We start from the raw sequence: 71614 nt of genomic DNA on the forward strand, positions 1-71614 counted from the left end.
TGACCATTTGAGCAGATAGCAGTACATATAATGTGAGGTAACAATGAAGTCTGCCAGTGTTGGATTTCATCACTGTAGAGTCTTTTTAAGCTCATGAAATGCTTTAATGTGAAAATTTTGTATGCTTCTGGTGTCCAGCCTGCAGGGTTGATTTAAACTTTGCTGGAGAGCTGTTGCTGCTTCGTTTACAGCCACATATCACAGAACGGACAAAGAGCCCAACCTCATAGGCAGGACCAAACACAAGGAATGATATGTCAGAAGCAGCCGGCAAGACACATAACAATGGTCCGCACCAGCTGCCATTTACTCCCTCAACATGCCACCAACTGTGTGACTACAAATCATCAGATGAAGAGACAGAAAATAAATACCATGTGCTGTTTGATCATCTAAGATCAGAATAATTGAGCATATCTGCCTAAAGTCGTCTTTCTTTGATTAAATATTAAGTGAGACGCAATTTAGCCCAGTTACTGAGTGGCAGACTCCAGCAGTGGTGTTTCCGTTTACCATAAAATAGGAATTCCCTTAATGGAAACAAACAAAAAGAAAAAAATCTTGTTTTTTGATGAAAAGTTTTTGCGCTTGGATGAGGTGGGTTTTTAACATTTTTTTCAGTGATTTTCACAAGCCTGCAATGGAAACTCTTATTTTGCATCACAGGAGTCACGTGATCAACAACCAGATGTTTCTACTGGTGGAGACATTGAAGTGTTCAGGAAGTGGCAGGAGGATGATTGTGTGACATGTCTTTCAATGACTTATCCAGTGAGCAAAGTTATTCACGTGTGATTATAATTGCGTTTCTTAATTTATGGAATAACAAAATTGTGTTTTTTCAACGTTAGAGGAATACCGACAAATGTTTTGTGCACATTTGCAATGGAAACACAGCTAGCGTCAAGAAAGCAGACAACTTGACTGAGTTTAAAAAAATAAATCCAGCCCCCAAATGATTATGAGAACGACTAATTCAGGACTAACAGAAACCTAATTCAACACAAACTAATAAACAGCAAAGTGAAATGTTTAAATTGAATATTATGACACTGGGATTTTGGTAACAGTCATTAACTGAGATGGAGAAAACACAAACTAACTAATGACCAGAAAAGAACAATTACGACCCAAAAGGAAAAATGTAAGCCTTTGGGCTCTGAAGATTTGAAATATTATTAAACTAATTAAGGATTTAACATTAAGCATTTTCTGAGTCTCCCATGAACCTCAGAAAGGGATTTTGGGGCCCATATTTTATTCTAATCTGCAGATCAAACTAACAGAGGAAATAAAAAGAGAGGATAAACTGGATGTCTTTGGCTGATGGAGGTAGATTAGAATTGAACAGATAAGCAGATTTAGCACAGCGCACAATGGAAACAATTGAATATCATCCAATAAGAATAAATGTTATTTGCACCAACCACATAATTTGGACGAAGGGAAACCACCACAAAGATGTAAACAAGTTATCTCCTGAGCCATAACTTATCCCTGAGAAACCTTTCTTATCACTGTTGTTCTAAAACATGCAGGGCCAGAATGATTAATCAGATTAATCATTATGAATCAATCATTGAAATATCCATCATCTAATTTAGTGACAAATTAACTGTCAATTGGAGGACACAAACTCAAAACAAAAGGCCATTTGCTGAAAGAACAACACACTCAGAACATGAAATGAGCCAAAGCCGTGAAAAATATGTAGCCAACGTTTAGCATTTAACATTACAGAAAAGAAAACTTTGTTAATATTTCCTTTCCAAAACTCCTCGAGTGGCAAAGTTTCAAATTCTGCAAAAATAAGTAAATCTCCAATGTCATCCAATTATTATTAGCTAAAGGAATGTTATTTAAAGAATGTAATGTGCCTACTTGCATCTTTTACAGCACTTCCAATAAAAAGTAAGCTTAGAAGTCAAATGATGATTTTGCAGATTTTTTTTCTCTATGTTGCATCTGATTAATCCTCAGAATAACTGACTGAATAATTGATCACTACACTCACCTTTTGTTCCAGCCCTAAAAACATGCCCTTATTCCACTGGACATAAAAAAGGTTTACATTCAAGGACGGATCATTTCCGTGCTTTTTACTCCAGCAGAATTTGCTCAGTTTTGCTCAGAATTTGTAATTTAATCAAGACTTTTTGTGAGCAGAGCCACGGTGGAGAACACGACCCATGCGGAATAAGAGCAGGCTTTTTGCTCAAACTAACAAAGTGATGCCTTTTTGTATTTGAAAAGCAAGCAAACAAGCAAAACAGTCAAGCTATTACATTCACATATGTCACATGTTAAGTGTACAAACATGCCAAGCTTCCAGCTGCAAAACTCCCATGAAAACCTGAAGATTCAGGTTCTGCTCTGAAAGCAAACGGATCGCAGCCTGCCATGTTGGTTCTAACAAATGAGCTCAGTGACGGGGCATCAGCCTTTTGCCGTCAGATGGGGGATAAAAAATGTATTGCACAATGACATCAAACCCTCACTGACAGCCGAATTGCCCTATCTGTCTCACTTAAGTAACCCAACTGGAGTAGTGAATGATCAGCTGAGGAATCGTTCCTCAAAGGCAAAGTCATTTTGCTTCTTGGGAACATATCAGCCTCTTTCTTGTGGGAACACCAGCGTTACGGTCACCGATACAGTGAAACGTCCTTCATACTCGACTTGACGTTTTTTGGGGGTTTTCTACCCAGAGAGCTGAAAGAGCAAAGCTGCTGCAGCCATGGACAAAATCCTAGAGTGCATGTAGGAGCAGGAACATTGTTGAACTGCTGCCACCTACTGGCCACATATGGCAGTCTGAGGTTTTGCTAGAAGGCATTGGGTTAACTGGTAAAAAATCTCTGCTTTAATTTATTCTCATGCAGATATTTTATGCACTTGCTTTTCACTTTCAATCCCTTTTTGCATTTCTATTCCTTTTTTGTTTATGTTGTTTACCTGTCTATATTATTTTAGCAACCCTCTGCATTAAATCAATCTTTTAAAATGGAATTTTAATACATTATACTAACATGATCAATAGGTGATTGAATGATTGAACTTTGTTTTAAAAAGAAAAGTGACATTTTTCTCCATTAATGTTAATATGAAGATAATTGTACAGGGTTGGTTGATTTGGAACAAAATCAAACAATTTCCTTGTTTTGATTCAAACTCATACACATAGATTTAGACTGGAACAATGTGTGGTTTTATTAATCAGGTTTTATAAATTATGGGAGACATGAGTAATGAAACAGTACAGAGCACCAAAGCAGGGCTTCTGCTTTTGTGGGAAAACAACAAGGATATTATTATTTTACAAAAATATACCTCCTGCTGTGTGTCATCAGGAATCTGCAGTTTGAACACATGACTTCAAAACATTTTGCATAATTTCTATGGGAACCGTTACAAATACTGAAGAGAAGATCTGCTTTTTTCGTTGTTGTTTTTTTTTTAGCCCTTTCCAATCTTAAGTTGTGATTAATTGGTACTTTAACTAAAGCACTTTTCTTTTTATTATGTATTTTTGGAAATTAATATACACACCCATTAGAGAAATTGAAATGTTATTGAAAAGGCATTTGTTTCACTAACTCTATCACCATTGTACGAATTAATCACACATAGACTGATGTGTTAACGCCTTTATTTCTCTCAGTAATGATGATTTTCCAACAGTTAGTGGAAATATGACATTTAAAATTAAAATATCACATCAGACCAATTTAAAATATTAAAAAAAACACCTACTGAAAGATTGTCATTGTCAAAAGCTACTTTTAATCTGACAAACCAGACTCATTCTAATTTATCCAATATGAGCGTTACTAGACGTAACGTTATGTCTACTGACCGCCGCGGTTAGTTGGGCGGAGAATGCCCGGCTGCAGAGCTCATATGTCAGAAGGTGGAATAGCATAGCATTTGAGCAAGATTGACACATGCCAAAGGTTCGAACAGCACAAGTACAAGGTGTTATTGTCCAGGTTTCAGTCCATCTGAGCATTTTCTGAAGGTGACGAACAAGTCCAAATGACAGAGGGGCCACCTTGTAACTTCCAAGACTTCCAGCATCTGCTGCTAACATCTTGTTTCCAGATACCACAACACAACTTCAGAGGTCAATCTGCATCTAGACGTCATCCGTTCAGGGCTGGTTTGCACCAAAAGGTTGACCCTCCATGAGATAGATGGTCATATAGCTAGGAATATGTCTATCTCTCAAGGCCTTTATGAATATATTAGGGGTGCACAACATATTCAGTGTTCTGAACTTAACATTTTTACATGCCAGTGTAATTTTTTGCCTATTGGATGGCGTCTCACAACAGCAAATTCATTGCTGTTGTGAGACATTCCAGACACTGCAGCCTTTAGCCAAAATGCTAAAGGCTGCAGAGGGATGGGAACACAGATGAGAAACACGGTTAAATGTTTAGTGATGGCTCATGCTAAAAAAACAGACTCCGATGAAGTGAGAGCTGGCTCCATTTTTTTTTCTCTTTTGCTGCTCAGCTCTCACTTTCAGTAGCTTATAATACAAGATTATGTTTGCAGCATTACGGATGATCAAAAGACTGACTGTTTATACAGTTGCACACACTACAGCTGGAGGTTTTAATTTTAAATGGTATAAAACGAGCATGTCAAACTGAAGGCCCGGGGGCCAAGTTTGACCCGTCGTAGCTTTTCATGCGGCCCTCTCGACTCCTAATCACATCAGTCAGTCCCTCCAGTTTTTCACAAATCTGCAAAAGTCATACAAAATCAACAGGTCCGCTCATTTTTTTTCTGATTTTTTTTTAACTGCAATTTTTTTCTTAAAATTAGCCAAAAATTTTGGGATAAAGAGACTGTTGCCTCAGCGTCACTGCTAAAGTCCATGACCGATCTGGTGAATGATAAAAAGTTACATTTAGCATCGCACAATTGGCGCAAACATCATAAAAATTCCTTACAAATATTTTTAAATTAGCACCAAAAATTTTAAAATTATATCATTTTCTCACGTTCAGCAACTGAACTGACTTATTTAACAGCTGCTTTTACTGACTAATGCGCAGAAATGATTTATTCTCTAAAATCTCTCTCTTTCTCTCTTTCTCTCCCTCTCTTTTTCCATCAATACGCAAGCTCGAGAGTTTGAGAGCAGGGCATTTGCATAGATTCCACGCAGCGGGAGTTATGTGCGCTCTAACCGCAAAATATGCGGAACAGCAGTGTGTTGATACGACCTTCACTTCCTACTGCGGCGCCTGACTCTCCGCTCAACACGCGCAGTCCGACCGGAGGCAGAAGCGCAACTTGTCCGCCGCTCTCACCGCGGACTGGGTTCACTGGGTACAGGAGAGGTGCGCGACTGTTAGGATTTGAGAAAGTTTGGATTATGTTCCGTGTTTTCGCCGTGTGACCGGACGGAGAAGCTTTGTTTTGCCTTCCCTTCACCTGGAGGCCCGCACGCCGGGCCTACCTGCGCAGACTTGTCCGCACCTGAAGGAGGGAGGGCCAGTAGGCAGACCTCTCTCTCTCTCTCTCTCTCTCTCTCTCTCTATCGATCTCTCTTTGTTCCTTCCTTTCTTTTTGCTCTGCTGCACTCTTTCTCTCTCTCTCTCTTTGCAAGCCGGCGGGTAAGGGATCTGAACGCCGAAATGTCGACAAACGAAAGGGCAATCCGAGCTCTTAAAGAAATCCTGCAAAAGCCGGGAAATGACGTCTGCGCGGACTGCGGCGCGCTGGGTAGGTTGAAGAAAATCCTATTCCAGTTGAGTGTTTGATGAGGACGCATAGGAAGGTTCACAACTGCCACAAGTTTGGTTTGAAATCTTGTTGTCTTACCTGAAAATATGTGACAAAGAATGCTGGGAATTGGGGAGACGGGGCTTTAACTAGACCACAGGCGAAGCTGCGGTGGCCTCGATCGTTCTGCTTGGTGTGCGCAACGTGGAGCATCCAGAAAAAAAAATCCAAGAGAGTTGAACAAGACTTCACATGCTCGAGTGTAGGGCAGTGTAGGACTTGCACAGAACACACCCTTTTCTTTCAGCCAAGTCCAAAAAAACTACAATCTGCCTTTTATTTATTTATTTTTTCTCCCGTACAGTAAAGAAAATCTCAACATTTAATGTTAAAATCCACTGGAGAAAGACAAATTCACAAATCAAACTGGTCAACAGGCTGAAAATATTGTCTGTGATTTTCAGGGTCATTTTGGTGAATTGAATACAAAAATCACTTTGGTACTGCATCAAACCAAAAGTGCAGATTATGAAATCTGTATACTATTTTGCCCTTCAGTAATCATTAGATTTAAATAGAGAAGATGGGCTCAACGGACGACCTCATCCAATATTTCATGATACACAATTTTTTGCCCTGATTTTCCCCTTAACGACAATCTTAGAACTTTGGGCGTTCTAAGATTGTCGCTTGCCATTTCATAACCGATCATCCTGCAGTGTGTGGTGTGTTACGGTGGATCGTCTTGGCCCCTCCGATCTAAATCAAGGGTTTTCTCAGGCTGGGAGCGAAAACTCAGCCTGTAACAGGTAGCCAATCACAAAGCGTAGATTCCCCTCCCTACTTTCTGATGGTAAATTACAGAGGAATCCCAAACAGCTGACACGGCGCAACCCGAACTCCAGCGGACATTGGAGATGAAATGTGGAAAGAACATTAATGTTTATTCAACATTTCGTGCAAAGAATATAGAAATGACAAGGGGAGGAGTTTTCAGCTGTTCTTTGTTAACGTGACATAAATAGGATATAATGATTTTCATTCAGTCAGGACTAACACTAGCTACATGCATTGCAAGTAGATTGTCATAAAGCATTGATTAATGCCTGTTTTTAAAATTAGTTTACTCTATTTGTAGCCGTTATTTTGTGTCCATTGTGGGCACCACACGGCATGATCGAACCCAATCAATGCGTTATACCTAGGATTTCTGTCAGCTAATGTGTGGTCTCAGGTTTTGAAAGAGGGCCGACAATCTGCCAGCAGCTCCAAGATGGTGCAGTGCGCGCTGGGCATTACAGGAAGGGAGGGTCAGTGGAGACACCGGAGTTGAGCCTTTTTTCATTCAGTGTCATCAACAGAAAGAGAAAACAATAAACCCGATAATTGGGTAGTTTTAATTTATCATGCGATCGACACAGGCCTAATTTGAAGTAAGTTATAGATCCATGAAAGACAGGGAAATATTATGGCATATGATCAGTAAAAATATTCCTAATTCAGCAAAAAAGAACCTTACTGTAATAAATGCACTTGGTTGGGGCTCCTTTTGCATGAATTGGTGCATCGTAGCATCGAGGCATGCTCATCCTGCTAATGTGTTAGACAGCATCCTTCTGCAGTCATTCCGTTATTTTACAAAGCATTTTCCTTCCACTCAACTTTCCATAAATTTGTTTGGATGCTCTGTCGGGTGATTGGCCAGTTTGTTTTGCAAAGCAGTAATCGTCCACTGGATGACAGTAAAATATGATGTTTCTGTATTTTAAAATTCTTGTTTTTTTTTTGTCTTTTTTTCTCGATAAACTGGATCTTTGAGCCGTCGTTGGGTGAAATCAGTAAACATCAGTTTCTTCTAGATCCTGATTGTCATGGTTTAGGCGTACGCAGACATTTTTAGCCCTCAAGCTTAGAAACAGCTCTAAGAAGGAGATCTAAAATAACCAATATCACACATATGAACACATACTGTTCTGTCAAACACAGCCAATATTTTAAGGTGCCAACATAGAGATACTGTAAACATGCAATATAAAAACGTCTCACTCTCGTTGTGTAGCGCCAGAGTGTTGTAAACAAAGATAAACATCAAATGGATAAATATTCCTTTTGAGTCATTGTTGGTTGAAAACGTGGAGAAACGAGTTGTGCTTTTTGAATTGGAATAATGAAATGAAATAGTTGATGTTTTATCGATCCATATGCTGTTGACCTTAAAGGTGTGCACTTCTCTTCTGGCTACAAAGACTAAATTAAAACGAGCTCAACAGTCATGTTCTGTTGTTTTTAGTTCTATACTATCTTCTCAACAACGAGAACAACAAGCAAAGCAAAAAAGTTAGTAAAGCCGAGCCGCGGTGAGGATTTACATCTCTGCCAGATTGCCATTTCATTTCAGAGTCTGCCTTTGAGGAATCTTAAGGAAGAGTAAAGGTGTTGGCTGGCCTGACGTATCTGAACGGCGTTCCGGTTGAGCTCCAGCTCGCGCCCTTCCTTCTTGTTTGTCCTTGAGTATCTGAAGATGGTCACTCTGTGTCCTTTTTGGGAGCATTTAGAAGCTTTGATCGGGTCGGTGTTGACCAGCCGGCCACATCCAAACTCCAATCTGCTGGTGACTCACATGGAAACTTCAAAGAACGTTATTCCCACTCAGACATCAATAGTTTCTCCGGATAAGATCCAGGCGGTCGTTCACACACAAGAGTTTACTGGCAAGCTGTCAAGATGGGGGGTTTTTTTGGGGAGGAAGACAAAGCGATGAAACGATAACTCTCTAAATCTTTTAGCTTAGAGGAACAGAAAAGACAAATGAACCTGGAAGGTTTCCTGTTTTGTGTGGCATTGTTCAGTGTGAGCCTTATGATTAGAGTTAAAGGGTTGATTGAGTTTAAGTATTTTATCCTCACCTAGCAACGACTTTGATTTGCTGTCTGGCCGGGGACGTCAATCCAAAATGCTTTTAAAACGATAACATGGGTGATCAGGATTTATGTTCCAATAACAACTTTTAGAAATTGTGGAGTACTTATTTTATTCTTGTTGTCCAGCAGCCAAGATTAGGAATGAAACCTATAAGTTAGAACAAAAAGACCCAGAGAAGCATCTATTAGCTTATAAATTGTGAATTACTCTTGTTGTTATTTATTTTGTTGTGTTGTTTGTATTTACTCTAATTTATGGAAAGAACTTTGAAATGCCTTGTTGCTGAAAATGTGCTTTGTAAAATTACCCTACCGAAATAGATTTTTTTTCCCATTTCCAAGTTAATTAATTCATATTGAGTTCATGTGATCCTTCATGAACTCAATATGAATTAAGTTCGTTTGCACGTTAAATTTGCTACATCGCGACATCAAACATATCTAAAACATCAAACACTGATTATCTGGAAAAATACACATAAACAATAGGACTGGAAGTACTGTTGTTAATCTGGAAAGTATTTAAAATGTTTCCCACATTTTATGTTCCAACCTCATTCCCAACAGTGTTAGTCTAATTCTACACACAAATACTCCATTATGACAATGTGAGGGAAAGGAAAAAGTTTTTGAGTGTTTTGCAATTTCATTGACAAGAAGGTAGTGAGTAGCATGTACGTAAATTGATTGGCAGTGCTAAGACCCCCCTCCTGGCTCTGATTGGTTGTTTCAAGTTAGCACTGGGAGGAGGCAAAGGAGCTCAATTTTGTTCACAGTTTATTAGTTTCATACCAAATTGTCACAACATAGTGACAGTTTTAATATGTATGTTTAAGAATTTGTAAAAGTTACATACTGCAGCTTTAAGTCCGATTGAATGAGCATGTCTGAGAGGCGTCTGCCGTTCAACCTGATGAGAAGTACTGCAAAGAAGAATGATTATTTTGGTTTTCTCTTTTACCAGTTTGCAAACTGCTCTAGATTTTATAATTTTTTTTACGTTGTCATGGGTTATTAGTGTGTAGAATTTTGAGGAAATGGATTAACAGAATTTGAAGTGAGGCTATAACATTACAAAAAAATGTGAAAAAACATTGAGTACTTTTCAGACGTACCGTATCTCGTTCCCATGTCATTTAGCGATGGTAACACTAGCATCTTACACTCAAGCTTTAGATATTAATATCCAGGATTTTGTACGCACGGCACAGGGGCTCTATTCTGGTCTTTCAATTTTGAGCTTTTCTTTTTTTTGACTTTCCAACCTGCGGCAGATCCGGGTTGGGGCTCCTGCTCCCTTGGTGTGTTCATCTGTCTGGACTGCTCTGGAATCCATCGCAACATCCCCGAAATCTGCAAAGTCAAGTCCCTGAGGTTGTCCCACTGGGAGGACCAGGAGGTTCAGGTGAGAGGTCAAAGCCAGCAACTCCCACGATGTCATCTGTTACATTGTGTATTTAATTTTTTTTTTAAAGGAGAAAAAGTATGTGAGAAAGTAAATGAGGAGGTAAATTTATAGAGGAAGAATAAAACATGTATCTATTTATGCTAAAAAAAAAAAAGAGGACAAACTGTAGTTTTTGAATTTCATAATGTGGCATTTATTTTTGACTGGCCCAACAAAATATTCCCTCTGCTGCTCCAATTTTTTTTTTTTTTTGTTTGTTTGTTTGTTTCCAGTAAATGCTACAATGTTCTGTTCATAACTGCTTCCAGGATAAATATGTTCACAAAACTGCACTTTGGGCCTAATTTGTCAATTCTCCAAATTTCCCAGCTCAGTCGAGGTTTTCTTGTTGTTTATTGTATAAAGGCTTGTGGTTTTCTGTGTGGGGAGCCATTTTAAAGATTTACAACAGCAACAAAAAAAAGCAACAGTAGTTGTACTTTTATCTGTTGTACGAAGATGCAATAACACACTAAAGTAAATGAAGTGAAAAAGATGAATTAAATCCTACTTTTATGCACTCTCAAACAAAAAATAGTTATGGTAAATAATACATAAAAACTTTAAAGGACCAACAAAACCCACAGGACAGTAATTATTTTCAGATTGAACCAGGACTTCAGAAATATGTTAACTTTGGCGGTATTATTGTAAAATGATTTTTTTTTAAAGCTTTACATCATATTATAATATTATTCCCTCATCAAAAACATATTTGAAGTATTGCCTTCATTTTTACATGCGTGTTTGACCAACTCTTTAGTCTCCCATGGCAACCGAAAGCTGGATAGACCTAGCCCCGCCTTCAAGATGAAGTACAGGAGATTTTAAAGAGACAGAGGTTTAATTTCAAGATGTTAAACATCAAAGTCAACTTTCTTTTTTTGGCTCTAGTGAGCTTCATTTGACAGTGAATTGGCAGGATAGAGGGTTATGAGAGAAGAGGCAAAGGTCACAGGGCCGGGAATCGAACCTATGATAGCCACGTCGAGGACTAGGACCTCCGTATGTGGGTTGTGCGTAACCACTGCGCCACCACGTCAACTTTCTTTTAAGTTATATTTGATACATATAGCATATTTTAAACTAAAGGTAACTGATATAAAACGGCGACATATGGTCAGAAAACGCATAACACCGCCCTTTTAAAATCAGTTTCCAAGAAAATATATGTGGAAATTTTAAAAGATGTATTCTATGCTTGTAGAACTTTAAGATGGAATATATTCCAAAACGCCAGAGTTTGTTTTTGCCTATTGTGTCCTGTTATTGTTCTCTTCATTCATGTGTTGTTGCGTCATTCGTACTTTAATTTGTGTCTTTTCTTTGTATGTGGGTTGTGTGTGCGTGTGTGTGTGAGATAGTTCATGGCTGAAAATGGAAATGAGCTAATGAAGGCAAAATATGAGGCGGACGTTCCTGTCTACTACTACAAACCAACCCACAAGGACTGTCAGTGAGTAACCACAGCTCCACATGCCAACTATCTGAGCTTCAATAACGTTACACAAAATGGATGTGATCTTTGCATGTGTAGCTTATCATACATCCGCACATGTTTGTGAGTTTTGCTGAGAGGTCAGCTTGACCTCAAAAAGACCTCCAAGGTTAATATGACAAGGAAAGCATTACATAACCTCAGTCCATTTACCGTTCGATCAATTAGCGTCCTTAAGTGTCTTTCCATGTTGTTCGTGTTTGCTCAGGGTGCTGAGAGAGCAGTGGATCAGAGCGAAGTACGAGAGGAAAGAGTTCTTGAAACCTGGGAAGAGCTTGACGTACCAAACAGGTGAGCGCGCACAAACCCTCACATGAACTGTAAAAAACAAACAAACAAACAACAACAAAAGAGCCCTCGCCCTTGAATGATCGCGCTTGCTTGCACCCTCCAGAAACGAGAGAGGGCACGTTGATGAAAAGGGGGCGGGACAACGGGCAGTTCCTGAGCAGGCGATTCGTCCTTTCTGAAAGAGAGGGCAGCCTGAAGTACTACACCAAATATGACGTAAGCAGCAGCACATGAGAGTCCAGTTCGGTAAAATGAAGGAAAACCTTAAAGCACATTCAAACACCCACTACACAAACACCCCTAAATATAAAGGATTTTACAGATACTGAAGTACGCTTGCAAATGATTTCTGTAGGATTTAGGGTTTGGTCTCTCATATTTCCATATTCAGTTCAGCTGGCTAACTGAACTGAACTGACGGCAAAGACAGCAAAATGGGTATTTTCCTTCTCCGTCGTGTTTGTGCAAGTTCAGACAAGTTTACTGAGGAGTCTGTCTGAACTGTTCACCATACAAAATAATTATTCTCAGAAGCTGGGAACAAATACTGCATATAAACGACACAAAAACTAAAAAACCAGCTATTGTTTCCATAACAGTAAGGACTTTGATATATACAATAGTTATCTGATGTCCATTATCACAAAAAGCCTTTTATAATCTGAATATTTGACAAACTGATGTCATTGCATTGATGGCTATAATCAATCAACTGTCATAGAGTGAAAAACCTTGATGCTCTGCACACATAAATGATTTTAATTGTTAAGGACATCCATGTGGCCAATTTCTGCGTTTGCACAGAAATTTGCTGTTTACAAAAACATAAAAATTGTAAAGCCTTTTTTATGGCATTGAATCTTGTCACCGAGTAGATCAGTAAGGAAATCTCACTGGTTTTCAAAATGGGATTTGAAATTGACGTATTTCGCAAAACTGAAATGAAAACACTTTTTTCCACATCACACGAGTCACAACCCCGGATGTTACTACTGCTGGAAACGACAAAGAACAGGAAGTGTCTCCTCAGGAGGAGGATTTCTTTTAAAAATGACTTATGTGAACAAACTTGTTTATGTTTGATTTGAATACCAATACTGCAAATTTTTTTTTTTTTTTTTTATTAGCGTAATAGCAAAAAAAGCTTTTGCGCACCTTTGTAAAGGAAATGCAGGTATTGACGCGCAAGTTTGTTTGGGAAGTTCTCAAAGTTTTGTCAGAAAAAGCAACGATGCTTTAAAACTTTTTTGTTTTCTTTTTTTGCTTGTTACCAAATAGTTCAGCTCCATAGTTGACGGATCTATATTTAGCTTGAGCTGGGTCTGGTCCTGGTGCCACAGCTGGGCGCCATGGCGGGAGACAAGAGGGATTTGAGTAATTATATGATGGTCAGTTTGTAGCGACTTTCGTCTGCCGTTTGCAACCAGCTAAGTACGCTTCGACTTAACCTCCACTTTCACTGCCTTCTGCCTCTCGCTTAGTCACATTTAAATAAAGCAACAGTCAGCAAACCGTACTTAGAGTTTTAATAAACCCCCTCCTGATTTGTTTAGGCTAAGGAGCCCAAAGCAGTGATTAAGGTGGACACTATCAATGCGACGTTCCAGCCAGAAAAGATCGGAAATCCCAACGGCCTGCAGATCACCTACCTCAAAGACTACAGCACCCGGAATATCTTTGTGTATCATGACAGTGGCAAGGTGAGAGTCGCGCACACTGTTACTGTTTTTCTGTTCAGTAACGGCTGTAAAACAGAACGAATCTTTCAGTGTCTAGCAGTTTGATTCAGAAACAACGTTTAACTCAGAAACCAGTTTTTTCTTTTCCGATGAGATTCAGATTAAATCATGTGACTGACAAGAGGAGAAGACAATGTAAAAAAAAAAGATACATATAAGATTTATTTTTTTAAGGAATTTTACACTGGTCCATACCATTTCAAAATCTTATTTTTCTTTATATTTAGGGAAAAATAGGTTTGTGTGTAACATTTTCTAGTTTAAATTATCAGCATTAAGTTAGCTTTGCTGCCCAGCTTTTTCTGAAACAAACAAAAAAATTAAAAGATTTATACAAAATGTAATTTTTAAAAAAAAGGAAAAAAAAGCTTTTGAGCATTTGAGTCGATTCAGAAATGCCAGGACTAGGAATTGTGGTTCTCCATGGAATGAATATTTCTTTTTCTCCACCACTATTGAACAATGTAAAGTATCATTTAAATTCTTTGTTATCTGTCTAGATAGATGTGATTAATATGCTTTCTAACTATCTCGCCGGTACTGTTGAGGAAGAGCCGATCGTTTGTGCCAGTCTTTGCTTCCCGGTGGAATCCATTATCAGATGACATTCAAGCATCACATCTATCATTCTCTGTCATCCAGAAACACAGTGGAATATATTGAGCAGTCCCGGGTTTCTATCTGATTTGTTAGCTGCCGTCTGTCACCCGGGACTGAGGAGTTTGCAGTAAAATCAGATGAGTGTCATTGCATTAGCAGTGATCTGCAGAGTTGTTCAGCTAATTTTCTACTTCGAGGAGGATTATAGTGGAATAAAGTGGCACACCAAGCTTTCCTTTAACCCTTTCCCCCCCTTTTTTTAATCTGTGCGGTAGTGAGTTTGTGACAGCTTCAGTTGTAATTGCAGTTTCAAGTATCAAAACCACTTAAGCTTGCCTGAAGCATTTATATATATATATATATATATATATAATGGCGAACCAACCAGACATGATGAACATTTTGACAAGGGAACTGGAAGATGTTTGAAATATGCAAAATAAACAACAAAGAAATTGAATCATGAAGTCTTTGTAAACAAAATAGTCAAAACAGGCCTAGTTGAGACCAAAGCAGCAGACTGAAAATATGTTTTTGTTGGAAGAGAGAAAACAGAAGAATGATAAATTATGCAATTTATTGTCTCTTTTATCAGGAATATAAGACGCAATCTACTAAGAAATAAAATCCAAAATTGTTAGTTGTTGGCAAATTCATCCTAAGTACCCTGTAATATGGGTCCACATTCTCCATGAAAAAATGCCAAAATATTTAGTAACATAATGTTGAGGGTGGGTTAAAATAAATCGCCCAGTTTCCTTTATTGCATGAAAACCCAAACTTCTCTCCTCCTCCACAAATGCATGGTGCCGCAAAGTGTCCACAAAAAAAATCTCACATTTTGCTACAATTACAATAATAAAATGTATTTCATTGGGATTTACGTCGTACACCGATATGAAGTAGTGTATAACTGTAAAGTCAAGGGGGAAAATGATTTTTAGTTTTTCAAACTTCCCTTTTTTAATTTGACACCTTTTAGTTTAAAACCTGGTGGAGTTGTGTAGTGTGAATGCCTTAAATTTTATATCCTTATTTATGTTTTCACTTGTTGTTTTGTTTTTTTTCCAGGAAATTGTTGACTGGTTTAATTCGATCCGTTCGGTTCAGCTTCAGTATCTCAGAGTGGCCTTTCCCGGCGCAACTGATGCGGAGGTAGACGCACGAACCTTTCCTGAAAAGTAATTGCTCATTGTTGACCACACTGAAAGAAACATCGTGATTCTTTTTCAGCTCGTACCCAAACTCACTCGAAACTTTGTCAAAGAAGGATACATGGAAAAAACCGGCCCCAGGGTAAGTAAATCCACTGCTGCTTGCCTGTACATGTGCACAGCTGTAACTCCTCCACCTTGATCTATTTTTCTTACTTCTCTGATTTACCCAGCACAATAAAAGCCTCTTACTATTTCCCCCCGCAAAACTAAAAATCGATTTTCCTCATTTCATTTTCTCAAATTTTTATTTTTTTCCTCTAAATTTTTCCATGATTCTTTTGCTAATTATAGAAAGCAGCCTGTTCTATACATTCGTTTTTATTCTTATTTGTGGTTTATTTCTTTTCTCTTTTACTGCAAGTAAACTGGAGGGTTCAGTTAAATTGTGTCCAATTTGTTATGCAGTCTTAGGGTGTCAGACTGATCCTGTCTTCCTTTAGGATCAGCATTTAACAAGATAAACACGTCTATGTCCCACTTTTATTCCAGCTTGCGGTCTAATTGGAAAAAATAAAAAACACCAAACAAATTAAAAAACAAAAAATAAGGCTAAAAAATTAACTCAGCTGTCAATGTGACTGATTTTTACCTGTCTGACTGGATGGTAGGTATCCCTTGTGAGAACTCGCTTAAATCTCATCTCTCAAGTACAAACGCGGAAGGCAGACACGCACCGTGCAAATAAACAAAGGAGCCATTTGTCAGGATTTATGTAAACATGTACCAGCACCGGCGCGTGTCCGCCTTGGTGAAATCAGCCCAAACGTCTCGTGTTTTAGTTTAGTCAGAATTTCCAAAATTATCTCCATGAATGCCACAGTAATACATCAGCGATTTATTTGTTAATATCTGCTAAATCAGTTGGCTTCAGTTCAGTTTTTACATTTCGGGTCAAAACTCATTCAGAATGGTGGCCGGACATTTGTCATCATGTCTACACTTGTATATAATTGTACAAACAAAGGAACGCAGCAACTTCTAGAAATTGTTCTAAAGGATGAATTTGACTTTTGTACCTCTACAATTCTCTTCCTGATGCCTTTCTCAAAGAAAAAGGAAGAAAAAAAAGAAAAGAACGCAGTGTGTCTTAAGGTGTGGCCTTGAAATACAACCACAGGTGTGACTCCAGTTAACCTATCAGAAGTTTCCAAAGTAATTTTTTCTCATTGTTTAAATACATAAAAATCATCATTGTGTATATGAACTTTTGCACATTAATAAATGAACATCTGAAATATTTTCTCTTATTATTGTAGCAGATAGAAATTATTTTGGTAACTCAAACTGGTAGAAAACAAGAGAGGTTTGGTCTGATTTAACTCCAGACAATCAGAAAAAATAAATCTATTTTTATTCTGTGGATGTTTGCGATGTGGGCAGATGAAATGACTCGCCAACCTGCTGCTTTTTGAGTTGATTTAGTTACACTTGATGTGTTTTGGCACGAGCCCCTGGACAAAATGTGAGGAGAACAATCAATCTCTCAATATTTAGAGATGGTCTCAGAAAGAACTCCAGTGGAAAGCCTTTACCGATATGACCAATCAACGACTGATGGTTTGACAGACAGATTTTAGAGTTCCGGGACTCTTTTCTCTTTTCTAAACCAGCCAGCACATTCTAGAAACGAACCATGCTTCGGTTTAATAGAGTGCTATCGATGTGAGCACAATGCCTTACTGATTCTATTTCTGGTTGTGTTTCCCCGCTCATCTACGTAGCAAACAGAGGGCTTCAAGAAGCGCTGGTTCACACTGGATCAGAGACGGCTGATGTACTTCAAAGACCCACTGGTATGAGAGTCTGTTCACACACACACACCGGCTTCATCTGAAGCCAGACAAAGTCGTAAAAAGTGAATGGCTTCAATCTCTGAATTTTTTTCATCTCGAAAGAGTCATTTCGGACAATTCCGTTATGTTTTATAACAGGGCTTTCAGAACAACATTCAAAATTTTGAATATACCGAGTAGAGGTTGTTTTTTGTTGCAGTGTGGTTGACCAGTGGCTAGAAAACGAGATTAGATGATTCCATGATTTGAACCGGTTTCTGTAGTTTTCACAAGACTGAGTCAAAATCAATTAAAAATAAAATTGAATTCGGTTTTTGGAAAAATGTTCACTAACCTGTAGTCAAAACTATGAGAGGGCGATAGGGATTAAAGTTTTATCACTACATTTTGCTGAGCCATTGTGATAATGATAAAAGTGAAAATAAGAACTGTTCTCTACATCTTTTTTTTAGCTAACTGCGACTGTGTCACAGCAAGCATAGACCCACAAACACAATAAATGCTCTTGAAAAATGTTTTCATTTGTAACATGCTCCTTTAGGACATCAGTCACATAAAAAAGTGTGATTTTTGTCACCAGCCTGAACACGATAACTTTATTGAAGAACATTTTGGGAGCATTTAATTGGAATTTATCTTGACAATGATTAATCAAAATTCTTTTCTGAAGAAATTTATCACGATAAGTGATAAGCGATACGATAAATGCCCACACCAGAACAAATTCAGCATGGTTACAGGGTTGGTTTAAAATGTTGGCATTTTACAGTGGTGTGTAAAAGTGTTTCCTTCCTGATTCCCTTTTATTTATTTATTTATTTAAATGTCACATTTCAGTGTCTCCTAGCAATAACCAATTTTCAAGATAATTCCAGTTAATACCAGTTAGTTTGTCCTATTTAAAATGCACTAAGATATTTGCACTAGAAATTAGACACGGTTTGAAGTTTTTTCCTTTAATCATAATGAAGGTATGGTTATAAAATAAAACTGAAAATACTTTTCTGCTATATTCACTCTCATTGTGTGAATATCCAACCAGGAATATCAAAATAAAATTGATCCATGAAGATAAGAAAAACGAACAGTCGGATGCTAAAATAGCCCATTGGAGATGACTAAAACAAAATGTCTCCTATAACCTTTGCCTCTTTCTTCTACTTTGCCTGTGTTTGAAGGATGCCTTCGCTAAAGGTGAGGTATTCCTGGGGAACTATGACAACCATTACAGCGCTTCTGCCGGCTTACCGCCAGGCACCCACTGCAACGGCGCTTGGCAATATGGCATCACTATAGAGACACCTGAACGTTCCTTCCTGTTTACGTGCGAGACGGAGAGTGACCAACAGGATTGGCTGCAGCACTTCAAGAATGTCATGAACACTCAGATGTCCCCGCAGGATTTCACAAGTAAGGACTCAGACTTGTTTAATGCCTTTTAAAAGTGACTATATTAGCTCCAAGGAGGCTTACGTTAACTTGGGATTTGTGTTTGTGTTCAAAGTGGAGGCCTTATTAAGGCACCGACACTGACAGACCGGAGGCCGTTTCTCCCCTCGACACCCACCAACACCGACCCTGCTGCTCACAAGCTGGAGCATGGCGCATTATCCCAAAAATGTGGACTTCAGGGTGAAAAGTGAGAACAAATTGACCAAAGCATTTTCTGATAGGGTTAACTGTGCTCTAATTTTGATACCACTTCTTTTTTTTTATTGACCCTTGTGTCAGGAAAGCTTCTTACCACAGAACAAAGTTAGTTACCTGTCCAGAATGAGTCACAAGAGCACATTTTCTATCTTTATTTCTTGTGACTTATGGCTAATGGTGAGTAACATAATAATGACACACAACAATAAACTGTTGTGTGAAATTCTTTACACTAGTAATTAATTTAATCCATATAAGTATATTCTATCTAGCTGTCTCTCTCTATCCATCTGCCTGTCTAGTTACAAAGCAAGCTGACTATTTTTCTAGCTGGCTAGCTTAAATTATGTGATGGTAAAAGATGCATTTTTCCTATTGTGTCAGCTATTTCTGCCCAAGTATTTATGTTTTGACTTTGTAGTTTCTTTTTTACTGCTCGTAAAGTTGTAGATATATGCACGGATAGGGAAACACTATGGTCAAAGCTTTATGGATTCCTAAATGTTGGAGCTTTTTTAGCTGCTGTGGTTACAAGGCTTGGTATTCTGTAAATTACCGAAACGATTTCTTTTTTGCAATGTTCCTATGGGTCGAATTGTTGTCATTTATCAGAGACAAAAAAAACAGTCATATTATTAGCAGAATTTTAATTTTCTAGTTGTAGCATATACATATATATATTTTTGTATTACATCACCCAAAAGATCAGATTTTCTGTTAATTTTTTAAATTTTTATTCATTAAGACAAATGCATACTTTTCATAGTATTCTTACAAAAAAAGTACTTAAGGAAGCCAATTTTAAAATGTATTTTGAGCAAAGTGCTGAAAACAATTCCAGCAGTTGTATGACTTAGCAGCACCTCCATGTGGGACAACACTTTAATTAAAACTAAAAATGTTTACAAATGTACTTATGTAGCATCTGTGGTCGTGATAAAATGAAACCCCACCCTCTATTAATTTTAGGATTTTATTTTATGATTGATCTGTTGTTTTAAATTAAAAACATTTGAAGCCCAATCTCAAGTTTACAAAATATATACAACTCTAGAAATTGATGAGGGTGTACTATCTTTTTACCACTGTTGCCTTTTCATTTTTTTGATTTCTCTGTATTTTCAAAATGTACTCATCTCAGTTTAATTTCCATTAGAATTATTTTCTTGACTCACAATTGCTGACTTGCAAAAAATTTAGACCATTAAAAATCTGCTTTGTGAAAAAAAAGGAATCTGTGTATAATCTGTGCTTTTAAATTTACAAAAAACTGTTCAAGATTTAAAAAGTAACTGAACCCCAAATCAACTTTTTTTTGCAGATAAACTGAATGAATTTTGCCTGTATTGTTTTAACTGATGATGACAATTTGGTTTAGCTGACTGAAACTTTAACACAAATGTGTGTCCTAACATGACAAAGACACCAAGCAACCCTGACTTTAAACCTACTGAAATTATTTGAGCAATACTAATCCACACAAGTTGAGTCCATGCAAGAAATCAGTCAGTTTAAATAGCCTCTTATGTATCTGTCAAGGATGTTGGTGAAATGTGCATCTGAAATTATGCTCAAAGCTTGAGAATGGCTTCAAAAATGTCATCCTTTTCTCCACGACTAGCTAAAAGACCTAAAATTTCATGAGTGCAGATGTGCAAATCTGAACTTGTGTGGATTAGAGAGAATTGGACTCTGAATTCAAACTACAGCGCTTCATTAAAAGCCCCCCAAAATGACACCTTTTCAATTTTACAGACTTCGATGGGAGTATATAAACTCTGGTATTATATAGTAGTTGCTGACAGTTGCCCCTGCCAGCAGTTTGTGGTGTCTAAATCCACACCTTGGTGTTTTTGAGACATTAGGCTGAGGCCAGGGAGGAATGTCACATAAATCAATCGGCCTGTGCCAGTTTTTCACCCTGGTGAGAAAGAGGGAGGACAAATTTGAAAAGGGAGACAAGGGAACTGCAACCAAGAAAACTTCAAAAGGGAAGCTGGATTTTCGGAGCCGAGAAGAAACGGATGGTTCGTCTTCCACCACAGGAAACCAAGTAGATAAACAAGACCTGCAGGAAATCATCATGGCGTATGTGGAAATGAAGGATTTTTACCGCAACGTCTCGAATGTCAACATCGACAAAGAAGCCTAGAGAGACAAGGAGATAAGTTTTGACTCTGACTGGATGCACGACGATTGCTTGTACAACCTAACTTGGTACCTTCGAGACAAGTGAAACGAGTGGGAGTTAATAACCATAATAATAAGGGAAAAAGAAGGGATCTTTTTTCTCCTCTCTGTTGTAGAAATTGTTCCCGAGATGTTAGCAACTGGAGTCCTCTCAAAAGGACGGGCTGAGACTTCCCTACTGCTCACAAAAATCTCATGTTGGTTCTACTTTAACCCAGACTCAGCAGGAGAAATCCCTGCTGTCTGGAAGTGAGAGCATTGCTTTTTACTTTGAGGTGTCTTTGAAGTCCCACGATTGCGAGCATAAATAAATTGGAAGAAATTGGCCAGCAAACACTGGGAGGAGCCAGCAGTTTTCTGGCTCAGTTTGTGTGAGTATTGAATTTAAATCTTCTCTGCACAGTAATATCTTTTCCGTAACATTTGTTGTCATTATTTTCTGTTTTCTCTTTGGTCAGGTTTAACTAGTCTCAAACAGCCTAAGCTGTCAAGAATGTTTGATTTTCATTTGGATTGATTAGATGTTCTCATAAAGTCAGACAGAGAGCCTGTCTGCTTTAATTCCTGATCTATACATCTGCAATGAACTACACCCTCAATGCCACCATCACTTCTGAGACGGGACCTGGTCTTACCCCGGGGGCTGAAGATGGAACCTCTCTGTTTGGTGGTAGTGCTGCTGGAGCCAGTGGAGGTCTGTGGGTGACATCCCTACTCGGTGCCACGCTTTTGGTCATGTGCGCCGTAGGACTGGCGGGAAACATTTACACGCTCGTCGTAACGCGGTCAGCCGCTTTGTGCCGGATGGGTTCCATGTACGTCTACATTGTCAACTTGGCCCTGGCCGACCTGCTCTACCTCTCCACCATCCCCTTTGTTGTCTGCACCTACTTTGCCCACGACTGGCTGTTCGGCGAGGCTGGCTGTCGCATCCTCCTGAGTCTCGATCTCCTCACCATGCATGCCAGCGTCTTCATTTTGGTTGCGATGAGCTTAGAACGTTACCGTGCCGTTGCCAAGCCCTTCAGTGCCCACAGATCCTCGTCTCGGAACCGACGACTCACTGCAGGAGTTATTTGGGGGTTGGCCTTCACTCTAACTCTTCCCATGATGGTGATGATACAGCTCAGGGAGGCCAAGCCTAGTGCATATGGCCTTGTGAAGAGAATCTGCTACCCCACCTGGACGCCAGAAGCTTTTAAGGCTTACCTTACAGTACTGTTTTTCACAAGTGTCTTAGTCCCTGGACTGATAATTGTTGGACTGTATGCTGGGCTAGCAAGGCGCTACTGGACAGTGCAGGCTAGCTTAGGGGGTAGCAGCCATTCAGCCCGCAGGAAAGGACTCAAACAAAAAGTGCTAACTATGATATTAAGTATCATAGTAGCCTATTGGGCGTGTTTCCTACCGTTTTGGGGATGGCAACTAGCTAAACTTTTCTCCCCAGATTCCCTCAAAGATTTGTCTGCAGCTGCTCACAAATACATCAATTTCTTTGTCACGTGTCTTACCTATGGAAACAGCTGTGTCAATCCCTTTCTTTACACTCTCTTGACCCGAAACTACAAAGATTCTTTGGCTCAGAAAGGCCCGTCTGGGGGATCTAGCAAGGCTGATCTTGGTACGGCTGTGACAACACCTCTTCAGGAACTCTGATGGATCACCGTAGATTCAGGCAATGGAACGTCCTCGACTCATTAGCCATGAGCCAACAATATGAAGCTGAACAGAGACATTGTTCAACTGCACATAGACACTTTGAAGGTGGAGTTGGAGTTACCCAAGTAATTTCGGTCACCAACTCAGTTTTTGCAATTGTCCAAGACAAAAAAACTGGTGTGAAGTATGTGAAGAAGTCTGACTCTTACGGAGCCCCCTTAAAAGATATGGAGGATTTTTGGGGGGCTTCCCATCCCTTCTAAGACATAAACAGAAACTTTCAGTATGAAGAAAGGACACTATTTGGACTATTTTTTAATTATTTTCACAGGGTAATAACTGAATCATATCCGACTCTGTGGATGAAGGCAGAGCCTCTGAATGTTTTTTTTTTTTTTATCGCTCAAGCAGTGAAAGGAATGAAGGCCGACCAGAAAGTCTGTCACTTATATAAATAGAAAGTCATCTGAGAGTTTTAATTGTTTTTCTTTTATTGTTGGTAGACTAAATGGCTAATAAAGGGTCATTTTTATGTGCAGTCCTATCTCAATCTTACTCAAGCAAAAAATGAATGCGGTGTAATGGAAAACTTTTCAGTTTTTTTGCACCAAAGAGTTAAGAGTATATAAACATGTTTTTAAATGTGCAATTTCAAATTGTCATTTGTTACTGTACATAAAATGTACCAGGATGTATTTGCTAATTTATTGTGAGGAAATGCGATACTTTTGTGTGGTAATTTCCCATTTGTTTGATGCAGAGATTTTAGTCCTGTTTTGATTCTAATCAGGTTACAAATTTTTCCTTTTCATGTCTCTAAATTAGTTGAAGCTGTGCTGAACAAAGTTCCTGACTTGTAAATGAAGTTTCCTGTCCTCACAGCGAATGTGGTTCAATCGTGTCACATTCCTCAGCTTCTCTACAGAGCTTTTTTTTAGTCCTGCTGCAAATTGTTTCTGACAGAGTTTCTCATCTAACACTTGTCCCTTCTTTCACATTACCAGGTTTCACACCACCCTGTGAGTAATTTCCCCAAATTATGTTTTTTCACAAAATGAAACTAAGCTCGATTCTCGATTTTCTGCTTTTTCTTACTAATTTGTCTTTTTATGTCGACAGCCAAAGCTGGCAGCTCTCTAATCAATATCAGCAAAGATTATACTACTGCGCAGGGTTTTTATTACGCATTTCTTTCAGGGTTGCCAGCACATTTATTTGCCTACACCTTGTAAGTGTGTCAGATATCCTTTGAATTTTGTGTACAATTGTGTTTAGATGACCTGTAACATTTATCTTTTAAAATTATATGTGTATACTTAAATTTTAGTGAAGCAAAAAGAGAATCAAACTTGTCCCTTTTCAGCTTTAATTGAAGATATCAGGCGATAAGAGCAAAAGCGGTGACATAAGATATGATCTGGCGCCATCTGCAGACCTTTTCTCGTCATTGCAACACAGCTGTGTCTCAGCAAGCAGTCGGAACAGTGGCTGGGTTCAGCGACTCTGAAACGGACCATTTCTCCATCCGGCAGATCAGAAGATGTTGAGAGGAGTTCACCCCCTACTTGATCTTCATCCCCACGATCCTTGCGCCGCCAGTGACGTCGAAGAACTTGTACTTGACATCTCCCAGACGGTTGGGGAAGTTCATCATGCTGCCGTCGGGAAGCTTGATGTAAAACTGCTCCATGTTGAAGTTAATGTAAAACTGCCAAACGTAAGAAAAGAAGGGAAGCACATGCATTTAGTTCTCTGATGAAAATCTGACTTGTACAGCAGAAACACTAAAGAACAAGAACATGTGTTAAAGAATGACTAAAGCAGCATTTTCAACAGAATTATTGTCCAATAATAATGGAGATTGTGAGTTTTATGGCCCCATATTCTCCTTTATGATTACCTACAAAGCAGTGCTCCAAACTAGACCTTACACCCACTTGTAGAAATGTGCAATAATAATTAGAATGATTGGAACAGATTTTTCCAATTATTTACTAATTGGGTAAACTGAGACTCATGAATAGTTTTGGGTCATTACACCAACAAAGAACAAAAATTTCTTAATATGTTTTATCATGGAGAAAATAGTCTGGAAATACTAAATGTTTCTGTAATCATGTCTAAGGACTAATTTGTTTTGGTTCAAACTTTTTTTTTCATTTGTTTCATTCAGTAGTCTGTTATACTATAAATTGTTACATCAGGGTCTATTGTAGCTGATGAGGCTGAGACTTCATAAATGTTGATCCATATAGGCGCAACAACAGGAATGTGCTTTTGGATATGCTCTGGAATTACAATTTAAACAAATCGGTTCACTAAGTATTCAATAGTATAGAATAAACAATGTTCTGTTTAAATGTAGAAGTTTCTTTTTTCAACTTCATACGGTGTCCGAATTAACATGCGGTCTTTGAGTTGTGTTGATGACTAGAAATTTTACCTTTTGCTCTAGAAACTAGATCAATAATACTTGGCAAGATTTTGTGTTTTTGCAGTTTGTGTGGCTCACTTTGGAAAGAAAAACTTGTATTGCCGTATCTTTTGCAAGAAACAATTCCACAAACACACCTTGCATTCCTCCCCACGCACAAAGGGGAAGTTCATGTCTCGTTCCTCTTCACCCCAGTTCCCCCCAGACCTGGAATTGCAGATGATGACGTTCTGCTCGAAGCGGGGGTTGAAGTGCATCGCGATGTTCTCCGGATCGTGACCGATGTTGAGTGCAAAGCTGCGGCAGTAGCAGGAACAGGTAAGAAGAGAGCAAAGAAACGGTAAGAAGCTTGTATTTCACCGCGCTTCTTCCTCTTGGTGAAAATTTGACTGAAACCTGCATTTCAAACCAGATAAAGACATTGTTGTGCTTAAAAAAAAAAAAAAAAGCATTTGCATACCCATCGCAGTCATCGTTGGGTCTGACTCTGACTTTAAACTCCTGCCCTTCCTTGAATGACATGTCCTGGACTTTCTGTTAAAAGATTGCGTGAATGTGGTTTACTAGGGCAAACAGTGAATTCATACTTAACACAGATACCCCCCACCCCCTGAAAAAGTTATTAAAAAATTAAATTTAGGGAAAATGTAATTCTTTACACAAAAAAGTTGCTTTGCTTCTCTACTTTGCAGAGAAGTAGATGCATTCATGAGCAGTACCATGTCACAACCAGGTAAATGATGAAATGATTTACCTGATTGATAGCATTTTATTTGTGTGTGTGTGTGTGTGTGTGGGGTGTGTGTGTGTGTGTATGTGTGTGTGTGTGTGTGTGTGTGTGTGTGTGTGTGTGTGTGTGTGTGAGAGAGAGAGAGAGAGAAAGTCACGTTGTTAAATTCAGAATCAGTAATGAGAAGCTTTTCTTATCTCAGCAGTTGATGATCAACCAGTATTAAAACAATGCATGGTTGTAAAAGCGAGTCAAAAGAGGAAGGTGCTCTATGTATTCAAAGACATGTGGACATCATGTTGATGAAGCAAAATCATATCAGAACCCCCCCAACACTCCTCCCCACACACACACACACGCACGCACACACACAACTCACCAAAATGCTGCAATCTGCTGTCAGATTTATCTGTAAATTCATATATTATACCTCTCTGTATTTGTGTACAAGGACAGAAAATGGAATTTTTTTTTTTTATGCATTTATTTAAAAGCAAATGAGCTGTTTCCTATTCCAGGCTTGTGCTTGAGAAAGTCACTCTGACTTTCCAGGGATTTTCCTTCAGTTCTGCGAAGTTCTTTATCTTGCCAATAAAGCTATAGATCCCATTGACGTTTGTGCTTCCTATCTATGTGCTGAGCACATAGTTAAAACATGAACTTCAACATTCTGCCCCCCCCCTTATATCTATGTCGCCACACCCATAGTCGTCTCACTTTTATAACACCCCCAAACTCCCAGGCATATAAGTTTGGTTTATCATTGACTTGACACAGAAGGTGCTGGAAAAATAGTCAGTGGACTGGATTTTATTGATCCCTATGAGGAAGTTAATTATTTAGATCTCCTACAAGATTACACGTATTTCCCTCCCTGGACACATTTTAAGTAATAACTTGTAAAAGTTGCAACGTGCTGCACTTTACCAACGATATTACGATATTATCGTCATCAAGAACTAGCAGCTGATGCTCGCTGAGAAGCTATTGGTCAGTCCTCGTTAAATTTAATATATGATAAATAAAAAAGACAATTGAGTCTTCCTGTGTATTTTAGAGAAGTCAAACATCTGATGTTCTTGTCAGAATTTCACCTGCCTATTAAAAAATGCTTAAATCATTAGCCTCAAATCAAAGACTAAATTCATGTAAATCAACCTTTTAATATATCATAAAAACAATGTTGAGTATTCAAAGTCAGCCATGTGGGAAAATGTTCATACCATGGTCAGAATATTTTCCTCTTTGCTGTTTTTTTTTTTTTAACGTTGCATGAATAAATTTGTCCTCCTTCATTTTGACAGATTACACACACCTGCATATAAATATATTTCATTTATTTCTTTCTCTCTCTTTTTTTTGCCAACCTCTCATCAATTTCATCACTTCCGAGAAAAAGTTACATTTAGTCGGTTTGACGATAACACGATGTGGAGTATCTGTTCAGCTCGTTAAATATTAATTTAAACAAAACGAAACGCAAATAAATATAGTTACTTTAAAAATTAGTGGGTAAAAACAGATCATGAGAGATTATTTTTATTTTTTTTTTCGACCAGGTTAGCCAAAATGACGGACAACGAAAAGGCCCTGAGTCCCTTCTGGCCATGGACGACGCCGTTCTTCACACTACTCACCATCTTGGCGGTCTTCTCGGGCTTGTCCCTCGAGTGAGAACGTCCTGCTCGCTGGTTAATGCTTTATTTCATCCTTGTGACGTCACGGGGGTGGGGGGGGAAAGGGGGAAGGAAGGAGCCAATCGGATGTGGAGCAGTAGTAGCAGTTTACCATTAACTTGCAAGTTCAAAGACTATGAATGTTTTAGGCACGTGAGGGCTTCATGAGATGCGCTGGGATGCATTCTCCCAGGGTTACCAACTCTTTCTTTACATCTCACTGGCTAAACGACACTAAAAATAGTCAACACACTTTCTCCCCTGCCTTCCCCCCCAACATTTTATTTTGTTGAAAGGAAGCTATAGATGTACTCTTTGTAAGTACCAAAATGCATTGTTTGCCTGTGTTTTGCTGAGATCTACACTTTACAGCTATTTTGCCAAAGCAATGTTTATGAGTCTGAGCAAAATGACCAGCAAGGAAGCAAGATGGCTCCTGCTTCTGTTTGCTCATCAAACAGGTGATTATTACTTCCCATATGAGCTAAGAAGAGCTCCAATATTATGTATATTTGTTAGTGAATATTGTCTGTTTTCATCATTTATTATTCTCATCATAAATGATAGTTTATGAAAATAATTAAATTCTCATTATGCTGATTTTTGTTCAGGGACCGTCAATAAAAGAAATATGTCAATATAGGCTACGTCATGTTATCAGGGTGCAATAACTCATATGACACACAATGGTTTTATGACTTGCACCATCTGGACCCTGGTCTCACTCCAAGCTTCACCCGGAAGTTGACAACCTGACTGGCCTTAGAACAATTTCAGTGGCAGTAAAAAGATAATAAAATGTCATATTGTATTGTCAGCGCCATGCATTTGAATTGCACTGAAACCGAATCGTCCTTTAGAACTGGACAACAAGCACGATAATTGACATGATTTAACTGATTTAGTTATCGCTTATTGTCAGTACGGTGCATCATTGTGACGTATTGCACCGTGTGTAGCTGTCTACGTGTCATGGACTTGAGTTTTACGGATATATAATTTTAGTTTCGAGGTGACGCCCACTCAAGTGGGTGCGGTTTGTGTCTCACGATGCATTCATTTGCAATGACAGATTTCACACATCATTTTCTAGACACTGAATGATTAATGTTCCCAAAAGGAAACATTTTTTCAAAGATATTTCCTCGCCTAGTTCTTTGTATTTCTCAAGGAGATGTGGCATTTTTAACATAGCGCATGCTCACTTTATTTGAAGAATCTTCCATTTTGAATCAAGTTGGAAGTTGCGCTTGTTGATAGTTATTTCAATATCAAGACCATATATTTAGTCTCTAATTGATTTGAAAATAATTAATGTAATAGCTTCAAGTGGGAATTATATTGGGATTCATGTCAGAAGGCAATTATTCGTAGATATAAGCACATGTTCATAAGTTTACCTTTTATAAAAGAAGTGCAGGAGAAATTTTCTTCTTTCCGTGTTTCTCGAATGCAACATAGTCTACTTGTTTTATGACGTAACGTTACACAGCCAATCGCTTGTCTTTGCTTTCGTTGTGGGCGGGGCAAACATTGTGAGCCCAGAAATCGAAGCCAAATAGAGTAAACAACAAAGTTAGCCGATCTGCTAGCTTTTATTTACTGGTATGTTGTCAACTCATTGCCACATCAACGACCTATTGTTGTAAATGCAAAATTAAAAGTATAAGAGCACTGACATGTGAAGGTTTACGTTCGTCTGTTTTGATCAAGTGTAGAGTTTGTTTTCTCACTTCCAAGTTCGGCTTTTGGTTAGCGTTAGCTAGGTCTATACTCAGCCTAACTTTTGTGTTTACTATTTGCTAACTTCTACTATTCATCTACAGTCAGGAACAGTGTGAGATAATTTAGTTCCGACTCTCTTAACGCTGTTTGCTTTTAGATATGGCATCAGCGGCGACATGTCCAGGCTCAGCAGCTTCAGAGTCCATAGTACCAGCTTGTATGTTCGCACCGGACCGGGGATGTGCTGATGATGCATCCCGTGGAGAAGACTTTGAGGACGGCGAAGGGACAAATGGGCAGTCTGTGGATTACCTAGACTTGAGCAAAAAGGTGAGACCCGCTATAATCCTCTGATGGCTTCAAGCAGTGACAATGAATCTTCACAGTGTGGATGCAGTGCAGACTCAAGACATCCCTTCACAGTTGACATTGAATGAAATCATTAGGGAACTTTTGAACTCCAAGGAGGAAATGTTTAACGTGGTCTGTTGATGAGATGTTTCTGCCTCTCGTTTTTCAGCTGGTTCTCGTGAGCCCGACAGGAGAACAGTACGATTCATTACTGCGGCAGCTGAGGGAGCGGATAGAAGAGGGATGTGGAGAGACCATCTATGTGGTCGGGATGGGCTCAGGTAGTATGGATGATTTGATCAATTTTGTGCTCAAGCAAGTAAGTTTCCTAACCTATATTTCTATCTGTGAGAGCAAACTGACACAGCTGGTATCAGTCAATAAAAACAAAAGCACATTTTTCTGTTGGTTATTGTGATTTTTTTTTTGTTCCTTTTCTTTTCACATTTTCTCTGCGGACTTTGGTTGCATTTTAACCTATTTAGTGTCCAGCTCATCGTTAGCTGACTCTAGGTGGTGTATTTTAACACATTTGACCAAATCCCTTTTTGAAAAGAGTTTAAAATGTGCTTTTGATCAACTCTCCATTAAGAAATGACAAGAAAAGGTGAACAGATGGAATGATTCGAGACTCGGAATCGAACCTGGGACGACCCGATTAAGGACTATAGCCGACGCACATGGTGTGTGTTCTCTACCAACTGAGCCGCCCAGTGTCCCTTTTTTATCCAAAAAATAAAAAATAAACTCTAGTTAAAACTGTAGGTTTAATCATTTATGGACTAACAATGGTATTCAATGTGTAGGTTGAGACAAAATAAAATCTGATATTTTGGTAGCTGACCTCCCAGTCACCAGTCAGAGTCCATGAATGTAAAATTCTCTCATATCTGGTGATTGTACTTGGGGCATCTCTACTACTTTTCTCAAATGTGAGCATAAAATGCAGAACATGTTGTCTGGATTTACATAAATCCACAAGTAAAAGTTATCTATATGCAAACATAGCAAAGCCAGCCCTACATGGTTAATCCTATCTGTTTGTTGTATGGCTTTCAAACTGCCTCTGTTCCACACACACACACAGAAACACGAGAGCCTTTTATATGCAGCCAGGCTTCTTTTGCCTGTTACAGCAGCATGCCTGACCTATGTGGCATTCAGGTCGGGGTGTGTGGTGTGTGGGCGGGGCTTGCAGTGCGTTTTTAAAAGGGTGCGCTTTGTCAGTGCTTTGCAGAGCGACTGTCACTCGTTCAGAAAAGCAAGTCGATGTTCACCGCTCTTATTCTGCCCAGGTTACCAGCTGACCTGAGTAAATGTCTTCATTTCTCAGGGTAATGCAGCTTTTCTTGTCTGTAATTAGACAGCAGTACGTCGCAGCTGCATCAAGCACGATGGAAGTTGATCCGACTCTTTCTTGGAAAAGCATTCCATTGAAGTGAATGCATCTCTTTAGTATTTACACATTCAGAAACACACGATTTCACCGAGTGTTTTTAGTCGAGATTATTGTGCAAATAAAGTAGTACACGTGAAATAAGACAGAACTAACTTACCAGAAGCTTTACAGTTAGATTTTGGAGTTTGGTTTAAGCAAACAATTTCTTAATATTGATAAAAAATTTACTAGTTGCTCTGAAAGATTATTTCACCTACGACAAGACTTTTTCCCCTTCTACTTTTCCATAAATATTATGGAATTATTGACTTACAAAAAGCTCCTGTCATCCTGAAGAGTTACTTGTAAGTTATTTGTGACTTGTTAAAGTGTACTGAGATATTGTCACAAGAAAGTAGACTAAAAATACTTGGTAATATTTTGTTTTTGCAGTGTTTACAAAAACTACTGTATGGTTTTCTTTGTTTGTTTGTAGGTAATAGGCTATAATTAAGTCGTTTCAGGGGGTTGTTTAGGGTCACGGTAATTGAAGTTTTCAAATTTCTATACTGAGATCCACATAAATCTTTCATTCCACCTTTTTGTAGGTTTTGCGTCTTTCAGTTGGGCTTTGCCCTCTCTCACAGGACTGTCACCGCTTCAGTCCCACTGTCCAGTAAGCGCCGACTCGTCGCTTTCTGTGCAGATGGAGGCGATTATGGTCTGGATGAGAAGGACATGGAGGCGTCGGTGGCCACGGTGCGGTCGCTGTGTGAGCAGATCGAGGCCGACCTGATCCTGCTGCGGGAGAGGACGGAAAGCGGTGGGAAGATTCGAGACTACCTCATCCGCCGGCGAGTCGGGGAGCAGGATTTCCTGGAAGTGAGGTGTGAATTACTCTGGATTCTATGAACAGGCCAAGAAATGTAAATCGGTGATGAAGTCAAGGAAGATTTGTCCAGACATTGTACAGTTTTGAATGTGTCACTCTTTCTCATCTGCTGCTGCGGATGAAAAGCTTTTGTGAAATATTCATGACTTTGACACAGTTTCCTCCTCGGCCAGAGCATTTTTGTGCTCAGGTTGGATGTTCTCTGTGTGCTTTTGAGAGGTTTTGATGGGCTTCAATGTATCTGTGGCAGACCAGAGGCATTTAAACCATGTCGAGGAGGGTGCTGGGGCATCTGTGTGGAGTAGTAGTTGGGAGGGATGGAGTCATTTCATCTCAAAAGCAAAAATCTCAAACTATTGAACTGGTATGACGACGCTCGTTCAACCAAATATGAGGCAGTTAGGTTGATACTGCTTTATTTTTTTCAAGCCACATAAAAGAAAATAACACATATTATACCACTTGGCAGGTTAAAATAAGGAATACATATACACAAATACATACAGTAATATATTTTGTTTATATATTAAACACAAAAGAATGTATTGAGTTTGAAAAGGAGTGGGAAGAAGTCAAACTTATTCACCCCATGTTGACATTTGGGTTGAGAAACATAATGTCAACATAAATGTTTCACACCAAAAGTTTTTGATTAATTATTTTTGCTTTTAAATATCTAAAATGTCACCAAAATGGTTATGTGACCTGTCCTGTTTTATCCACAGCTTCCTCTCAACCTCTTGAATTCCATCACCTTCCTTCTACACCATTGTTTTTGTTTTGAAGCAGCAAAACCTGAAACCGCTGCTGCGCGAGTTTACCTGATAGGCTGTTGCTAGATGTATATTGATATCGATGTATTGTCCAGCCTTAATTCACATTATTGTGTTTGTAATAATAGGAATATTATGTCATTTTGCACTGACTTCTGCTGTCACTGACCTGATGGAATACTCTACTAGATTTATTTTCAGATCTGTTTCGTCTCTTTTCTAAATGCCCACAGTCAACTCATAACTCTTCCCTTAGATTGGCTGCTATTTGAACATCGAAAAGTATAATAACTTTATTTTTATTTATTTGTTATCTGATTATAGTGTGAGCACATTTCCACTGCAGTTATACCAGCACATAAATCCTCTAACGGTAAACGTGGTGACGCTACCAGATGAGGTTATTACAGCACAAAGCCTGTTAGTAATGTATGTCAGCCTGGCGTAGCTGGCTGCCAGCTGCTTGCTCTTGTTTCGTTTTGATTTTCATTTCTCTCTTTTTTTGTTTCCATTTGTGTTCCCGAAAGAGAAACTATATTATTATTCAAGAAATTCATTGAAGTTGTTAGCCCTTAGATGTTGTGTTAAAGGAGCTGGGGATGTGTGTTCATTCACATCCACTCACTGTTACAATGTCTTTGGGAAACAAAGGATAAAGTCAGGCAAGGCCGCCTTGGAAGTCAGCTCAAGTTTATTTGGATAGCACATTTCAGCAACAACACACTTCAAAGTGCTGTACTCAGCAAAAAATATTAGTCACCAATTATGAAATCAGCAGTAAGCATTACACTCTGTCAAATCATCAGAATCTTTAAGGTAATGTACATCAAATATATCAATCAAATTTCCATTTATTACAAAAAATCTAAAGCTGTCTCTTTTTCTTATCTTTTCTTAGGCAAATAGTTGAAAGCACTGCTGTAGTAATCAGTTCAACTAAAGATGTATGAGTTTCTCTAGATTTTGCTGAGACACTAGTCTTCTAATCCTGGAAATGTTCATCAGATGATTGAAGGCCGACTTTGTAACTGTCTTTGTGTGTCTCTTGAGGTTCAGGTCTAAGTCCATCTCTCCCCTCAGATTTCAGGTCTGATCACTAGTTTCTAGCTGTTCAGAGTCACCTGGAGACATTGTGATATAGAGCTATGTATCATCTGTCAGTTCTGGTAACTAATCTTATTTCTTATTGTTATAACCTGAGCTAATGGGAGTTTGTAGATATTAAATTAGGAGGGGGGCAAGGATTGAACCTTGTGGCACCCACAAGTGATTAATCCCCGTTCCTGTGAAAAGTTACCTGTGGGCACTAAGAAGCTCTGTTCTTTAGGTAAGCTTGGAACCAATTGAGTACTGGACCAATAAATAAGTTAAGGGTTCACATGTAGAGTTTTTAAATGATCAAATACGAATACAGTAGACATTATACAGAGCAGAAATTGTAATTACCTACCCTTGACTTTCTGTCGTCTCTAGAGTTGCAGTTGTTGGTAATGTGGATGCTGGGAAGAGCACCCTGCTCGGTGTGTTGACCCATGGCGAGCTGGACAACGGCCGAGGCTTCGCCCGGCAGAAGCTCTTCAGGCACAAGCATGAAATGGAGAGCGGCAGGACCAGCAGCGTGGGCAACGACATCCTGGGCTTCGACCAGGAGGGTCAGGTGAGTGGTGGGAGCACGACAGTCCTGACGTTCGGGTCATTGGCATACTTTGGTTTTCATCTATTGTTCTGTTCGTCAACCGTAAGGCTCGTCTGCTATATTGGAATGTGAGTTTACTGCAAAAAGATTTACATTTGTACCGATTTGATGAAAAGACGAATTTGAAACTCCCCAGAGAGGTTGGCAATTGGTCGACATTAAGAGTCACTGAACTGCTGGGAATTTCCTGAGTTTACCGGTTGTGTTCTGCATGTGAGAAAAACTTTTTTTTTTCTTTCTTCATTTGTTTGGGTGTTAAAAACAAACTGGAATTGGACAAATTGGAGTTGGAAACAAATGGAGTCTTCCGTTCGTCCAAAAGTAATCCATACCTAAAGGTGGCCAATATGTTCTAAACATTTTATCTCCATATTAGGATGGCGCATAAGAGATGTCCCCAAATGTACAAAAATATTGTCACACCAATATTGGTTATGATGTGGTCTCCTACCAAAGTATATATCTAAATAATCAAACGATTATGTACATACATATAAGAGCACCTTTGTTCCAACATATCCAATGTAAAGGAATTAAAAAAAAAATAAAGTCAGTATCTGCATCCCTCTGTTACTTTAGGTTGTCAACAAGCCAGACAGCCACGGTGGAGGCTTGGACTGGACCAAGATCTGTGAGAAATCCTCAAAGGTCATCACCTTTATTGACCTGGCCGGCCATGAGAAGTACTTGAAAACCACAGTGTTTGGGATGACGGGTCACCTGCCAGACTTCTGCATGCTTATGGTGACGCTTGTGTTTCTGTTTTTGAATCTTCTTTTTAGCTTGTGTTATTGTTTGAAAGAAAGTGGCAGTGCGTCTTACCTCTATTTTTTTTTTGCTGTTGTTGTTGTGGTTTCACATCTTTTCACAGGTGGGCAGTAACGCCGGCATAGTTGGCATGACGAAGGAACATCTCGGCCTGGCGTTGGCCCTGAATGTGCCGGTGTTTGTAGTTGTTACAAAGATAGATATGTGTCCTGCTAACATCTTGCAAGGTAAGGAGACGGTGCAGGATGCATACATGACAAAGCTGGAGATGCAAGTTTCATTTTATGCACTTTTTGGTTAGCGTCAGTGTTAAGAAAATGTCATTTTTATTGGTAAACGTTGTTGGTTTTTGTTGGAACCATCAAGAAATAAACAAAAACACAAAATCTTGTGAAAAAGAGGATGAACACATTTTCTGCTGTAGATGTTGATATTTGTGGGAAATTATATTTTTAAAAAGGCAAATTTTCAATCTAATGACAAAAAAATAGATAAAATATATATTAATGGTACTTTTGGTGTCGATGTTGTGGAATTTCAATGAAGTTATTGAATTAAAAATGTACATCTGCTATAGTTAAAGCTGTATTTAAAAACATTAGTTTGAGCCATTGTGGAAGTTGCGAAGAGCCACTTTCGGCCCCGGAGCCACAGGTTGCAGATCCCTGACCTATAACTACGTTTTAAATTCTTCTCTGCTTTTAAATGATTTCATAGTTAAACCACAGGATGTTTCAACGTAACACAAAAGAGGATTGTGTGAGAAAGATTACGGAATAGAAGCGTCAGGACTCCTGACCTGAACTGTCACAATGGATAACATGTTAGCATCATTAAACGGCTTTCTTTTTCCTGGTCACGAAGTCTGATATTTTCAGTCTGTGATGTTTGTAAAAACACTTGTTTTTATTTTCTTTTTTGTTGCGACAGAGACACTAAAATTAGTACAAAGATTATTGAAGTCCCCAGGCTGCAGGAAAATACCGGTTCTGGTCCAGAACAAGGATGACGTCGTCGTCACCGCCTCCAATTTTAGTTCAGAGAGGTAAGCTTGCAGAGGAGTGATGATCATTTCCCCTCATTATTTGTTGTTTTTGTTTGTTTATTTTGGATTTTTAAAACCACTGAGCTTCTCTCATGTTTTTAAGGATGTGTCCCATTTTCCAAATCTCCAACGTGACGGGAGAGAACATGGACCTGCTGAAGATGTTCCTGAACCTGCTCTCCCCGAGGACCACTTTCAACAACGACGAGCCCGCGGAGTTCCAAATTGACGACACATACTCTGTACCAGTAAGGAATTCGTCGCACACTGGGCTGCCCGCTCCGAGAAGTTTTTAAAAGTTCAAAAAGTGATTTACAGCGAGGTGCCAGAGAGAGATTCAAACATTAAAGTTGAACCAATTTACAGGTGATTGCCAATGTCAGTTTTGATGAATGCCACCCACAGAGTCAAGTAGAAAACAAATAAAACTCTGAATGGCATGAATGCACTCTGTGTGTGCGTGGATGTGTGTGCGCAGGGCAGTTTGTCTATTTTTTTATTTATTTTTTTCATCCAAGCAGAATTTAAAAACAAGAAAATTCTTGCTTGGGTGGACACTCATAGCTAAAATAAAGATTATAGTATTACATGCTTCTGGAGAAAAAAAAAATCTATGTGAAGAAAGTGAAGCATCCTCACTAGTAGAATCAATGCTTTCCAAAGAGTATTAAACAATGAAAAAATGTTTCCACATTCCAAAGCAAGTTAAAATATTAGATGAGTTTCATAGTTTTGGTGAAAATAAGACTCCATTTTTTTTTTAATTAAGGCACCGACGAATCAACAAGGATCCAAGTTTTGCACATATACATACTGTGCTTATTATATTTGTCTATTTTTAAGTTGTTTCCAATGGCAACCGTGACTTGAAGACGCTACGTTGTGGTGTTTTCACCTACAGATGAAGCAAGAAGTTTACACACACACACTAAATAAAAAGACTCGCACACCTTTTCTCTTGGTGTCTGAAGTGAAATCAGATGAAATCTTGTTCTAGGTCAGCTACAATTACCAAGATTATTTATATTTGCCTAATATCTAAATAATGAGAGGAAATGTCAGAGATGGATCATTTAAATCGCTTCTTAATACTCATTTCTATTCTTTGGCATTCAATTGAGGCCTAATAACGTAGCTCTTCCGTCTTTTTTTATTTATATACTTATTATTGTAAATATGGATGTTTTCCTTTCTTGTAATATTTCTCTTTTCTTTTTATCAACTTATTTCATTATTGTTTTGTGCAGCACTTTGGTGCAGTTTTGAACCTGTTTTTAAAGTGCTATATAAATCAATTTGACATTGACATTTAATAATTGATGTCTTCAAAGTTGAAAACTTCTATTTCCTCAGTATTTGGTGGCATTGTCTTTGTTTTGTACGTCGAAAGTGTCACGTCTGTAAACATCTATTTTCAACTGTATATAATAAAAGTTTCACAGAGATTTGAGCAAATCTCTGTTCAGTGCAGAATTGTCCATGTTAGGTTTGATGGTCCTAGAATTTGAGGTTTATGAATGAAAAGTTGCTGAGACTGTTATTAAAAAAAAGCGCTAAATACTCCTTTAGTTCAGCACAGACGAAGCTCTGAAGCGGTTAGCCAATCACGGTGTTCTGGCAGTGACGAGATCTAGTTCTGCTCCTGATCTCATGTCGATCTTCTTCTTTGGCAGGGTGTGGGTACGGTGGTTTCTGGTACTACGCTGCGCGGATTGATACGACTCAATGACACGTTACTCTTAGGCCCAGACCCGCTCGGTACCTTCATCCCCATCGCAGTGAAGTCCATCCACCGCAAAAGGATGCCCGTCAGGGAGGTCCATGGTGGACAGACTGCATCCTTCGCTCTGAAGAAGGTCAGTAGGGGAACATTTAGACCTTTATCGAGGGGAGTGTATGAAATTTCACCTCTGAAAAAGTCATTTTGGAATGATTCTTAAGCTTGGTTTTAGAGTTTTTGTTGTTGTCCTGCACCAGAAATCACCTTTTCATTTTTATCTTTAGTGATGTTTTGTTTCCGCCCTCCATTCATGTCTTCAGATTAAAAGGTCATCAATTAGGAAAGGAATGGTGATGGTTTCTCCAAAGTTAATGCCTCAGGCTACCTGGGAGTTTGAGGCTGAGATCTTGGTGCTTCACCATCCAACCACAATATCTCCACGGTACCAGGCCATGGGTGAGTTGAAGTATTATGGACACAAGCCTTTTCTCTTGTATAAAATTTTCTTGTCCAAGTAAACGTGTTATTGACTTTCCGTCTTGTAGTCCACTGTGGCAGCATCAGACAGACTGCCACTATCCTGACCATGAATAAAGACTGCCTGAGGACAGGGGACAAGGCTTCAGTCCATTTTCGCTTCATTAAGACACCCGAGTATCTGCACTGTGATCAGAAGCTCGTGTTCAGGGAAGGTCGCACCAAAGCCGTTGGCACCATCACCAAGGTAATGGGCCTCATGGCAAAGTGGTCCCTGCTTGTTAATATTAGCGATGTGATTTAGCAAATAGAACTAACTAACCGGCCATGTTCCCAGCTCCTCCAGTCGGTGAGCACACAAGCTGCCAAAGCCCAGCAGGCCAAGTCTCAGGTCAGTAGGAAGTCTTCTAGAGAGGGAACGACAGGGAGTGAAGACACGGGGTCAGCAGCACGACCGCTAAGTCCAACTATGGCATCGGTGAGTCATCAGTCCCCGGCTTCAGCTGGGTGTTTTTGTAGATTTAACCAGAATACCGGCCAGACAGTCTCACACTATTGTACTTTCAAACATTTCTCAACAAGAAAGTTAGCTTTTTTTTTTTTTTGTCTTTTTCGGTCTTCATATTAAAAGCAGGACTGATCGCAGCAGAATTTTCTGGTGGATTTTCTGAAATTTGTTGATACGCATTTTCGAGGCATTTCCAGAAATAAAAAAAACACTTGGTTTCTTCTAACCTTAAGCGATAACTGTGGTACTTGTATTTAGGCCAGAGGCAGCATGAAATTATAAATAATTTTATGCTTCCTGTAAAATTGATTTTCAAAACAAAAACTGATACTTTTATAAACCAAAAGGCCTGTCGTAATAAATCAATTAATTGCTTAATAAATTAAAATAAGCTCAATAAATTCCATTTGACTGATTTATCATTTTGTTCATTGTTCGGTATTCATTTGGGGTCAGTGACCACAGAGGCCCAAATATAGCTAACATCCTCAAATACACCAGAGCCCCTCTAAAAATCCTTTTACCTGTCTACTTTAATGTTTCAAACACCAAATTTACTCCAACTTGCACTGTGGAATTTGGGAAGCTGACATTCGTCCTTCTGTAAAATTCTTGCGGGTACAACCAATCAGAGACAAGAAAAATAAAGGCTGCTCCTGGGTTGTCAAAAAGCATGACAAGTAGCATTGCACTTATTGAAGCTTCCCAATCTACATTTTCTTTTGAATATTTCAGACTGGTATAAAATAAATCTGGAAATACACTTATTTCCAACAAGTAATTTGGAATGTTCCACAGAAAAATAGCTGAATGTGTGAGTCTGTGATTACTGAACCTCCAGAAGTTGGGGGTCCACTGAATCCTGAAAAGTCGTCCTTTTGTGTCGGTGACCACTTCCACTCAGAAGGGTATTGCTGCTGTTGTCACAGTTTATTTGCCTTGAATTTTGTGTTTCAAGAAACATAAATTGACTGTTGCAAGTTTTTCAGAAATGCATTTAAAGCTTTTTTTGTTTGTGTTTTGACCTTTACAAATCTTTCCTGCTAATTTGTTATGCTTTCCTCTTTCTTCTACTTTCCCTCCTTTCTTTCCTTCTTGGCTGGCATACATGTTTTGTTTTGACCTTCATTGGCCGTCATTGTGCTCTACATCTGTCTTCACTTACACACACCTTCCCTTCTCATTACTGTGGTTTCATTTCATTCTTTTCCCTCCCCTTGTTTCTGCCACTCATTTTCTGTGCTTTAACTGGACCGTTGTCCTGCTCTTCTCACCCTCGCTGTCTTAACATGCTGCGTTAGACAGTGGCAGAGGAAGATGCTCTATGTAAAGATGACAACAAAGAAAACAAGGTAAAGACGGGGCCGGGCTCTGGAAGCAGTGACTTAAAGTGTTGCAGAGAAAGCTGAAAAAGTGAACTAATCAACAAAAATTGAAAGCGGTTCTCAAAAATATTGAGAGGTTACAAAGATGAAGGCAGAATGATATTCTTATTTTTAAAAAAGAGCTCAATAACTAATACTTCAATAAAAATGCTGAAGAATATTGACTGTTGTTTCATCATTTTTGTTTCAACAAGTCATTTGTGATAAACACACATTTTTTAATTGATAAATTAGACTTTCATTGGAGTCTCCAATTAAACTTTAACCTCCATTTGGGAGCCAAAGAAGGCAGAGAACATATTTCTAGATGACAACACTAAGGTTTTAATTTGTGCTATTAAAGCTGCAGTACCTAACATTTACTTAATGTTACACATTACATACTAAGTAAAAAAAGGAAAAAAAAGAGTTTTTTACATATTTATCAAAACTATAACATGAAAGACAATCTGTGGAAATATATGTAAATATATGTATAAATATTTAACCTGAGCTTTAATTAAGTTGATACTTGCCTTTTTTTAAACTGCTGCCATTAGCCACATGAGCATGCCTAGTAGATCCCCCAAAGGAGCACATCTGTGAGCAACAAGGCATTGCTGTGTCTATGTAAATGGTAAAAGTGTGACACAACCAGACGGTTCACCTTTGTGTCAATCAAACTGCCAACAGAACCCAGAGGACCGCCATCCTGTCTCTGCGTAGCTGGATTATTAGTGAGCCTTCAGTCAGCAGTAGCTTAGTGAGTAATAAGTTTTGACTGACGACGGGTCCCCCGAGTGAGACGCTTTGTCTTCATCCGTTCTAAGGAGTCTTCCTCTTTAAGACACTGTGTCAGTTTCTTATATATTATATATATCAGCTACCATGTAGCAACTGGCTGCTACACCTCACACACAGCGTCTGAGGTTAACAAATTCTTCTCCGTAGGCAGATTCCTTCCTTGAAAAGTGGAGAAATGACCACAGACTGCATACAGGAGTTTTTCCCTCCCCCCCCCTAGATGCACACCTGTTTCTGCATCTGAACACACACTTGCGTTTTCTTTTTCACGTTGCGTTTGCAAACCCGCGCACGGTGACAGTTGGAGAGAAACTTGACATCAGGAGGCTTGGCTACTCTTGCCTCCTGCAAAGGAAGCATGTCGTTCAAGAACGAGGTTTCACACACCAGTTAAAATCCCAGCAGTTTGATAACTTTGCATACGCACAAAACCGAGAACGTAAAACGTCATACTAAACAGATATATAATTCTTCCTAAAGGAATGTATTGATTATTACAGTTACAGTTATGCAATGACATTCATTTATTGCTATTTTGACATTTATATCTAAATAGACTAAACACAGTTACTGGATCTTGTAGTTTGTTAAACAGAGCATCCTACTCTTAAAAAAAACAACCTAAAAAAAATAATGTAGTTGTCTTAAAAAAATTGTTTTTTGATTTTAAGTAGATTCTAGTTTAAGTTGATATCTTTACTTTTAGCATGCATCAATCTCATCGATCGGTCTCGATTGCATTCTCTCACTAAAACCAACCAGCTTCCCCTGATTTCTCCTAACATCCAGCGTGGTGTCGGTGTCTGTCTGCAGCTGAAACCCGGAGGCGGAGGACGTCGGCGAGGGGGACAGAGACATCGAGGGAAAGGTCAAAATCCCGCAACCATGTCTTCAGCAATGCCCACCGGAGCAGCAGGCTCGTCCTAAAGGCTGAAGATTTCCTGCCTCATCATCCGGTTCTCTTATAAACATTGGCTCCCTGTCTGTTGTTTCTACTGTAGAAGGTGTAATTCTCAGTGGGCCGCGGAAAGTGGTATCGAGTTAAAAACAGGTTTGCATTTGTGCATCGCAGCGTTCGCTATATTTGTAGTTTGTCAGTACTTTCTGGAGTGGCATCGTCTTTTTCTTTTCTATCACTGTAAGCTGCCCTTATTGCTGCTTTTGGATGGAACAAAGGTAGCGTCAAACAAATAAATGTGGGGAAGCGCAACACTTTCGGTTGTTTGGAAGTCATGTTTGGTTTTGCAGTGTGTGGATGGCCGGCCGTAGATCTCTGACTCAATAAGCGGAGCTGCTTTATTAGCCCACCCTATCACTGAGGGGAGCCGATTTTTAAAAATTCCTGCTTAAGATGCTCTCAGTGTGAGAAAATAGTCTTGATTTTTGGCAGTATTTTGGAAAGTGGAAAGAAGATGCCTGAAAATTGTAGCTTTTGTTGCATTTCAAATCACATAACACGTTTTTGGAGAAATTTCTCTCCCTTTAAAAAAAAAAAAATTAATATTGCTGAAGTTTGATCTCTAATAGAAAAAAACCCCACTATCTGTTTTATCATTTCCTCAGTTTCTTTTAATACGTTTGGTCCTTAAAACTAAAAAATTTTCACTCCTTTTTTAAAAAATGTTAACTAAACTGACTGTTAGTTTTTGCTTTCCTCTAGTCTTTTATTTGATTATATTCTTTAAGATGCGTTAGGCACTAGTGGCCTCTATTGAACAGTAAATGGGCAGGAAGCTGGGTAGTTAGAGAAAGGGGAGGCCAGAAATCGAACCCGGGACAAACCATGTTGAGAACTGCAGCTATCCAGCTAATATTGATCTACAATGGTAACTCGTAGGTCCAGAAGTCTCACTGTAACGATGCAACGTCATCAAAAGCCAAGGAAGAACATCTTTAAGTCGCTAAATTGCAGCTGCTCTTTTTTTTATGTTGGAGTCCACACAAATGAGCAAGAAGCAGCCATTTTCTGACTTCAGAAATGTTGTTAAATGGTGATGTACAAGATTAAATGTTTCTCTTCTGTAATAAAATTTTGATTTTATTGTTCATATTTTCCTTTGCAGATTTTAAATCATAGACAAACCTTTTTTTTTGTGTAGAAGTCATAAAGACTCACTAGTGAAGTTAATTTTAGTGTCTTTGTTCGCTGTTTTTGTCAGATTGTTTCAAATACAGCATATGTGCAACCAGAAGATTTTACATGCGACCCATATTTGGTGGAGGGATTTGCATGAAATGAGTTTTCAAATCTTTTTGTGTCTATTTATATTAAAAAATGCTGGTTGTGTGAATGAAAAAAGCAGTTTAATTTAAGTGGTGCCATGTTTATGTAAACCCTTTGAAATAAATTTGCTATAGAAAACTGACAATTATGCGATTTAATCTTTGAACAGTAAATATATTATATACAAACTATATTCACGTTCCTAATGGTTAAAAAAGTAATTTGTTTAGTTTCATCAAGAAAATCAAAATGAAGAACTAAACAGCCTATCACAGTGATGTACTTTTTAAAAACACGTTTGCTGAGTTTTCATTGTTGATATTTTCACTTATGACCTTCAACAACATGACTAATTGCTTTTAAGACACCTGAGGAAAGTTGAAACTGTAATACTGATTATCTTTTGACTGGGACTTGGATGTTCATGTTCTCAATCCTCTTTTTCAAGAAATACCGCGATGTTAAAAATTACGGTTTCACAACCACTAAATTGTTCCGTCATACCGTTCCAACTGTGACGGAACAAGCTTTCATTTTTCTTCTTTTTATACCTGCTACGGTTATCAGACCATCCCATGCCCGGCGGTGAAGGAAATGTCCAAGTAGAAGGAATCTACTTCTGGATTAACGCAGTAATAGATAATGGAAGAAAAGAATCAACTTCTTCTAACAATCCTGACATCATGTCATTGTTAGCTTGCGTCGCAGGGCAAAGAGAAAAAAGTAGGCTTCCAAAGAGTGACATTTTGCATCAGTGGCCCGGAAACTCCCCGGGTCTTAATGATGTCGAGATGTTCTCGGAGCAGATGGATAAGCTGAAGCATGAAGCCCTGCTGAGATTAAAAATGAATCATCACGTCTGAGGATCTGGGTCCAAAGTGAGATCCAGCACTCCCGAGTTTACTCTTAGATGTTAAATTCTAAAATATATCTGGTGCGATTGGAGATGAAGTGTCTTGAGATGAAGTGACGGTCAAAATCTTTGGCCGTCACTTTTATTTAAGCAATGAAATTCCCATCAAATTATTAACTGTGCATGACTGAATGACTTTTAAATTTATTTTTGACACGAATACACTGCGGGTAAACTGAAATCCTAAGTGTACGCTGTATGGAATAAACCTTTAAATCAAAAACAAGAAGAGCTGAGACATATTAAATATGTGTCGGCAAATGTTTCGTGTTTTCCTCCAAACAAAGGAGGGCAGAATAATATTTACGAACCACAACGCTGTGACTGTTATTCATATTAGGCTCCTAATGAATATTCTCTCTTTGTTTCCCCCAAATGACTCGGGAGTCCCAGAGGAAGCCGGGGGCCTGCCAATCAGGGCTATCAGGCATCCAAATCTACCTCTGCAAGATCGAGCGTCTGCACAGTTCTGGAATAATGTTCCAAAGCAGCACACTGATCAAAGAGAGTAAAATTAGCTCCTGATATCTATTTTCACAACGATTATTTGCCTCAGAGTGAATTTGCAGTCTGCAAATGTTCCTGAGGTGGTTCATTTGTATTGAGATCGTGATCAACGGTGCCTTTTGATTTTGTCTTGCTACAACAGGAGTCAGCAAAGGCTTTTTTGTTGTTTTTTTTGGCATACAGTAGCATGAAAGTGTTTTCCTTCTTCCAGATTTCCTCTTTTTTGCAAGTTCGTCACGCTCCGGTGTCTCAGTACATCAAACCGATTTAGATAGTTGTCAAAGACAAAGTCGACAAAGTCGATCGCGACTAGCAATTTTTGAAATGCTGTTTGTCATTAAGAGTGTTAAAAAAAAAAAAACGTGGTTCTGCGTCGCCTATAAACAAGCAGCCATTTTTACATTCAGAAGTAGGATTTTGATTGCTGACGTAGAAGATGAAATATTTTTCTTCTTCTATAAAAAACACCAGTAGGATTACTTTTTGTATTGTTCATATTTAACCATAGGCAAAACCTCTTCTTTTTGTTTCAAATACAAATTATAGAGTTTTACGATTTAATAAGGTGTTTTTTATAACTTTGTGTCAACAGAAACTGTAAATGTTGCCATTTTCTCAAATTTTGTTAAAAAAAAAACAAAGGTAATATGTTTTAGTGTGGGGCTTTCTGCAAATAATGTTTTGCAGCAAAACAAAAATGCTCAAAACTAATTCAAATTCTACTTGAACACTAAGGAAATGAACTTTATGTGCCTCCTGATTAGGTAGCTGATTTCTTCAATCGGATGTCAGCTGTACTTAAAAAGCAATAATAAAATGGAAAGAAAGTATTATTGATTTCTGTATTTTTAAAAATTATTATTATGGATATTTCTGTCCTTAAGAAACACCAAAATGGCTCAAAAATGTCCCCAAAAACTTTGAAGTTACCTGTTAAAAAGTTGGTAGATGAGCTTTTTCCTTCTTTTTTTAAAAACAAATCTCAATATATATTGTATATAAAAAAATCACCAGGGAAAGTTTTCACGCCATTGGTGGCATTCTGTTTTTTTTTCTCTCTGTGAAAAATCCATGAAGCTGCCTGATCCCTTAGCGACTTTATGTGTCTCATATTCATACACAGTCATTTTCAGCAGACTGCAACACTCTGGAAGAACCCTACATACATCAAAATACTTTTTTGTTTTTCTCTGTCTCTGCTAATATGGTTGTCCTTTGCTGTGTAGGACTCCGCTTTGTGGGACAGTCGTTTTACACGCATACTTTTTACTCAGCGCAGCAAATGCAACATTTGTATTTTACGTCTACTCTTACTTAAACCTTTCAATGACAAACACCGCCTCAGAAAATACTACAGATTCCACATGCCGCTACCGATGGGCATTTCAAAGCAAACCTTGCATTTTTGCAGAGAAATATTTCGACCTGAAAACCCAGACTGGTGAATCAGAAGGCTACACTGGAGACCAATTATGGACAGCGCAGGAATCCAAACAACCTATTAGACAATTATTTGCTGTAGACTATTTGGATTCCTGCGGCGTCTACAATTCGTCTTCAGTATTCCAATGAGCTGACCTATATTGCCTAAATTTTCCATCATGTCCTCTTTGTCCCGGCTCCCTCTTGCCGTCCTTTCTCTCCTGTGCTATTGTTACGACTTTCCCTCGTCGTCACCATCGTTTCGCCTCCCATTTTTCTGTCCTTCCGTCCTTCGACTGTTTGACTTTTGCTTGTATTGCATCTCTCCTTCTGTGAGGTTTTACTACCTTTTGTTCTTTTTAATGCTGCCTTATAGTTCCCTCTTTTGCTATGCGACTTTCAACAGTGAGTTCTACCCTCTGTGGAACTATTTGCAGTAAATCCGGTGAACTTCAGTTCACTGAGCGTAAAGAACAGAGAGGCCTGTAAACTTCCATATTGAAGTTTTTCCGGATAAGAAGGGCTCCCTGTGCATCCGTGTCTGTGTCCGGTAGCTGGTTGATTTCTGTGTGCTTCTTTAAGCTTGGAGCCGTTTCTGCTTTGCTGTTTTGTGCATCAGGGTGACGGAATCTCCAAGCGGTCTGTATCAGTTTATGTGCTCCCAGATTTTTAGTGCCCTACCTTTTAATGAGTCGACGCTGTTCCCAATCGCTTCCCAAGCGTACATGGAAGTGGTGGAAAAACTTTCGTTTATTGACTTGGATGAGTGTGTGAGTCATGGCCTTGGCAACGCAATGTGTCATATAGTTAATAAAATCTAAAGTGAGCTGAAGTTGCGTCGTCATGTTGGCTGCCTCGTGCTAGCTTCCCGCTAAATGCTCACACTGGATTTCCTTCAGAGTATGACCAAAAGAAACATACGTACCACAATTTGAGATCCGTGGTTTAAGTATTTTGTGTGCAAAAGCACTTTATTTTGCTATCACAGGTTATGGGATCATACCAGCTACCAGGAGAATATTTTACCATCTCTTTACTCTGTCCTTTCTGAACGTCAAGGTGTAGAAACTTACTCACTCTGTCACTCTCAAAGCTAAGTATTGATCTGAGTTGTGTGCTCTTGGACCATCAAAGTGTGCTTTGTGTGTAAGTGGCTTTAGCAAAAAGCCTTGCAATAGATTTTTCTTCAAGGAACTTCTTCTTTTCTTTTTTTAAAGTTCTTCATTTTGACAAAAAAAAAACCAACAAAAAAATAAACCTATTAATTTGCCGTTAAGATGTACAATTTTAGCCTTTGTTCTTTTTCGAAGGTGCCTTCCCATTATCATTAATGGGCTCTTGATTTAATGTATTCTATGACTTTTGGCTCTCATTCTAAAAGAAAAAAGAAAAAAAAGAGCAGCTTTCAGCGACTGTTTGTATGACAAACACAACAATCTGCCGGGGATGAGCAACAGGGATGGAGTGCGGGCAAACCAACTGTTGTTTACGTTGAGCAGAGAGGAAGCACAAACAGGCTGGCAGGCAGATGGAGGGGAGAACAGGCTGGCAAGGAAACGGGCAGAACCGAGAGCGTATTGACTTGAACGCTGCGTGGGAGTGAAGGAAGACAATGAGGAAATGAATGAGCAATGAAAGAGAACAATGGAGCACAATGTGGTTGCAGATTTGAGGCCGGCGAAGACGACGCAAAAGAGCGGGAAAAGAACGGAAATGCAGGACGACGCAGATTAAAAAGTTCGGGGTCCGTTTTACGCACGACCACAGATTTGGCTCGGCGGCAACACAAAAACTCTGAAACAAAACCATTTACGGTGGGACTGTTTTAGAAACGATGAAACCAATACCTGGTCAGTGGTTTCAGTTTGTCCTTCCATTTTGTTTCTGTTTCGCCCGCACTAACAAACTAGGCCAATGCATAGAAACGACCTAAAAATAATAAGAGCGGACTGATTAATTAGGTGAGATTGAATAAAAAAGATAAATCCAGGTTTTTCAGAAATTGATCTGTTGTGACTTCAATTTCATTGTCGCTGTTTCTCTGCCGCTGCTTCGAGCTTTGATTTCAAATTATGAAGGCAGCTCTTCTGTTCCAACATGAATCCCTGATGTGACAATTTTGCAGCACAAAGCATAAAATAATAAGTTTTAAAAAAACAGCAGATCAATTCCCCACCAATCTGCAGACACAAATCGTCTGTGTTTAGAGCTGCTCGCTCATCTCAGCCTTATGGAAAATTTGTAAGCAGTTAAAAGGTGGAAAGGCTCAGTTAGAACAAACTAAAGAAAAGAATACAAAATCTCTAGAAGAAGTAACTGAAGTTAAAATAGAAAAAAAAACATTGAAGGAGTATTACAAACTCCTGAGATAATTTCTAAAATCATCAGTGGAGGATCAAGGGCCACTGGGGGAAAAAAACAACAGGTTTTTGTTTTTCTCCTCCAGAATTTTGACATTTGATTTTCAGAAGATTAAAGCCAGGACTCTGATTTCAAACAAGAAAAAGTAAATAATGTGTCTCTAATCCTCTCCCGTAGATCTTGACGTAAAACCGTCCATCTTAAAGTCTGAACCAGGCCTCACCTCGACACGAAGATGAAAGATGCCTTCCTGCATTTAGAAGGGAGAGTTTTGTCCAGGGTGAATGAATGCGGCTTAAGCCGGCGAGAGGTAGTCGGCGTGAAATCCAGTCTCGTTTTGTACGCTGAGCTTTCCTCACATACAAATTCATCTTGTGTCATGTATTCTGTTTTTGGGGGGGGAGGGACGGCGGTGTAAAAGGATGTCTTGTAAGGTGGGTTTAAACATCAGGGAGACGTTTCCTTTAATGTCAAGCAGGTGTATCATTTCAGTCGATGTAGTTAAACCTGCTGATTTGGAGGAATAGCCAAATGAAAGGAGATAAAAGCTTGTGAAATGAGCCACTCAGCACAAAACCAGAGGGAGTCACACTCGCACAGTCAAGGACACAGACTCGGTTCTCATACGAGGAAGGATTTCATAATCTCTCATTGAACTCTTCTTTTTTTTCGCTTTAAGAGGATTTGTCAGAAATTCTATTCGTGCCAACTTGAAGAGTTTGAACCCTCTTGTGAATTTCATTATTTCGAGGTCTTGGTCGACTACGGTTGAAATCATCTTTTTTGTGAGCGTTTTCCTTTTACACACTGAACTGGTAGAAGTTAGCGGGGTTACAAAACCCCCCCCAAACATTTACACATTTACCTCAGAGCTTCTACAACATCAAACCCTAAAACCACATTCACTTGAGAACTATTTACATATCAAACATTTGATTAGAAGGTCAAAAGACCTGGCTTGTCCCAGTTGAATAGTTGATGCTTATCAGGGCTCCTGGGTTGATGGCTACCGCAGGTTCCAAGATGGCTGCCGATTAGATAATCGGTCTTGCTGAAATAATCGCTCCCCAGCTGCAGCTGCACGGTTTGCGATTCCCTATTTTTAGAATAAAGACAAACGTTTCCCATCGGGTGATTAGTCCGGTCCAGCAGGACTCAGCATGAGAAAATGAAATCCTAGTGAAGCGCTCAACAATCCTGTCCACACAATTACTGACATTAAATCCACTGTTACTGGTCTTTATCAAGAAATAACTTGATAAATTACTGTCATCTCTAGTGTTAAGGAAAGTACATTCTCTGATGGTGCAGGGTCCAGTTTCACCAGCAGGTGTCATTGTTGTGTAAGCATTTGTTAATATTCAGCTCCATGAGAAATCCTCCCAGTCACGTACTGTGAGTGTTTGGGGATTTGTTGGACTGTGAAGCCACCAGTCTGGCATCTCCCCATGGATTACGACAGATACTGAACACAGAGTTTTGTAACTGTACATGCAGAAAGCAAAGAAAAACAGATACAGAAGGAGTGTTATACGTTTCTCCTTGGTTTCTTCATCTCCGTCACATTGTTACCTGTTTCTGACTGTAGATCAAACAGAGCTACACCAGTCAGACATAAGATTATAATCACCTGCCTAATCGCGTGTTGGCTCCCCCGCCTGCCAGCAACCCCACCCACACCCACTGGAAGTGAACAGTACCAGAACCCTGAAGATGTGTTGCAGTAACTGGATGCATGATGATAGCAACAGATCATGTTAGTCATGAAAATTGTGAGCAAGACCGGTTTATTTGACATCAGTGGAATTTGAATTTTTTTTTTTAAAAAGCATGTCTTTTTTTTGTAATTGCTTAGGTTATCAAAATCATTTGATAACCTTCATGTGTTTGCAAGACATTTCCCTGCACACATTTGCATCATTACTTTCTGGGAAATTACACTAGTATCTAAGGCAGTGAAACAGCAGGAAGTCATTCACCTTTGGTTGACCCCGGTGTTGTGTGATAGAGTTGATGCCTGATGTTTTGATGAAAGCCATGTTAAATGATTCTCAAAACCACTGCTCTATGGTATCTTTCTGACGTGTTCTTCCAACTGCTATTGTAGCAGTACTCAAAATATTTAACACACGGGCAGAAATGACGCTACAAGAACGTCAGTTTTGAATCAACACAAAAGTTGATTCCAGCATAAGAAAAAGTTCTGTCTCACATCAACCTCGGCCCAGATACTCCCCAGCTATAAGCCGTGCTCACAAGAGATATGCGACAGCTGCTCAGCCCACGAAACTCAGCACTGAGGTCAGGAGATAAGGAGGTACAGGACTGCAAGAATCAATTTACATTGCGGGATCACAGATGTAAAAAGGCAAAGAAAGCAGTGTGTTGAGGACAACCTCAACACAACCCCCGCGCCCTGTGGAAGGTGTGAAAAACGTCATTCTCTCTCCTCGTTCAGGTCAACACGTTCTGCTTGCTTTGAAAGCAGCTCCAGCCCCAACGATAAACCGGATCCAGACCCCGAGTCCCGCTGTACAGCGCACGCTCAGCCTATCATTCCCCTGACCCAGCAGGTTAAAAGAGAAGTTCTCAAAAGAAATTGCAATAATGTTGCTGGGTCTGATGGGATATCAGACAGGGTAGCTACCAAAGGTCATGCCTTTAGGTCTTTCAGTAGCCTGGAGGAATGTCCTGACCAGCTTGCCTCAGTGTTCTACAGCACTTTTAATCTGTCCTTACAGAGGTAACATTCCTGTTACCTCTGAAGTCTCAGCTGGGTTTGAAGTCACATCCAAGCAAACATCGTTCCAGTTCACATAGTCGGAGAAGAAGGATTTCAATGTGGTGATGCCGAAGTAGCCATTTGTTCACAGCACCTCTTGCGATTTGGAAGTCTGTCTACAGCAGCATCTCAGTTGAATTTTCCGAATCAGAGATCAGAAAGTCTGAGCTCCGACTACCAAAGGAAAGGGTCATTAAAACTACCACCATTATACCCATACGCAAAACCACAGCCGTCACCAGCATGAACCGGCCCGCTGATCTCGCCCCAACAGTCTGACACTGCCCCATGCGCTGACCTGGAACCAGCACCAATTTGCATGCAGAAGAAAAAAATAACTAGAGACGATGTCAATTTATGTTTGTACACCAAAACAGCCTGCACTTCTCTGGAAACCTTGTCTGAAGGTCCAGGAATCTCATTCTGCCGCTCAGTAACAGAAACCAACACGTCAGCAAACCAACCCGCTTCCAACTTAACACTCAGCAGTGTTGATTTTTTTATGATTTCTTTTCTTTTCAAGAAAAAAAAACGAAATCATAATATACATAAGAAAAAACAAACGAAAAAAACACCACAAAGTGCATTAATGAACAGGAGGCGGTGATTGATTTCAAAATGACAAAGTTAATTTATATTTGTAACTAGGAAGGTATTAGATTTCTAATAAATTTATAATTTGATTTCTATCAGTCATTCAGGGTTTACTGAGTGGCTATCATCATCAACATCCTGCATCGTGTGAACAGAACATTAGACAAAAGCTATGTGCAAACTGTACATATTACTTTATTTTATGTTTGGAAATTGCTGACTGGAAAAAATGGTCAGGAGTCATTAATGATCATATTAACGTTTTATTTTATGGTGGCAGTACTTAATCCCACCGAAGTGTGTTGGCAGATAATGCAGCACAGTTGGGCAATTGAAGCTCAAGCCACTGTCCTGATTTTATGCCGCTTCCAGCGGCTTCGGTCGCTGTGTCTTACGACTCAGTATCAGGAGGCAATGGCAGCTAATCTCTCTACGACCAGCGGTTACCAATTACGTTTTGGTGGAATGGTCACAACCCCTGAAACAGTCAAAACTTCAGTAAGCACCAAGTCATCAGCTTCCTGGCGACTCGGTAAATTACTTTTTAGGTAAACAACGCTCAAACCGTTATGAGGGTTATTATGTTTTGTTTTTTTTTGTAGGTTGTTTTTGATCCAAAGAAGATGAACCACCCAGAAGGAGTTGGTCGAAGCTAAGATCCACAATTAGTAAGTAGTAAATAGTCTGACTTAGAGGAGAATGGTGTGAAGGTGGGAACTTTACAATCTGGGTGATCTGAAAGGTTTTGATGAAGAACAGACATGCTGTCCAACCAAGATATTTTTCAAAAGCATGAATGATGTTGCAAAAGAAGGTGTTAGCAAGGCAGCTTTGTTCACATACGTCTAATGCATTCTCCACACACTGTCTAGTTTTAAGTTCTTACATGGAGTCACCTCCATAAATTTATCGTCTTCACCTTTGCAGTGTTCAGGAACGCCGTTCTTTTATGAATTGTCCTAGTTTTCTCACAGAAATTGTTAGAATATTTCTGCATATTAAAATTTGATGTAAAATAACAGACAGAGGAAAAATTACAGTTATTTCTTTCTACCAAAACCCAAAACCCAGCCAAAACCCAGCCCTACTCAACGCATATATTGGTCTAAAACAGTTGCTTAAGTTGACCAACTTGTTTTTCCTTTGACTGGAAGTAATGCAGAGTGATAGATTGCAGACCGGCTCACCCAGATTGCTTTTTTATTGTTAATTCTTTTATTAGGAGGAAAGGAGACATGGCTTCTCCACGACATCAACAGAAAAGAGGAAAGACGGGTACAAGAGAGGTAGTGAGTGTTCGCATGGAAAAAGGCGTTCCTCCTATAGGTGTTTTTCTCTTCCTAACATAACGGAACAGGACAAATACGTACACACCTAATGAAAAGATGGTAAATTTAAAAAAAGAAAAAAAATCTCCAGTTTTTGAAAAATGTTAACAGATTACTCACTCAATTTCATTTCCCTTTAAGAAGTACATCACAGATAAAAGAACATCTAAGAACTCATGTTATTGACCTTACTGTTTATGTTTTTCAGACTTGGGGTCGATGGATTGAGAGCAGTGGTTTCAAATAACATGGCTTTGTTGTTGTTGAAAGAAGAGACAACGTTATTGGAATGGGCATTTTAAACTTCTAGCATCTCATAAAATCAATTAGCATGCTTAGCGTCAGCTTCAGAAAAAGTTCATCAGGTTAGAGCAGGAAAATGTTTTGTGCTCTCTTTAGCCTTCATGTTATTTGCTGAAAGTCTGGAGCTCTCCCCATTTGAATGGACCCAATTTAAAATGTCAAGGAAAAAAGGTGTTTTAAGCTTCTTACAAATCTGTGAGTCATCATTTTCACAATCCCTACAGGTTTTTAATGATATATGTACGTATCTTTAGAAAATAGTTCTAGTATTGAAAGAGTTTCTTCTCTTCCTGACTATAACTGCTGACTCTGAACTTAGTTCACTTCTTCTGCCCTCGGGGCTCTCAGGAGATGCCCTACGATAGACGAGTTGCAGTCGATCTGATTGAAGAAAAATGAAAAAACAAAACACAATTTCAGACACGCGTGTCGATGAGATGCCTCCCGGGGCCCTGATGGCGTTACGCTTTGGAAGCATCCATCAAACTGGTGTTGTCTTGTCTTTTAGTCCCAACAACATGTGAAGTTTAAGCTTAGATCATTTGTTACATTAAATGCTGCAAAAGCCATCATTGAGCAAAAGGAAAGGAAAAAAAAGAGATTAAATCAACATTGTTAAGAGTCAACTTTCCTTGTTTGCTTATTATTACCGATGAAGTCTGATAACATTTAAAAAAATACCTCGCTTCAGTTTTAGCTTTAAAAATAGTAACAAAATGCAACAAAAATGAAACTTTTTTCCAAGTGCAGTTGCAATCATATTAAATGGATAATTAATTTCTCTATCTTCATTAAAAAAGCAAAATGTATGGAATCGTTACACAGAATGATTATACTTCAGGTGTCTTCTGTTGGATACAATTAGAACAAATATTTTGATTTTGTTTTCTCAGGAAATCAAAAATAAATAAATAAGTAAGAAGGATGTATAAATGTTATGTTTTTAATGCTATAGTCAAGTGGAAGACTGCTTACTTGTCATCTTTAAAGCAGTCATTGATGCCCCACTAAATAACTTTTCACATAGTGAAAGCATATAAAGTTGAGTGGAAGGAAAAACTGTGTTAGAAAAAACTGGAAGTGCTGCAGCCACAACTGGATTGTGCAGCAAAGACCATTTGAGAGTTTGAAAGAGATTCATAAGGAATGTATGACTTGTGTTTATTTTTTTTCTAATCAAGAGCCAATATCAGAAACACTATGTGTTCGAAATCCTCTCACAATATCCGTCTAACGTGAAATGTTTCATTCTGAGGTATAAATCTTCACATTGTATAATTTGAACCTTTTTTTTTAATTGATTTGCTGAAATACAGTAACTTTTTGATTATTTCCTAATTTCATTGACTTGTACCTGCGCTGCTGTTTTTTTTTCTGAACAGATCAGAGTTGCCTCCCATCACTTTGAGCGAGCATCAGTAATTCTGTCTGAGGTGAGAGTTTGATGCAGAATGCATTATTAAAAAGACTTCTCTGACATCAATCAGCATTCTTTATCGCGTAATGTGCCCCCGCCTGACAATTGAGTCGGGGTTTTGTAAAGGAAGGGAGTCAGCATCTCGAGACAAAAAGCTCGTTATCCTGTGCTTGTGTTCGGCTCCCTAATCCCTAATTCCACTAAGTTGACGCCTCGTTCACACAGCGTTTTTCCAAGGCATCAAAAAGCCCTGACTGTGCTGTCAGCTGCTTTCGGCAGAGCATCAGATTTGAAGGATGTGCTTTGTTCGCGGCGTATTTGATGTAAATTCGAGACACGACACTGACGCGGACGGAACAATATCAATAAATTCTGTTTCATCTTCATCTGTGAATCCTGGTGTTGTCTCTCTATGTTGATTAAGTTACATGATGTAAAGGTTTGTGTTGCATACGGACATGAAAGGATGAGGTAATGGGTGTGATATATATGTGTCTAGTATCAGCAGACAAGAGTTCTATTTTCTGCTGATTCAAGTCTATTAAATGGTATTAAAATTCTCAAAATGAGGTCCTATTGTTGGAAAGATACATATAAAATAGACACATCTAAAGTCTATGTTTGTTTCAAGAACATCATGAGTGCTAAACTAAAGACCTACCAGGCAGTTATGATTTAGTTGTACCGCGCAAGGCATGCTGAAGCTTAAAATAAAGTTTTTTTGGCACCTGAGGGCCACAAGCTGCTTCCTGTCTGCCCGACTGCGGGTCCTGCTGTCTTCGTCACGCTCAATTTTATTACATGCACAAACTTATTATGTTAAGCCAATAAAAACGGAAACTTTGGACATTGTTGTGTTAAAAATGTTCTTTCAACATCTGCGTTTAAACGTTGTTTCACAAATGCAGCACCACTAAAGCCTGTTGATGCTTATTTTACACAGATTAATAATCATATTGGCAATATTTTGCCACAAACTAGCGGACAAAGCGATACCAATCTTTTTCTCAATTTTTATATATATAAATATGTATTTTTTAAATTCACTCTAATTCGAAGCTGCTTAAGTGCAAAAGCAGAAATAATTTATGTTTGCTCGGTTACTGTGAATAAATTCAGGCAGTAAAGGCTCAAATGCTCAATTTGTCTATTCTTTCAAAGTATTTTCTGTTTTCAACCCTTGTTAAAACGGTTCTAATTCCTCCAATGTCAAACAGGCCCAGGAGTCATGTGCCCTGGGAATGGAGAGATGACCTTCCCAAAGAGACGACTGGCATGAATGATTCTCAGCAGAGCTGTGCGAAGGCCTCAGATGTCGGTGGGAGGTAAGCAATAATCAGGAAGCAAAATCTTACCAGAAAAAAATACTTGTTCAGAACTGTGGTACATTTATAAAATAAATAAATGAATAAAGCTCTTGTAAATATTAGGTCACGATGGATGTCTCTTTATGACAGTTTATTCAGTCCCTTCATAAATAAATTATGCAAATGAAATCATGGCATTTCATTTGGGCTCACCCGAGAACCAGCATTCAAAAGTTGATCCATCGACTGCTTTAGCTGTGAGGCGCACATCCTGACCGCGTCCGGCCATTCGCCGCTCTCAACAAGTCTGAAAAAAAGTCTGATTTTCCATCGCTCTCTCAAACTGTCACGCGGCAGCCCTGCTTCAATTTCAGCCTCTTCGTTTTATTCCTGATGCCCTCGTACAAACCGTCACTTTCCCGTCAAAGTGGACGCGAGGACGGAGGCGCTGTCTTCGGCTGACTGAAGCGCACGCTGGACGTGTCGTCGGCGTCCGCTTGTCGTCGCCACGTCTCCGGTTTCTGTGTCACTTTTGGCTTTTTTTTTTTTTTTTTTTAGAACGTCCCGTTTCCGGAGAGGCCATAAATAAATGGAGATGCTCGGCGCCCCTTTGGGTGGATTCTTTTCATTTCCTCCTAATATGACACTAATATGTCTGCAGCCGGAGGCGTCGGCAGGGATCATTAAAGAGCACGGACGCCTCGGTCATGTAGAAACCGTCACCAATCGGATTGCTTAACGATTAAGTAATTGGAGAGAATTATCTCTGTGTGTTTATTTGCATCACAGAGCCGGGTGCGTGACTTCATAATGAAGTCAGACCTAAGAAGCCGAGAAGTAGACAGGAAGTCTTCATGAAAGCATAACTCTGTGTCCAAAGCTTTCAAAGGGACGCAGATAAATGCTCATCTCTTTGCTTCATTCAGTGGTTTGCTTTAAGTCGTTAAATGGTGCAGTCTTTGTTCAGGTTGAATCAGAATGACTTTTGATGGCCCCAAACAATCAGTGGGAGTTTGTCTCCCATTAAAGCAATGTTCTGTTTCCTTATATGTGTGACTCGTCCTTCTCTTTGGTTGAACTACATCTGGGGGATGAGGTTCGCCATCGTTTCTATGCAATGTTTTGTTCAACCCCTTTTATTATTGTTGTTCCACACATGAGCAGCAATTCCACAGAAATGCATTGCCGTGTTAAAACTTCAACATCGTGTTTAGATCACCCGACTGATGCTTTTCTCCCGTGTGCGTTTCACTGTGACTCAAGGCAGCGCCTTGCGTCTTTCAGACATCAAGAACCTTGTTTTCGCTTTTTGATTAAAAACTGCCCAGTGCGTTATTAGATTGCAGTGGTTAGCAACTCGGTACCGTGCCAAGGAAGTCATTTCCTGTGAGGGGGGATTGCCTAGGATACGAAAGCTGGTCTTTTTCAGCTATTTTTGACAGTAAACCAGGGGTGAGAAACTCATTTTCATTTCTGGGCCATATTGAGATCATAAATGTTGTCAAAGGGCCGGTGGTGCTGGAAGGTACAGATAAAACCCATTCAGAAACTGCTTAAATTAATAATAACTAGCTGTTGCTAGTTGGACACGATTATTGCATTGTTGCTCTGGCTGTGTATTTGTATAGTTGTCCCGCTATTCCGTAACACTCTTTATTTTATTTTTTTTAAACTGTCTGGTATTGATAGACACCCGACAGGAAAATAGCACACCTCTGAATAGATCCAACACAGTTTGATCACTGCATAAATCAGCTTCCTGTGGATTTTTTCAGACATGTTAAAAAAAAAAAAATCTCAGTATAAGTAACTGAGATCTGACTCGTCATGTTCACCATACATATTCCAGTGTGACACCGCAACAGATTCATCACAACTCTGATGTAAACCTCACAGCAATAACCCAAAAAAACCCTTACGATGAAAAAAAAACCCAAACAAAACAAAGTAATGTTTTTGTCTTTACTGTGAATTCCACACTATTGTTCTCAGCATGAGCAAACATTTCACATTTCATTCATTTATTCACATTTGTAGCCATGTTGCACAATTCGCCTGATGGCAGCACATGTGGTAGAGGTGTACAATTTTTGGTATTGATTCAGTACGACGTACATATATCACCAACATCCATACTAATACCGACACGCATTATTTTAGTATGACAAATAATGAGTATCAAAATAGCCGCTGTTTCTGAATTTTTTTGCCATTTTGTGGGTTTTTGTTTGAATTAACCTTGGATAGAATTTAGGTAGTTTATAATTGTCAGCAAAATACTTTAATGACACATTTACATGATAAATAGAAACAATAAAAGTATATTGTTTTCTAAATACAGTGAAAGCAAAACGAGGAAAAACCTTTTGTGCACTAGAGTTGTGTAACTGCAACGCAAAAATTACATTTCAAGAAGGAATCTGAAACTAAAGTATCAATTTTATCCCGTTAGTATTGATCCAATACAGATACGGGCACCGACTCGGTGTTATCAATATTTTAGATCAATCTACCCGCTGCTAATACAAAGTAAGACAGGAAACTGTGTGACAGCAGCTTCAGGTTCAATCTCCTGCAGGAAGGGGAATCTTGAAGAAAATCATCCCAACATCAGGATGCTCCTGCCGCCTCGGACACAGCAGTTTCTCTCCGATTTCTGCTCACCTTCACCAACCTTTCTCTTAGACCTCTTGATAGGCTTTCAGTTTCTATTTCCAAAACTCGGAATGAGGTTCCGTCAACTATCCCTGTTTCAAATGTCTCTATAACTTCATCTCTAACCCTTTTTTTGGTATATTTCTAGTTCTGATGCTCTGCGATTACAGATCAGTTTAGTTCATACATAAATTATATTAGAGATAGAGAAAATCTTAATGTGGTATTTATCATCCTGCAAATTCCCACCGACCCAGAATAGATGAACGTATCTGTTATTGCAGGATGACGTGACGAGCGCCTGCTGCGTCCTCATCTTTGTTTCTGTTAGCATGTTCTCAAAGGCTTTTTTTTTTTAAAAAAAAGAAACCCATAGAGAAACCAATGCATACCGTCATGGTATTCTGCAGATGGTTACTCAGTAAAATTTGTTAGCACCTCAGATATTAATGTTCTGGATGTTTCAAAAGAAGAAATGCAATAAGTAAAAACATTGTGAGCTCTACTGCACAATGGCATCAAGAACTATGAAAACTGTGGAAGCCTTCATATCAAAACTGTCTGTATGTTATTGGCTTTCTTGTGCAGACGAGTTTTAATTTAGTTTATTTTTATACTTCCCTTCTGAAAGTCAAACACACAGTGATACTAAATAAATTAAACATAGTGTGTGCAACAGGCAGCAGGGATCCAAATGGGTTTGCCATCTGGATGACGTTGTTGCAACAAACAACCACATCATCTGAAGCCTCAAAATATGAGACTTGTATACCTGAGCTTTCTAGGGTGAAAACGGATCTGTCAACACATCGGGCAAATCATTGATTCATCTCTATTGCCATTATTTCCGCTCCCGTGCATCTCTCTCAGACCTCCCCAATCACTCTCCGTCTTTCTCTCCTACTCATGTTTAATAAGTCCACCAAGAGCTGGTCTCTGCAGGGGACTGTGAATTATTGATGCTAGGCCCATAAAGAAAAGGGAGAGAAACAGCAGGAAGGCTAATGGTAACACTGAGAGAAAGGGAAGTGAACATTTATTTAAAACGGGTGATGATAATTAACATATTATGGGATGAGAGAAGAAAATGAGAATGACTGGAGATAGGAAAATAAATTCAACATATGGTATGAAAGATGGACAAGGGAGGTCAGCTTGTGTTAAACCAATGTCCAGACTGGAGGACGCAAGTAATTCAAAGTGAAACTACCTGTATCACACAGAGAGAGAGAGAGAGAAAACTATTTTCAGATACGCTTACTTTTTTTATTGCCTATTGAAAGCTTATCACTTAAGCTTTTAATAATAATAATAAAAAAAATTGTAGCAAATTTGTAAAATAAAATGTCCAAAAGAGCTATTATTGTGAAGACCAAGATCAGTAAACATGGGTACTTTTCATCTGGAAATGACATCATTACATGAATCATACCCAAAAGCAACGAGGGAAAAACAAAATGGCCGATTTGCCCTCAACACTTACTGTGCTGTTTTTAACGGAAGAAATCCTCAACTAATTAAAAGTCAAAATTGCACATGATAGAAAAATTGCCCTCACACGTGTCAACGTGAGCCGGCAGTGGGAGCAAACAGAATCAATAGCCGACGGCGAATAACTGATCGAAGCAGCGAGCGGGGACAGGATGAGGTGTTAGGGCAGCTACTGAGCTGGAGACTAACTCAGTGCGTGGGAAGAAATGTCTGACATCAGGTCTTTATCTGGAGGCCACAGAAAAACTAAAGTTGCAGCAGGTGCTGCCACTTTGCCTCATCAGGCTGCTTATTGCAGGTGAGGGTTTCAGCAGCAGCTCAGGAGAAAAATGCCTGTGATATTGTCCGTTTTTGTCGTCAACGAAATGGGAAGCAATAGCTGAACATTTTCTACATTATATCCAATTAGCAAAAGTTCAGGTAGAGTTTTTTTAAAACCTTATTTAACATGCAGTGTTAAAGTGCCTCAGCTGACAGATTTGTCTATGACAATTTAGAAAACGGCTTTTGCTTGTATGTCAGCACACAGTCAAAAATAAAAAAGATATATAGATATATGATTAGTTTTATGACTTACTCTTGTGCAGGGTGGCAATATGAATATAGGTATTGCTTGTCGCTGTTTAGATCAGAATACTTTACTATCAAGAGACAAAAGCAGATGCAGAACTGTTAAACTCCTGGATACAAAATAGTTTGCTTCCAAATGTACGTAGGCCGGTTATAAAATGGTAATGTGTGGGTAAGAACTAGCAAAACCGACACAGATTACTGTCAGCAGGTTAGTAACGCATTAAACCACTGTTCTCACAGATATTACCTTTTTTAATTAGACAGATGTTTGTTATAAATTTAAAGTTTAACCACTCATAGTTTGTTGTTTTTACCAGACCAGTAGCGCGTTGGAGAAATCGTTAAAGTTTAATTCTTAGTTACTTATTTAAAACACCTCCATTTTTTTTTATTTTTGCTCGGTTTCAAGGGAAATTATAAAAAATATGTACGGCAAACTCCAGAAGGCACGATGAAGGTTAGTGCCTTTAATATTGTCTCGTTTCATTCTGCCAAAATGGAGCTCGCCTGAGCTGCAGTGCAACAGGAGACTTTCCCCCATCAAATTCTGCTCATATTGGCACAGATGCACAGGATTGTGCAAAATGTCCGATATTTTCTTTCCACTTCGGGTCCCTGGGCTCCGAAGAGACAACGATTGACTTTAATGCTGAGGAGGAAACCCCTCCGGTGCTAATTAAACAAACTCGTGACGTTTCTGTTCAGAATGTGCAGATGTGAAGTTTGACTGGTGATCACTGTGACTTTTCTCTTAACTTTTCCAAACAGGGCTCCTGATTGTTTTTTTTAATTAAAGTGAGCTTTATTTATTCATTCTTTGCCGTCACAATGCCTGCGATGAGACCGTGAAGCAGCTTCGATACGTTTTCAAGCCAACTTAATTAAGAAACCAGAGAGCGAAGTCCTTCCACTGTATTTACAGATGCATTTTAAAACTGCACCAAAGTAATCCTTTATTAGTCACAGTGCTTTTGCTCTAATCACCCAGATTTATAAACACCGCAACTAAGTAGTGTTTTGCTTTCTTTTTTTTTTTTGTAATAAGTGTGCCTCTTAATTAAAGCCGCTCATGGATGTCAAGAAGTAACTATATGAATCAGAGGAAACCTTACAGGGCTTTTCTAACATAGGAGAAAATCTACATGAACTGTAAGTGTTGTGTCTGATCAAGGTCATGGAGAAATGTATTGCTTAGATTTTTATACCTGTATTTTGTGCGTGTACACTTTGTGTGTTTCTGCTCGTTCGTCACAATTCGTTCATGCAGCTGGCATCTGATTTTTGATGATGCTGATGTCTGTGCGGACGAGCCTGTTTGCATGGCCTTTAAGAGTCTGACTTTATTTGCGCTAATTTTGAATAGTCAGTCAAACAATATCTTATCACATCAGCCATGCGGAGCTCATCCCGCTCATCCTCCCTGCTCGGCATTTCGTCTAAAATTAGTGACGCTCTGTGGGTGGTGGATGTTTTTTCTTTTTTAGAAGTTAATACCCTGCAGATGATTTTTTTGTCGACATCAAATATTTCGCATCTGGGAATGATATAATGAGAGGAGGGGGAAAAAAAGTGCATGGGAAGTATAGAAATGCATAGAGTGCATCTTAGTGTATTAATCAACCTGGGAGCTCAAGGGACCTAAAAGGTTTAATCTTTCGTTTTTCATCAGATTGCAAAAAAAAAAAAAATTGTAAAGGAGGCTTCCTGTAGCATGTAAGGATTGCTGTACAGGTTGATTTCTGCTAGCAAGTCGTACAAAGATTTAAAATTGTACACTTCTTTTTTTGTATATTTCATTGTAAGTTTTCAAAGTTTAAAACACACAAACAAGACTCAGAAGCACACATCAAAACACCAACTACACACAACGATGGGTATGTAGACAGATGGATCCTTAATATACATATTCTTAATTTATGCCAAACTGTTTTTTCCTCCAGTTGCGATAAGATTTATCCAACCAAGGAGGCGAAAAACTGTAGTTAAAGAATTTAAAAATTGTACACTTTTTTTTTACTTTTTTAACATCCATCCCTAAATCTGATGCACAGGTGGCATTATCAGCGACGGAACGGCAAAGCTGCATTTCTTATCTCCCTGAGGTTAAGTTTTGCTTTGAAAAAAAAACAATTTTACGAGTCTTTAGAAAAGACCATTACTTTGAACAAGTTGTGCTAAGAGGAGTTAGCTCATCTTTGAGGCTGTTTGAGCCTAAAGTAGCATCTCAATGCCAAACATGTTGCGAGAAGCACAGACGTCCCCGAGGATTGTCGACATTCACTGTTCACATTTCTGTTTTTATTTTTCAAAGTGGTTCCATGAATGATCAGGAGTTCCTGAAACACTCGAAAGCTGAATGGATGGAATGACACTCTGTACCAATCTGATGGTTGAGTCACCTGAATAGCAAATAAAAACAAATATTTTTTTTTTTAAATGTGGAGCTCATATGTCCATGCATTCAATGTCCTACCAGCAAAAAGGGCTTTCTGAATTTAAAATATTTTGTCGATAGCATGTGCAGTTGTCGGTTAAAATGTCATAAATTAAGATGAATTAATTGCAGGTTCTGAGTTTCAATTATTAATCGAGTCCCACTGTCAATAACATTTTCAAAGCAAAAAGTGCTCACTTTTTCATGTTTTGTTTTTGTTTTTATTTTAAATAAAAATATGCTTAAGTTTATATAGCATTATTGCAACTGTGGCAATCAACACCTTATATAATTTTACTTAAGCATCATACAATGAAAAAGCAAGACGACCTTGTCATTCGCTTCTGTCTTTAAATGTGAACACAGCTAAGCCCTCGCCTCTTTCTTAAGATTACCCTGGCGTGAGATTTCTCGTTGCCCCAGCTAGAATAATACGTATCTTAGCAGAGGAAAATGGAGTCGAAAAACTGCAGCCTTCTTATTTTCCCCTCCATCCAGACTGACTCCCGGTGGAAACCTGCACCTGCTCGCTGCACTCAGGTACAGGGCTGTGCTAATGTGTTCCCCTGACATTGAACTCAGTCTCAGTTGGGATGAAATTTTGTTGAGGAGCTATGCGTGAAAAAAAAAAAGAAGAAGAAAAGTTTCACATATTTTGTAATCCTCTACGGATGTACAAAAATCTTGTAGTTTCCAAAAGTTATTGCAGACTTTCAGGAACTCGAAACAGTTCTGGCCGTGACTGCGGTAGGAGCAGGAAAGAGAAGGTTCCTTTAATATTGTATAATACATAAAATATGTCTTTGTTTTCCTTTGATTTAAACTACAATACTACAAATTGTGGTATTTGTAGTATTCTAGTACTACAAATTGTAGTATTGTAGCCTCCACGAGTCTGTTTACTCCAGTTAACAATTAATCGGTCGCTAAATTAGTTGACAGTGGTTTCAATAATCGATTCATCACGATTATTAAGCAGATTAATTGTTTCAATCTTACATATTGAACCTTTTTTTTAATGAAAGTTACTCTCTGTGGCCTTGAGTGAGATGGTGCCATCTTGATGTGCTGTGCTGTTGGATCTTTTTCATCCATGTATTTCACCAATAACATTCTGTTTTCTTTTTTTAAATAATCCACTGAAGGAAATTTTAAATATTTAATTTGTTTCAATTCGTGAAGTACATTCAAATCCAGCAATAAATCATAGAAATGTGTGAAGGTGAATGTGGATGTACTGTTTGTTTCATCGTTTCGGGGTTACAGCTGCAAAAAGCTGCTGTCAAACAGTAAACCAAATGATTTAATGGAGCTTAATAATGCTCAGATGACCTCACTGCTGTAAGATCAGAGACTGTTTAGTTCACCGACTGCGGAAAACTGAGCGTAGCGCTTCGTCCAACAATTAAAAACCGGCAAGTTAGTATTAGCATTGCCAAGATACAAGATTTAAATGTATTTATACTGTATCTTGTTTTAGTTTAGAAGCTCGGTCATGTTTTTTTTTTCATTTATAATGCCCTGTTTCAATTATTAAAACTATTTTTTTTAAAAATCTCATTTAAATTTGGCTGTCACGTCAAAAATGCATAATTTATTCAAATCTAGCAAGAATCGGCCAAGTTTCTCTACAACTTGATGTGACTTCGGTTTCTATCTCTTTCTTTCTTTATTTGCATATATATTTATTTGACATTGACTCTGCCTCCCTGCTTGTTGCCTGCGGCTCAGAGTGAACCTGAAAGAACCGTCTTTGTTGCATGAATTTTAATGCCACAAGTTTCTCTAAATGGTAAACTGAATTTATATTGTGCAGTTCTTTTTTTTTTTTTTTACTGATACTACTGACCACTCAAAGCGTTTTCACACCAAAACCACATAAAATAAATAAATAAAAAAAATACACAGAAATTCACTTGTGACAAAAAAAAACTGTCAATTCGGGTCTCAGTGTCTCACTGAGCCACAGTTCAAGTGACGAAAGTCTGTTAGTTTCATGTAGCAAGTTAAAACAAGACACACTTGATTGTCAATATGAGATCTGGGAATTTATTTTGGTGTGTAGCCTGGCAATAACCAACATAATACAGATATGTGACATGATATAACAATATAAAAGGCTAAAGGCAAAAAAACATGCAGAAAGGCCTCAGGCTGGGCTTTAAACCTAGCAGCCATGCTAGCATCCGTGCAGCCATGTTTTAAACCTTTTATTCTCAATATTAAACAGTAAAGATGTTCACATTTAATGTATAAGTGACCATGTGCTAAACGAGGAAAAGTGTAACAAATAATTTGTAGAACTTTTGAATGAGCAGAACAGGAAGTGCTTTTATTTTGATAGTTTCTGTCAAAAAGCTTTTGATATATAGATTTACAGTTAACATCAATTACTAAAAGGTGAAAGTAATGGATACCTGAACAGAAAATAGCGGATGTTTGGTTTGAGTGCTTTTCTCCGCTGCCCTTTTTTTAAAAAGTTTTTTTATTTTTATTTACCTGGTTTGAAAATTCCTTTTTATGTGCTGACTTGAGTGCTTCATTGTGTTATTTTTTAAAATCTCAATGGGTGATCTACTTAGAAGAACATAAAAGCACTTTGCCGCCATCACAAAGTCGCACATCTGTTTCTTTCATCCCTTTAAAATAATCTCACTTTTGTCCATTTCATCTGAACGTCTGACATCGCTCTCAGCATGCGAAGGGGCTTACCGCAGCACGACTGAAAGGTTCGGCGTTAGTCAACTCTTACTGACATCCTTCGCTTTTCCCCACACTAAAAATGTGTCTAAAGGAAACTAGATCAGGGCTCCGCAAACCTAGGAGTGTTTTCGACGCGTCCAGCTCACCCGAATCACGTGGCTGAATTACCCGCAAAATGTCACCTCTTTGAGTTTATTGATGATGGCATTTGACACAATGTAATGTTTACTGCCTGTTTCATTTTTTTTCTTCTATTTTTTTATACTTCTGCCACTGATGGACTTTTATGTTTTCATAATATAACTGGTCCTGTGAAGATGATTTTATGGAGTATGGTGCAGAAGGACAGAAGTTTTTTATGTGTAAAAGGAAGCCCATAAACATAATTATTCCTTAGTAGTTTGATCTTTCGGTTATTCCTGTTATTGATACAACTTGAATTGACGTGTCTCAAATCAATATTTTACTGCCAATATAGACATCTAGTATTGTATTTTCGTGTAACGCCTGACAATGAGCAATAAAATACAGATATGCAAAACAATAAAGAAGGATAAAGGCAAAAATAATCACTTCTGATTTATTAGACCAGTGGTTAAAAAATAGCATTACAAATAAATAGAAAGAAGAATGTATTTATACACACTTGAGAGAGAATTTGAGCTACACGAAACTTTGTGAGCAGAATAATAAGTGTAATAACAAATTAAATGTTACAAAAAAAAACTAAATATCAACCATTGAATCTCTTCCTAAAGAGAAAATAACATAATTGGTGTTTTTTTCACCCTTAAGGGAAAAAAATTACAAGTGTTATTTATGACAAGCTGTCAAAATCAGGCAGTGAAAAATTCTGTTCAGGTTTTCATTCCAAAAATCTGATTAGATGACACCTTCCCTTAAAAAGGATTGTTGCTTGTGTGAAATCTCAGCATAGCATTAGAAACTTGTCAATCACTTTGTGCGATTCTAAGTATATAGATCGGTGTGTTTTTATCATGGCTGTATTCTTCTGTGTGATTCAGAGTTGTGCCAAACTTATAAAAGTGATACTGAAAATACTAGAAAAAAAAAGAAAAAAACTTCTGCAAAATTTCCATCTTTGATTTTGCATATTAAAAAATAGGGAAAAAAAGGATACATATCTTCAAATTCCATAACTTAATATATTTTCTATATGTACACAGGGAGTTGTATATTTATTCACATACTTTTCAGTCTCCACTTCATCTATATTTTCTGAATAACATGGTGAAAATCAATAATTTGAGGTTTTGTGTGAATTTTTCCAGAGATATTTTATATATCTTAAAACCATGTAGTTATCAGATCAAAACTACATATATCACTGTGCAACTGATGGGATGTACTTACTTTTTACAAAGTTAAAAAAAAAAAAAAAAAAAGATTTCTACACAAAAAAAATTCTGTGCATTCAACTGGATAAAAAGCTAAATAAATCTCAAAGTGAAAGCAGAACAATGATCTGCAGTTGAGTGGAAATGTGTTTATTCTTCCCACTGAAAGCCACAGTGAGAAAACATTACATCACATCTGGCAACCCAGATGAACCCGATCTCAAAGCAAATAAAGCAAATACACAAAGCATGTGCTTGTGTCATTGGGAGGCCGAGCAAGCATGGAAAAAATACAAAAAATAACAAATTTAAAGAGTGTTAAAAACCACAGCACTATTTTTTTAACTTTGTACTTTTTTCTAATCTGTGCAGACGTCCTCATATCAAACTGTCAGAAATCCAAATAGACATGTTTGTATTTTGAGTCAGGTTTCTTTTGGCAGATAGCATCTTTCAGCCTTTCAGTAAAGATGTGAGCTGTTATATTGTTGTTGCAATAAAACAGCTCGCGAAGGTAAGAGGTTGTTAACATGTTTTCTTACTGTTTGCCAGATCTGCTTTGCAGTGAAAAGCAGAAAGATTCAAACTTGTTGAAGCTTTAAGCTGTTTGGATCCATTACCTTGAGCTCAAGTTGAGCTTGTCCTTGCTGCTTTCACTACTCTACATATTACAAAAGCATATATATTGTATTTTGTTACTTTGAATAAAAGCACTTCATCATTTTAAATGGCAAAAACTAAGGCCTTGGCACATTATTGCATATCCTCTTTGCTTATATGGAATGAGAGGACAGGCTGTTTAAGTAAATGATGTCATCGGACTGCCAGCGTTTCATCATTTAGAAACGTTAAACGCACCCCTCATTGGTCCAACACATTATATGCAAACGCTGGACAGATGTGGTTGCAATGACCTGATTATGCCTTTGCTAATCACCAGCAGTTTGTAGTTTGTAGACATTATTAAATGTAAAATAACTGTTTTCACTTTTACAGGCTTCTACATTCTTCCATTAAGCAGTCAATTAGCCTTTAAAAACTGGTAGGGAGCAGGGATCCACTTTTTCCATTTCTGGTACCGATCCAAATATCGGAAGTTCAGCATTGGCTAATATTGGCCCGATTCAGAAAAACAGTGCTGAATTGACCTAAACATTATCTAAAAATGTTTTTGATTTCAGGACCGATACAGACATCGACATCGGACCGGTGCATTTCTACGAATTAGTTTAGTTAGGAATGCCGCACTGAGCTTGATATTTAACTCTGTAGTCATGATGGTTTCATTATGTGTAGATGCACACATACTTTAAAGCTTAAACAACAGGAAAGCATTTGAACCATACAGCAAACCTTATGTCCTGCAGGGCAAGAGATTCTTCATGTTTGTGCTCATGAATAGTCTGCTTAGTGTTTTTAACTTTGTTCCCTCAGGCAAGCAAACCAAGAAGGATTTCTCTCTCTCTCTTTTTTTTTTTAACAGTAAAACTTCTCTTGTCTTGTCACTTTTTCAGTAATTCTCACCTTTTTTTTGGTGTAATCACAGAGGCATGTTGCACCTCTCTGCCACAGTTTTTCCCTTTTATTTTAAATTGGTGTGCAATATCTACCCGCCAGCTGTCAAGAGAACCGCTCAGAGACAGCCAATTACTGTCGAGGCAGTCTTACACCAAGACTACCCTCCCCGACGCCCGAAACCTCCCAGGGGGCTAGTCCAAGACCCTGTTGTGTTGAGGTGGGGTGGGGGATCCATGCAAGTCAACACTGCGTTGGTCCTCCACCCCCTCCGTCCACACCTCGTTTTCTGCTGTAACTTCCCATAAAGCCGGTCTGACAAACAGGAACAGCTGATGACAACAAGGTGGTGAACAGGGGAGGAGTGGAGGAAAAGGAAGCCAGAATATGGAACCGCAATGGGGAAGCAGAGCGCCAAAATAAAGCGAGAAAAACATGGGCGAAAGAGTGAAGAGTGTGTTGAAGTCGTAATGAAGGAGATTAAACATCAAACATGTCCTTGCGGTGAATCTGAGGAATGTAATGGTTTAAACGAAGGGGACCAGTGGGCGATCGATGATGGAGACATGTCAAACGAGCGAGGCTTTACAGGTGGAAGGCTGGATGGAGTCATTACCGCAGTAACAGGATATGCGCGCTCGTTTTCTTCAGTTGTTCTTCTGGTTCTGTTGCCAAGTAGCTCTCAGCCACAGGGAGATAAATGCTTCACACTTCAGGCGTTATTTGAAAACGTCAGTGGCTAAATCTGCACACATTTCGAGGTGAAAAGCGTTTAAATAGTTCATCCCGTCCTGCAAAACATTTTTGGAAAATTGTTTTAGACCCAAAGTTCAAACATGTCTCTTTTATTGGCAGCAGGTTCTCTTCACTTGGACTTGCACCAAAGAATACCAGGATTTGTGGTTCTTGCATTTTTAGCCTTTGACAACAAATGTCAAATATAATCAGTGAAAACATGCATATGAATTTGTATCTGAAACTCAAATCAAAACTGGTTAAATTAGATCACTGTGCCATTTATGCACAATAAAAAAATTCTGCTGTAGTTTCAACAATTTTCACAGATTTTCACTTAATTTTGTCTTCCTACGAATAAGGTGTGGCAAAACTAAGAAGACAGGTGTTAATTTTGATAACAAAGTAATATTAGAAGAAAACCTCACACAGAAATAAAATATTATCATAATAAAATAATACTATGAAAATAGTCGAATGAGAAAGTCAGAATAATATGAGATTAAAGTTGTGGTTACAAGACAATAGTCATATTATTAACAGAAGACATAATTGTATGAGATTTAAGTCATGATAACATGAGAATGTTGAATTATTACAAGAATAAACCCATAGAGTTACTAGAATAAAGTATTAATAAAAGGACAAAGTAATAATAATTCATGTAATCATATTTGGTCTAGATTATTATCTAGGTTTTGCTTTCTGTATTATGACTTTTTCCTTATATTTTTATCTTCTTGCAATATTTTCTCTGCTAAAATCTATATATAGTGACATTATTGTTGCAGTGTCTGATCAGACAGGGGGACTTTTTTTGGAAACTTTCAAGAGGAACGGTCCGAACAAAAGACAATGAGTTCGAAAACAAGTTCAGACTGTGGACTCCAGATGCATTAGCAGACACACCTGAAGCGTTACAGCCCCAGCATTGTGAGGATACTGACAAAATACGCCACACTGTCATATAATTATAGCATTATTTTTGTTATTGGTGCTAAAAAAAACCCTCTTAGTCTAGTGCTAATATTTCATCATATTTTCCCAATGCTTATCAGTAAATCTGTTAGCGTCTCTCCTTTGTCTCTTCCATGAAGCTTGTGTTTGCTTCATGACAATTAATTCAATGTTCTACAATTAGTTTTTTTTATTATTATTATTTGCTGACTAGCACAGGTGTTATCTTCAAAGACACTGATTTCTATTTGTGCTATATTTTATTTCTCCCAGACAAAGAAAGTTTTCCATTTACATGCCAGTGGTGACTTTGTGCAGGTAGGATTCATTTGCAGCCTGAAAACAGGGGGAGATTAGAGGCAGAAGGGGCGTGTTTGAGAGACACGTGTTTCTACATCTGTCTCCAAAAGATGTCAAGAAAAAATTAAGCATGCTGCTCTTTTGAGAAAAAGGAAAACTGAAAGGGTCAGAACACGCACTAACTGCAGCGACAGGGTGCTAATGTGCTTGAACAAACAGAGACACAACAGCACTTGTCTTCCTAGCAATAGATGTTTTCCTGGAATAAAAGCAGCATGTTCACATGTTTAATTCAAGATTTTCTGTTGACCAAAGAGGGACATGCCTCTTAAGTGAAGACATTCCTTAATAAATGCCACTGAAGTTATCAGCTTCATAATCGGTCACAGAGTATGAGGGGGTTTCACACCCCGACTCTGTGACAGTGCAGTTTATTTTAGATTTGCTTTGTTGCGACATTATCTTACACAGATACCTTTAGGAAACGCAGCCCAAGCTGGATTTAGATGTAGTTAAGTGGATTCAGATGATGGTCAAAACACCAACATACGGCTAATTTAGTTGTTCAAATATTATAAATTCATAAATCAGGACTGTAGGCGCTACACTACCTGGGTGGCATCGTTGCCAAAGAACTGGACAAAATTTTT

General features: G+C 38.6%; 4 protein-coding genes across 6 annotated transcripts; 3 read left to right on the plus strand and 1 right to left on the minus strand.

The window, feature by feature from the left end:
* The first annotated feature begins 5376 nt into the window (after positions 1-5376).
* Positions 5377-20089, plus strand: zgc:92360 (uncharacterized protein LOC436988 homolog). The gene is made up of 11 exons (XM_055056566.1): positions 5377-5739; positions 9935-10065; positions 11472-11563; positions 11814-11896; positions 12000-12112; positions 13450-13596; positions 15307-15390; positions 15469-15531; positions 17174-17245; positions 18424-18655; positions 18750-20089. The coding sequence occupies exons 1-11, from the start codon at positions 5652-5654 to the stop codon at positions 18776-18778; spliced, it is 1134 nt and encodes a 377-aa protein (XP_054912541.1). The 5' UTR covers positions 5377-5651; the 3' UTR covers positions 18779-20089.
* A 1578-nt stretch (positions 20090-21667) lies between these two features.
* uts2r4 (urotensin-2 receptor 4) lies at positions 21668-22741 on the plus strand. The gene has a single exon (XM_055056565.1). It carries the CDS (start codon positions 21668-21670, stop codon positions 22739-22741), a length of 1074 nt encoding a protein of 357 aa, XP_054912540.1.
* Positions 22742-24093: 1352 nt separating this feature from the next.
* Positions 24094-27625, minus strand: lgals2b (lectin, galactoside-binding, soluble, 2b). Its single transcript, XM_055056567.1, has 4 exons — positions 27546-27625; positions 25639-25712; positions 25316-25475; positions 24094-24452 (listed from the first exon to the last, which is right to left on the minus strand). Exons 1-4 carry the CDS (start codon positions 27546-27548, stop codon positions 24306-24308), a joined length of 384 nt encoding a protein of 127 aa, XP_054912542.1. The 5' UTR covers positions 27549-27625; the 3' UTR covers positions 24094-24305.
* A 1479-nt stretch (positions 27626-29104) lies between these two features.
* gtpbp1l (GTP binding protein 1, like) lies at positions 29105-43454 on the plus strand. Of its 3 annotated transcripts, XM_055056562.1 has the most exons (15): positions 29105-29189; positions 29467-29639; positions 29830-29941; positions 31745-31925; positions 34177-34360; positions 34979-35143; positions 35271-35394; positions 36098-36212; positions 36316-36460; positions 37886-38068; positions 38253-38388; positions 38478-38656; positions 38747-38887; positions 40219-40269; positions 41899-43454. In XM_055056562.1, exons 2-15 carry the CDS (start codon positions 29469-29471, stop codon positions 42010-42012), a joined length of 2001 nt encoding a protein of 666 aa, XP_054912537.1. In that variant the 5' UTR covers positions 29105-29189; positions 29467-29468; the 3' UTR covers positions 42013-43454. The 3 variants fall into 3 exon arrangements, with proteins under 3 accessions (XP_054912537.1, XP_054912538.1, XP_054912539.1); XM_055056563.1 differs by lacking the exon at positions 40219-40269; XM_055056564.1 differs by lacking the exons at positions 29105-29189; positions 29467-29639 and having other exon boundaries at positions 29834-30343.
* Positions 43455-71614: the final 28160 nt, after the last annotated feature.

This window comes from Poeciliopsis prolifica, unplaced genomic scaffold (genome assembly GCF_027474105.1).
Source record: "Poeciliopsis prolifica strain line A6 unplaced genomic scaffold, Auburn_PproV2 SCAFFOLD045, whole genome shotgun sequence".
NCBI lineage: Eukaryota > Metazoa > Chordata > Actinopteri > Cyprinodontiformes > Poeciliidae > Poeciliopsis > Poeciliopsis prolifica.

Coding starts and splice junctions, on each gene's coding strand:
- gtpbp1l (XM_055056562.1), top strand. CDS start 29,469: ATGGCATCAGCGGCGACATGTCCAGGCTCAGCAGCTTCAGAGTCCATA. Junction 35,144..35,270: donor CAGACTTCTGCATGCTTATG/GTGACGCTTGTG, acceptor ATCTTTTCACAG/GTGGGCAGTAACGCCGGCAT. Junction 35,395..36,097: donor TCCTGCTAACATCTTGCAAG/GTAAGGAGACGG, acceptor TTGTTGCGACAG/AGACACTAAAATTAGTACAA.
- uts2r4 (XM_055056565.1), top strand. CDS start 21,668: ATGAACTACACCCTCAATGCCACCATCACTTCTGAGACGGGACCTGGT.
- lgals2b (XM_055056567.1), bottom strand. Junction 25,476..25,638: donor CCCAACGATGACTGCGATGG/GTATGCAAATGC, acceptor CTACTGCCGCAG/CTTTGCACTCAACATCGGTC. Junction 24,453..25,315: donor TGCGTGGGGAGGAATGCAAG/GTGTGTTTGTGG, acceptor TACGTTTGGCAG/TTTTACATTAACTTCAACAT.
- zgc:92360 (XM_055056566.1), top strand. CDS start 5,652: ATGTCGACAAACGAAAGGGCAATCCGAGCTCTTAAAGAAATCCTGCAA. Junction 13,597..15,306: donor TGTATCATGACAGTGGCAAG/GTGAGAGTCGCG, acceptor TTTTTTTTCCAG/GAAATTGTTGACTGGTTTAA. Junction 18,656..18,749: donor GTCCCCGCAGGATTTCACAA/GTAAGGACTCAG, acceptor TTGTGTTCAAAG/TGGAGGCCTTATTAAGGCAC.